General features: G+C 41.0%; 1 protein-coding gene across 2 annotated transcripts; it reads left to right on the forward strand.

The window, feature by feature from the left end:
- Positions 1 to 4,201: 4,201 nt before the first annotated feature.
- On the forward strand, positions 4,202 to 53,758 carry LOC103556518 (zinc finger protein 471). Of its 2 annotated transcripts, XM_070558603.1 has the most exons (8): positions 25,309 to 26,224; positions 26,728 to 26,819; positions 41,292 to 41,418; positions 41,592 to 41,687; positions 43,411 to 43,574; positions 44,218 to 44,329; positions 44,682 to 44,777; positions 49,245 to 53,758. In XM_070558603.1, exons 1-8 carry the CDS (start codon positions 25,324 to 25,326, stop codon positions 50,948 to 50,950), a joined length of 3,294 nt encoding a protein of 1,097 aa, XP_070414704.1. In that variant the 5' UTR covers positions 25,309 to 25,323; the 3' UTR covers positions 50,951 to 53,758. The 2 variants fall into 2 exon arrangements, with proteins under 2 accessions (XP_008526871.1, XP_070414704.1); XM_008528649.2 differs by lacking the exons at positions 25,309 to 26,224; positions 26,728 to 26,819; positions 41,292 to 41,418; ... (3 more) ...; positions 44,682 to 44,777; positions 49,245 to 53,758 and adding exons at positions 4,202 to 4,267; positions 6,076 to 6,166; positions 14,190 to 14,316; positions 15,800 to 15,895; positions 17,294 to 24,377.
- The last annotated feature ends 2,461 nt before the right edge of the window (positions 53,759 to 56,219 follow it).

Genomic DNA, 56,219 nt, shown 5'->3' on the forward strand with positions numbered 1-56,219 from the left:
ATGGGAATGAACACTGCATCTGACCGTTCGACATTTCCCCACCTAGTCTTGGAAAACAGAAGCCATGTAAATCTGCCCTTGAAGCAACATTAATTGGACGTGCTAAATGGGACCCAGTAAGATTGCCCAAGCCCACACAGTGTGGAATAGAAGTGGGAGTGCTGGTAGGGACAAATTCTCTGTGCCATAGCCCTACATGGAGAATAGACTGGGCTTATGGAAAAAGCCTGTGAGCGCCTCCCACCAACTACTCCTGGGACTTTGGACTAGAGAATTTCCACTTAAGAGACATTTACTACCTTGCTGTTGGACATTATTCACTGAAGCTACTCCAGTGACTGAAGGACATAAAGTGATCTTAAAATCTGAAATGGGTGATGTCAGAGAAACACTCTAATGGGGATGGCAATGCCTAGAAGAGTTCCATAATAAATGGAAATGGTTTATCCAGGATCACACTGCTAGGGATTGCAAGGAGGAGATATGAGCAAGGAGCCTCTTTTCCCCTAGAACTGATGTTGGAACTGCATGAGGAGCTGCCGGGTTCTAGTATCACTTGGACAGTGCCCTTTAAACAGCTCTTGACTGACCAACAAAGAGCTGCTTGGTTTGTGGATGGCAGTTCTGTGGTGGATGGACATCTTGTTTGGAAGGCCACGACTCTGATTGAAGAAGGTAAAAACACATCAGCTCAGCAGGCTGAATTGCATGCTGCTTTCCCAGCAGTGATGGAAGAATTGAACAATGGTAAAGCCACAGTGTTTGAGTTTTTTCTGATTCATGGGCATTGGCCAATGACCTGGGCATATGGCCAGGCAGAGGGCAGTGGAAACCCGACCTATTAAAGGAATGCCAATATGGCACAGCCCTGTGGGAATTTGAGGGTGCATTAAAGTAGGACATGTCCATGCTCATCCCCAGAACTCCCTTCCAGGTTCAGAAGGTGATTGCAATCAACAAGCAGATAGCCTCGTGTGCTTGCTTGAGGTGCCTGCCTGGGGCCATGACATGAGAAGACTGAATATAGACATAGTTCTGAGGTACAAAATGCCAGTAAGAATTGTTCTGTCTGGCAGCATACGAGACAGACACTGCAGACGGCTATGAGGCAGACTTCCTGGGGGGAAGGCCCCGAAGCCAGCCGGCAAGTTAGCCTGATGCCAGTAACCCTGGGGGGCTACAAATGGGTCCTGACAGGAGTGGACACTGACTCAGGACTGGCCTTTGCTTAGCCTGTGGTAGACACAGATGCTCAGCGTGCTATAAAAGAATTGGAACGGAAGGCATTGCACCAATTTAGATGGCTTACTGTCATTTCTTCAGATCAGGAAATATTCTTTACAGCCCATAATGTCCAACAAAGGGCAGAGAGATATCCTCCTCAGAGTTATAATTTGATAGAGAACTGGAACAGGCAATCAAAACATTGGTTGTCTAAAATGGGAGATAAAAGCATGAAGGGCTGCCTTACACACCTTCATGAGTGTGTGCTCACACTCACCATGAGCGGGGTTAAAGGAGAGACTCTGCTAGATAGATTCCTCTGTTTTTCTAGTAGACCTGGGGAAGTGCGGGCGGGGAAGGACACTGGGGCAACCGTGCAATTCTTGCCAAGGGAGGAGGATGCTGGTATAATGACACTTGTTTTTCTCTCTTCTCCACATCACCTCAACTTTTTTTTTCTTCTATCTGATGCAGGGGTCACAGGACCAGGGCTGCAACTACAAATATTGGAAACAGGAATGATTCCTAAGCAAGAAACCGTAATTGTTTCCAAACTTTATCTTATGCCTTATACTAAAGATTTTACACGTATTACATCCATAGATGTTATAAAATCTAAATACAATGTTAGTACTTTTGCTTAAAAGATGTGTATTTTAGGGGCTGGCCCTGTGGCCGAGTGGTTAAGTTCGCGCGCTCCGCTGCAGGCGGCCCAGTGTTTCGTTGGTTCGAATCCTGGGCGCGGACATGGCACTGCTCATCAAGCCACGCTGAGGCGGCGTCCCACATGCCACAACTAGAAGGACCCACAACGAAGAATATACAACTATGTACCGGGGAGCTTTGGGGAGAAAAAGGAAAAATAAAATCTTTAAAAAAAAAAAAAAAAGATGTGTATTTTAAAATAAGAGGAAATTGTAACCTTTACTTGCATATATACTATTTCAGGTCATCATTCTTTTCTGAAGATCTGTGTTTAATCTGATATTATTTTCCTTTGGCCTAAAGAACTTCCTTAGCATATTTTTGGGGGCAGATGTGTTCGAGTTGAATTATCTTGTCTTTTATTTGAAACTGTTTTTACTTCATTGGATATAAAATTCTGGTTTGATGGTTGGTTTTTCCTTTCTTTCAGCACTTAAAAGATGTTACTTCACTGTCACCTGGCCTCCATCATTTCTGATGAGGTCAACAGTAATTCATATGGTGCTCCTCCTGTAGCTAATGTGTTATTTTTCTCTGCTGTCAAAATTTCCTCTTTATCTTTGACTTCAGCACATTTGCTCATAATGTCCCTCAGTGTGGTTTTCATTGTTTTTATCCTGCTTGGATTCCACTGAATTTTTTGAATCTGCAATTTTATGCTTTCACCAAATTGAGAAAATGTTGGCCATTATTTCTTTATGTTTTTTTTTCCCCCTCTGGCCACACTCTGGTTCTTTCCACTAACTTTCTTTCATATCTTATGCAGAGTTTATATTTGTTATCTGTAGGAGAATTGGTCCAGATTGTCCCAGTGGAAGATGCCAGAGAGTCCGGAGGGTAGACCAAGATGTTGAGGTAGGAGAATGTAAATTTTCCCAGCCCAAATGCTTTCTGTAGTTCTCCAATAACAAACAGTATACAATCCTCTGTAGTTCATATATCCCCGGGAATCTGAGCATCTCTGACCTAGAAATGAATGACACTCACCAGGCATCCACACTGCAACGACGGGAGGGGAAGTTGGCTGACACGAAATACAGAAGCATGTTAAGAATTTGCTCAATATTCAGGATTTTGAACCCAACAATAGCAGTTTATTTAAATTACTTATGGCAACCAACAGTTTTGACATTGCAAGTCATTAAAAATTGGGCTGAAGAAGAATGCTTCATGATATGGAAAGATATTCACGATATATAATAGAGAAAAATGTTTAAAAAATCATGTACCATATAATCTCATTTTTCTAAATTATTTATTTAGGTATAGAAATCTCAACCTGGGTGTGAAAGAAAAATACGTATTAAAGTTCAAACAAAAATGTTAATAGTGTTGGCAGCAGTTTTGAGTTGTGGGATTATGGGTGATTTTCCTTCTCTCCTTTTTGACTCCTTTACTTTTCGACAATAAATATTCTAATTTTCTCTACTCTCTAATCCTCTTCCCGGCTTTATATTTCTCCATAGCCCTTTTCACCATCCGATATACTATTTATTTTACTCATTCGTTTGTGGTCTGTCTCCATCCACTTGAAAGTAAGATCTAAGAGGCGGGGAATTTTGTCTGGTTTTTCCTCTGCCGTATTCCCCTGAATAGGTTTTCCTTATTTGCTTCAACTTCGAATGCAGGTGCTAATTCTGCAGTTTTCTTAGTCCCCCATACCAGGGACCACTTCCACTCTGGTCAGCGGCAGACCGGGCTTCAATCCCAGCAGTCTGGTTCCAAAGACGTCGTCTTTCACCGTCTCTGAACACTAATAATAATAACATTCCCATTTTGCAGCTGAGAAATTGACTAATTTGCTGTAGTCGCAGCGGTGATTGAACACAGTCTGGGTTTCCAGTCGCTGTTCTTCCTGTGACAAAACTTAGCACGGAAAGAAAACCACACTCCACAGACAGGCTCAGAGGGCTGAGCGACACCGCGGTCACCAGGACACACACAGCGTCACAAAGCCGCGCACAGGAGCGCACCACGGGCTCGGCCGCTGCGAGCTCCTCGCTGGGACACTCCGGGTCCGGTAACTAGGGACGCTTCTGGTCTCCAGGCGAGGGGCGGGAGAGTGGGCCTACTACGCGCCTGCGCACACTCGCGCCCGGCCCCGCCACGCCCCTGAAGCCGTAGGCCACGCCCTTCGAGCATAATCACACGCGCTGGGTCGTACGCTGCGGCGCTAAGGTCCCTCCTCCCACTCTACAGGCTAAGGACACGCCCCCTCCGCGAAACCACACCCCATCCCCGCCCCTCGCGTCGGGCTCCTCCCCTTTACCCTGCACGCCTCTGGGAGATTCGGCGCTTGCGCACTCGGAGCCCGGAGTCGACTCCCGAAGGCCTTCGGGTGAGAGCGGCTGGCTTCCGGGCTGAGGCTGGTGGGTTGTCCTGGGTGGTGGGGAGTCGGAGCCCCAGGGCCCGGCGGGGCAGCCGGGGCGGACCGCTCTGACCCGGCCGAGGCGCCCCAGCCTGTGCGCCGCTGCGCCGTCGTCCCCGTGCCGACTACATGTCCCAGGGGCCCGCGGCGCGGCGCGTTTCCTTCGGTCCTCAGGGCGGGTGCGCCGAGGCCGCGGCTGGAACCAGGTTCGGGACTGTGGGGCGGCTCGAGCAGGGTGTGTGTGAGGCAAGGGCGTGTGCAAGATCAGTGAGAGACCGGGGTGTGTGTCTGTGTGAGACAGAGCCTGGTCTGTGAAAGTCCGGAGAGGGTGCGACCGGGGTATGTTGGTGTGAGTGTGAGAGGGAGGGAGACAGACCGGAGTGTGAGAGACCGAGTGTGAGAGAGATGAGCGTGCCTGTGTGTGAAAGGTCAACAAGTGTGAGATTCCGGGAGAGACTGAGTGGGAGAGAGCGTGGTGTGTGTGTGTAAGAGAGAGACCTGAGTGTGTTGGTGTGTGTGTGATTAGAGACCAGTGAGCCGGTGAGACTGGAGTATGTGTGTCCTGCACGTGAGGTGTATGTGCGTCCGAGTGTGAGACCAGGATGTTAGTGTATTTGTGTGTGAGAAACCCATCTGTCTCTGAGAGAGACCCCTGAGTGTGTGTGTGAGACCATCATGTTTATGTGTGGAGAGAGGAAAACTGGCAATGCATCTGTGTGAGACCCAAGTGGGTAGGAGAGAGACCATGTGAACCATGGATTGTCACCCTAAGGCTTGCAAATGTGGCCTCTGTGGTTGTGGCGTGTGTGCAGGTGAGAAGCAGTGAGACGTGGGTGTGTGTGAGCCAATAAGATGGGGGGGTGTGTGTGATGTTTGAGTATTGCCACAGGGGTTGGTACCCATGGCCCGTCTGAGACCATTGTGCATGTGACTGCATATAGTGTCCCTTCCTTTGGCTGCTTGTGACTGTATCCTCTGTGGGATCAGGGAGTGTGTGAGGATCTGGTGTCAGTGTTCGTGTGTCACCCTGTGTGCTTCTAACAGGCCCTGTGTGCCTGTGGTGTGTACGGGGCGACTATTGGGAAGATTGACAGCACTGGCTTCTTTATGTGTGTGGCTGTCTGGAATTGTGTGTTGCCGGGGGAAGGTTCCTGGAGTGGGATTCCCGCCCCCAGTCAGGGAGTTCCAGTAAGAAGCAAGAGGTTGGGGTACTCGAGCTCCTGATGGAGCAGGAGACACCCTCAGTTTTGAGTGACAGAAAGGAGGGGAAACCAGGGGGCTGAGGACAGAGGTGAGAGTCAAGATGGCAGAATTTGGTGCTAAAGGATCCACTCCCTGGCCTGTCGTGGTGTTTAGGAGTCAGATTTTCAAACTATAGACTGTGTCAAAGCATGAAGCAGACACACAGGAAGGGGAAAAATCCACCTTTACCTATAAAATAGAGGAAATAGTAACTATTTCATAGGATTATTTAAAAAATAAAGTGAAAGAATATAATCTGTGCAGAGTACCTAGCATGTCTCTAATTTTTGTTCTAATAAGACCAAAGAATGGGAAGTCAACTTTTAGAAAAAAGATTAAATTCAGGACTTTAAGCATAAGAGAAATAGGCATAAGTTATACCCCCTTAACTGTCATACGTTGCCGATAATCTCCCAGTTATGTGGGCAGTGGGACCAAAGAAAGCCGGGAGGGAGAACGGGAAGACAGGATTTTTAGGCTGGTGGTTCTGGAAGTTCAGAGAAGGCCTCATCTTTTGCTCTCCTTTCTCTCTCCAGCGTTGCCTTCCCGGGACACGCTGTTCTCCAAGACTGAAGCCAGGAAGAGAAGGCGGAGATGACTGTTGAGCTGGTGAAAGCCGTGCCTCAGGTTAGGTGTTATTTCTTTTCTCCTCCGTGAAGGGTGGTCTTACTGTTTAGGACTTAGTAATGCTTCTTTTCTTTTGAAAATTCCCTGATTAACAATCTTGTCCAAGGGCCTGGTTGTCCAAGGGCCTGGTTTCCCCTTCTCTCAGAAGACGCTGTCTTTAGCTCAGACTGCCTAATGGAGAGGTAAAACTGGGTGTGAGGAGACATAGAGCCCTCTCTTCTTCTCACCTCCTGTACGTTTTTAGTTCAATGTTGACATTTGTGAAAAGATCTGGTTTCTGTTATATGGAATCGAGGTATCTCAGTGTCAGCGAGTTGCGTTCCAAGTTAAATGTGCATCTGGTAGTCCTCTGCGGTTCAGAGAGAGCGTCAGGAATCATGCTCCCAGCAGAAGTTTGTCAAATCTCTAATTATATCCTTAGTTTCTTAAAAGTTGTTCTTTATTTTTTTATATATGACTTCCCAGCCTCATTTGTTCACCTAAAAAATCTTATCCTACTTGGCTTTTGAAAATTTAAAAACTTTAAGTGATAGATACAATTATATATACACATAGTACAAAGTTCAGAAGTCATGAAGCCTCCCTCTTGCTTCCCAGTTCCTCTGAGACAGTGACTATTCTCAGCTTCTTAGGTTTCATTCTAGGGCTAGTCTATGTATATATATATAGGTACTTTCCCCCTTGATAGTGTTTTTTGTGTCCTGTTCAAGAAATCTCTGTCTACTCTTAGGGCATGTAGATATTCTATTTTTTTTTTTTATAAAAGATTTGTTTTACGCTCACAGTTAAGTTTCTGACAAATTTAGACTTGATTTTTTTCATTTTTCTATGAGAGTAAGGTTCAAAATTACATGAAATTTTTATATTAAATGTTTAACCAATCATGATAAGGAAGGCAGGGGTTCATTTTTTTTCCAGTTGCCTGTCCATATGTCCCAATGGAATTTATTGTATAATTCATCTTTTTCTCACTGATATGGGGTGCCACCTATATCTTGTACTAAATTCCTGTATATACTTGTATTTCTGTTTTTAATCATAAAAATTTAAAATATATCATTTCCAAAAGGAACTCTGAATATAAGGGAGCCCTTAATTTTCTCAATGAGAAGTTTTTCCAGGTGGAAAACATACTTTCATTATCTAGATGAAAGTCAGTGTCCACTTATTAATATTTAATTAATTTAATTACACATTTTATATTGAAAATGATATTAAAATTAATTTTTTTGCTTGGGGAATATTGGCCCTGAGCTAACATCTGTGCCAATCTTCCTGTGTTTTATGTGGGATACTGCCACAGCATGGCTTGAGGAGTGGTGCTAGGTCTGCACCTGGGATCCAAACCTGCAAACCCTGGGTCACCAAAGCAGAGTGCACAATCTTAACCACTATGCCACCAGGCCAGCCCCTAAAGTTAATTTTAAAACTCTATACTTTTTTTTCCCCACTGTCAGAGTTCATTAAATATTCATAAAAATTTACATGGATTTTGAGCATCTCTGTCTTCCTCAGCATTAGAACTACTTTATGAATCATCTAACATATTTCCAGAATTACGGTTTCTCTGTATGAGGTTGTTTGACATTGTATCGAAAGTCACAAGCACCAGTTAGCATATCATTAGGATTTTGTTTTTTTTCTCTCATTTGTCCTATAGGAATAAGTGGGGGTCTCCACGTTGTTACCACTTAACTGACTTAGTTGTTCTGATATGTAACTTTGTACTCCTGAATAATATGTTTGGAACACTCTTCCTTGATATTTTAATTTTAGATGTTATCTGTGAACCTACTACTATGGTTGATAAATGTGTAGTTCATTAATTACCCTGACACCCCAAATACACATACACACACAGTTTTCTTTTTCGTCAGCCTTCAGACATTATTTTATTACTATTTCTGTTTTAAGTCAGTGTTCAGGGTAGCTTGGTGTCTTTCATCAATTTTGGAAATTTTTCGACCACTGTCTTTTCAAATATTACCTCTGATCTTTTCTCTCATTTCCTTCTAAAGTTATAATTAAATGAGTGCTAGGTCTTTTTCACTCTGTTTTATGTGTTCCTTGTGCTTTAATTCTCTTCAACTCTCTAATTGGCTGTTAAATCCATCATTGAATTCTAAACTTCCATTATTGCATTTTTAGTTCTAGAATGTCTACTTAATTGTTTTGTATCATTTTCCATTTTCTGCTTAAATTCACCATTTTTTCTTTTAATTCTTTAAAAATATTGGTCATGATTGTTTTAACGTAGTTGTCACGTAATTCCATTATCTGAATCTCCCGTGAGTTTCTATTTTCTGAGTTTTTTTCCTCTTGATTTTTGTCTTATCTGCTTCATATTTTGGGTTAGGTGCTGGACTTTATATATGAAAAATTTTAGGGATAACTTGAAATGTTGATGTCTTCCTCTTGATAGGACTTTTAAAAAATAAACTTTGTTTTTTATAACAGTTTTATATTTACAGAAAACTTGCAGAGCTAGTACAGAGCTCACCCATATACACCAACCCAGCTTCCCTTGTTACTAACATCTTGCATTAGTCTGGTGCATTCGTTACTATTGATGAACCGATATTGATACATTATTATTAACTAAATGCCTCGGTTTGTTCAGATTTCCTTAGTTTTTACTTACTGTCTTCTTTCTGTTTCAGGATCCTATCTAGGACACCACTTTACATTTAGTAGTTCTATCTCCTCAGGGTCCTCTTGGCTATGACAGTTTCTCTTAACTTTCCTTCTTTTTGATGAGTTTGTCAGTATTGAGGAGTACCCACAAATTTTGTAGAACCTCTCTCAAATCTGATGGCTTTTTTCATCATTAGATTGGAGTAATGTGTTTTTGGAGGGAAGATCACAGTGGTGAAGTTTCATTTTCGTCACATCCTATCAAGGGGACATACTGCCAGCATCACTTATTCCTGTGCCTTGATTAGTAGGTTGAGGCAGTGTTTGTCAGTTTTCTCCAGTGAAAGGTTACTCTGTTTTGCACCGTTCCATACTGCACTCTTTGGAAGGAAGTTACTATGTACGACCCACACCTAACAAGTGGAAAGTTAAGTTCTACCTCGAGTGCAGAGTATCTTAAGTAATTCATTTGGAATTCTTACGTGTGAGAGATTTGTCTGTTCTCCTTCATTTATTTATTCAGTCACTTATTTGTATCAGGATGGACTCACGCATGTTTATCTTATACTTTAGGTTATATTCCAGTACTACTTTATTTTATTGCTCTAATTGTTCCAACCTTGGTCATTGGGTGCTCTTCCAGCAGCTCCTGTGTCCCATTGTCATACCCCATCATTGTGGGATATTTTGTTTTTTGAGCGCTGACTTTCTGGTACTGCGTATCCAAGTGCATCCTGTGTATTTTCTGCCCAGGTGCTAGAATCAGCCATTTCTCCTAGGTGGAGAGGGTTTACTGTTGCTTCAGGCAGACAGCTATGCTAGGAACAAATCTTAATCTTAATCCAATCAGGAGCTGAAAAAATTAGAGGATGGGCATCAGTCTTTGTGCAGGCTAGGCTATTTCCCATTCACCATTAATCCTGGGGTGTAGTCCTTCCTTTGGGTTCCCAACCAAAAGGCTGGGATGTTTACCAGGACCTGTCTTTGGCAGACTTAAGTGATCTGTAAACACTCTAGATTAGCATCTATTGCTGTTGTTTCTCCTGATGTTTCATTCCTCAGAAGTCCTCAACTAGTCCACTGTGAGAGTTTCATAATCTACTTCTGCTTGTGAACACTGGGTATCTCCTAACATGGGAGACCTTGGAAATAATTCATGGCATAAAGTATGTTGGGGAAAATGTTTGCCTTGTATATGGGCACTTGTGGTATTTTTTAATGTGGAAGGGCTAATACCTAATACTCTCTCATTGCTCATCTTTTCCAGAATTCTCCAGACTGTTCTTATAAGTTTTTCCAGCACTTTTTAGAATCAGGCAGCTCTTAAAAACCTCTCTCATTATTTTAAACTGAGATGTATGTCTTCAGCAAATACGCTTTTGAGGGCCTTGTATGTGCCAGGTGTTCTTTTAGATTCTGAGGGTGCAGCAGAGAATAAAACAAAGGCCCTGCCCTTGTGGAGCCTACCTCCTAGAAGGGGAGAATAGACATAAAGAGACAAATTAGTATATGTCAAATAGTGAAAAGTGAAATGAAAAAAGATAAAAAAGAGTAAGTGGGAGAAGGAGTACTGGATAGGGAAGGTCTGGATTTCGCTGTTTCTAGATCGCCGTGCAAGGCCCCTTTGACATTTGAGCAGAGACATAAAGAAAATAAGATAGCAAGTACGTGGATGTCAGGAGAAGCTCGTTGCAGGCAGTGGGGACAAGATGTACAAGGGCCAGAGTCAGGAACATCTTTACTGTGTTCTGGAAGATCAAGAAGGGCAGAGCAAATGGGAGAGGAATAGTAGATGATGTCGGGGAAGTCCTGAGCGCCAGACCATCTGAGTCTAAAAGCCTTATAAGGACCTAGGCTTTTACTCTGAAGACTTAGGGGAATTTTAAGCAGAGGTGAGACATGAGGATTCCTCTGGCTGCTGTGTTGAAAGTAGACTGTAGGCGACCAAGGACAGAAGCAGGAGGGCTTGTTATAAAAATCCAGATAAGAGGTGACGTTGGCAAGGGCTGGGATGGAGAGTTTGTCACATTTGTAGATTAATTTAAGGAGACTGAAAAGCTTGAGTTTTCTTATCCTAGAATAAAAAATGAGTGTGTATTTACATTTATTCAAGCTTTTGTATTGCTCAGTAGTATGTGTTCCATCTGTTCAGGACTTGTTTAACTGCCTTTAAGAAAATCCAACAGTTCTTTTAGTGATAGATTTGGTACTTTTTCTGTTAAATATATCTGTGTGTTTTAAAGAGATACATTTGTGAATGGAATGTTTTCCCATTGTCATCTCTAGTTGCGCATTTCTAGAAAAGGGTAAAAATTTTGTTAAATATGTATCTTATATCCAGGTATATAAGCCTATTTTTATGGCTTTGTTTGCTTTATATTTTTATGTTTTTTTGTATGTGCAGATTGATGATATATCTTTTTTTTTTTTTTTTTTTTTTTAAAGATTTTATTTTTTCCTTTTTCTCCCCAAAGCCCCCCGGTACATAGTTGTGTATTCTTCGTTGTGGGTTCCTCTAGTTGTGGCATGTGGGACGCTGCCTCAGCGTGGTCTGACGAGCAGTGCCATGTCCGCGCCCAGGACTCGAACCGACGAAACACTGGGCCGCCTGCAGCGGAGCGCGCGAACTTAACCACTCGGCCACGGGGCCAGCCCCATTGATGATATATCTTTTATATATCTTTTATCACATTTGCTTTTAAAAATCATTACATTATATACTTTTTATATTGGATTTTTATTTACTTCATGTCAGAATGGATTTTTAAAATTTTTTTCACTTTTTTAATGGAAAATTTCTAACATATACAAAAAATAAAGGGACTAGTTTAGTGAAATTCCCTTGCCCACCTCTTCCCATATTCCATCACTCGGCTTTAATACCAACAATCAGAACAAACCTGGTGTATGTTTGTTCTCAATTCCACATATTTGCAGCATTAAATACATTTATCCGTGACAGAAATAATTATGTTAGCATCAGTCACTTTTGGGGTTCTCCCCAGGTAAATTTTGGGTTACTTTCTCAGCTGGTTGAGGTTGCATAGTGTGCCCAACATGGCAGATTCTAACATTCAGTGTCCACTTCAGCTCCCTTCCAGTGCACCATGGTACACCAGAAAGCTAAAAACTGCATTATCTAGACTCCTTTGCAGACGAGAGTTCTATATATGACTTATGTTACCCTTAGTAGAGGCTTCCAGTATGACTTGTGGAAACAGGAAGCAGAGGCTGTGTGCAAGGAAACAGGATTATATAGCCAGCATGTTGGTACAGGGGTTTGGTTCTTCTGAGGCAACTGTGGCTGAAGTTCTGCTGGTGGATCCTAGCATGTTAGATGCTCAGCTGTGAGTAATGCTGGAGAACAGAATTTTTGAAAAATAAATTTTTTTTTTTTTTGGGTGAGGAAGATTGGCCCAGAGATAACATCTGTTTGCCAATCTTCCTCTTTTTTTCCCCTCTCCAAAGTCCCAGTACCTAGTTGTCTATCCTAGTTGTAAGTCCTTTTAGTTCTTCGGTGCAGTGCTGCCACAGTATGGCTTGAAGTGGTGTGTAGGTCCATGCCCAGGATCTAAACCAGCAAACCCTCGGCCGCTGAAGTGGAGTGCACAAACTTAACCACTACACCACCAGTCTGGCCCTGTACCATCTTTGTATAATTGGGATTTTCTCCTGATTGTGTACCTCTTAGTTGTATAGCATCCAGATCTGGTTCCTTAGTCCTCCTGGAAATCCTAGAAGTTATTCAGTACCTTGCAATAAATGTTTTTGTTCTTAAATGAAAAAAAAAAGAATGACAAGCTCTTCAAATGCTGTAAATTAGGATGTACTTCATTGAATATAAGATTATCAGTAAAAAACAATCACGGGACATACGTTGTACGTGTATATAAAGATACCTGTATAGACATTGGGAAGAATGGTATACATACCAACTAATTAACCATGAGTATCAGGATCACAAGCAAATTTGTTTTTCTGTGGGAATAGCCAAAACACCTATTTACTTACCAGTGACCAAATTGTACCAAATATTGGAAAGAATGTGACCGCTTTTTGCTTGCATCGATAAATTCATCTCATTTAATTTTATAAAAATGTGAAATGATGGGTCTCAGCCAAAATGGTGGCCTCAACTAACTAGAAGGTGAAAACCAGAATTCAGGAAAACCAGTAGTTCTCAGTCAATCTTAAAAATCTTTTAATACCTTTTTGTGAAAAATATAGTAAACATTTTTCCAAAGGTGTGTACATCCTCTAATGTCCCATACATTGAATATTGTTGTATCATGCCTTTGTTCTAAACTTGTGTTGACTGTTTAAAAGTAAATTAAGATATTCTGTGCATTGTCTTTATTAGTTAATTACCAATGTCTTTGGTAACTTTGCAAATCAGGCACTGAGCATTAAGAAGATTATTTTCAATGGAAATAAACTTGAAGATGAAAAATGCTCATAATACTTTAAAAAAATCCTTACAACCTGCTGGTGATTGTAACTGGACTTAAATTGTTTCTCTTAGCACATTTAAATCTTTAGAAACTGAAAATTATAATTATTCAGTTTCTTTTTTTTTTTTAAGATTTTGTTTTTCCTTTTTCTCCCCAAAGCCCCCTGGTACATAGTTGCACACTTTTAGTTGGGGTTCCTTCTAGTTGTGGCATGTGGGATGCTGCCCCAGTGTGGCCTGATGAGCGGTGCCATGTCCGTGCCTGGGATCCGAACCAATGAAACCCTGGGCCGCTGAAACGGAGTGCACGGACCCAACCACTCGGCCACGGGGCCGGCCCCTCAGTTTCATTTTTATATATCTTAAGTATATATTAGTTTGTCGTACTCAAACTCAATTCACAGGTTGGATGTGTTGTAGTGCTGGGTGATTTCTCATATTGCTTCCCAGCTGCCTCTGGTATGGCATTGCATGCTAGTTCTTAATGGTATAGCATAAGAAAACTGCGTTTTAATTATATTCATAATTTTTATTGTGTAAGAAAAAAAAATCAGCCACATCAGTTCAGTGCCTCTTCCCCTCTGAAACACTAAGATCCCATAGAGTGCCATTTGTAACATATCAGTTTAGATACTCTTTTATGTTTTTGAAGGTTCAACCACAGGTGTACGTTCTTCCTTGAAGCCTCGGTTTACTGCCCTGTGGCCAACTGTCCATATTTCCCCATGCTGAGAAATGGATTAGCACCACTGTATGCAATGCAGTTTAACACTTCAATAAGTACTATTTGAGGCTGGAGGTTAATATTATAATGTGTTTAAGTTTTTTCTCCTCCAAGGGCTGTTTCTCACATAAAGTAGGGGCAACTTAACACTTCGGCTTGGAGTCATGTGTGGACATGAGCATTGGTTGATCAAGAATGTATTTGTGTTGTTCCAGGACTTGGTGACATTCAAGGATGTGGCAATAGACTTTTCCCAGGAGGAATGGGAATGGCTGACCCCTGCTCAGAGGAGTTTGTACAGGAGTATGATGTTAGAGAACTATCGGAGCCTGGTATCACTCGGTGAGGATATTTTCCCCTCTGCATAAATCAGAATCTACCCTGAGGGACTCTTTACATTTTTATTTATTATTAAAACTTTTTTTTTTATCATATGTAAGTTAGAATAGAATCGAGAAACAAAGAGGATATTCAGAAATTGATGGAAATTTCAGATTTAGAGTCAGTGAATTTGATGTGTATCGGATACTCCCTGGGTATGCCCTCAGGCAGTTGGGAACACAGGCCATGATGTGACTCTTACTGGTCTCCGGTCTCCTGTGCTGCTTTGTTCTCTCTGTCCTACAGTATCGTTATCACTGCTAGACGGTAACAAGGTTTACCAAGAATATAGCGGGATTACTATAAATTCAGAATATTGCTTTTAAAATCTGTATCTTTTTATTAACTTTCAATAAGTGAACCATTGAAACACAAACTCGGAAAATGGCTTCAGATATTGTTGGGGAAACTAACGTGGACCCTTCTCAGCCCTGGGCCCACCTCATTGCCTAGACTAGCTTTCTTTCCTCTAGAGGCCCCTGTTATCCTGCTTGTGGTTCAGTGAGCTCCTTGAAACTAAATTTATGACTTTCACCAAATTTGAGAAGTTTTTGGCCATTATTTCTTCAATTTTTTTTTTTTTTTTTGCTCACTCTCTTCTCCTTCTGGGACTTCATTTACAAAGGTGTTAGAACCTTTGATATTGTGCCCTATGTAAATGAGGATCTGTTTACTTTTGTAAGTCTTTTATCTCTGATTTTCAGATTGATTTCTCTCGATTTATCTTCAAGTTCACTGACTATTTCCTTGTCCTCTTCAATGTCTTGTTAAGCCCATCTAGTGAATTTTTAAATTTCACGTACTGTAGTTTTCAGCCCTAAACTTTCCACCTGATTCTTTTTTATAATTTCTGTTCTCTACTGAGAAATTACAACTATATTTTCCTTTACATTCTTGAGAATATATATAATAGCTATTTTAAATCCTGGTCTACTAATTCCAACATCTCTGTTATCTCACGTTGGATCTCCATCAGTTGTCTTTTCTTCTGAGTTGATTCACTTTTTCCTCTTTCTTCTTATGCATAGTAATTTTGGACTTTATCCTGGACACCGTAAAACACTGTAGAGACTCTGGATTCCATTCTATTTCTCTGAAGAGTATTGACTTTTTTTAAAGCAGGCACTTACCTCGACTCAAATTCCAAACCCTGTAACTAGGGGCCCTTTACAGTACGTCATTTGCTGCTGCCTGATGATCCTCTGAAAATGCTGGGCTGAATTTCTGCCCGTGGCCCCTTAGGGAACTGTTTAACCTTTATAGAGTTGACTCTTGGCATTCTCGCTAGACTATATCAGAAGCTTTCTGTAGTCTGTCCTTAAAATGTGCTGTACCCTTTTATCTAATCATTCCTATAACATTATTCCATCAGAATTAGGGAACTGGCTTATAGTTCTGAAATACCTAAAACACGACCATTTTTCATGTCTTTTTTCGTATGCAGGACTTTGCGTCTCTAAGCCATATGTGATCTCTTTATTGGAACAAGGGAAGGAGCCTTGGGAGATGAAGAATGAGATGACAAGAAGCCCATTCCCAGGTAAGTATGGGAGAGCCAATGGGGGAATCCTTTCTAGGTAATGGCTCAGCCATTTTCAAAGATGATCCCTCCTCACTTATGCTTCTTAGAAACTCTTCTCAAGGCTCCTAACCCTTGGAAGAAAGGTAAAACTTTACTACTTAGCATGGGATCCCCAAATATCTTCTCTTCTACTTGACTCTCTTCTCTCTAATAACTCGTTTCGCAAAAATCTGTATCTAGCTCCCTCCCATCCTCTCTTTCCTTTTGCCATACAGACTTGTATAAGCTTCTTTGTTTCTTAAATCTTTCTTAACTCCGAATTAGGTGTCACTTGCAAATCATAACACCCTGCTGCTTTAAATCTTTCTTTGCTTTCCTGTTATCAGTAGGAAAAACCCAAACCCTGCCAGCCTCTATGTGATCAATGCCTTCCTACTTCTCCAGCCTTATCCTCTATCACTTTTTAGCTTTTTCACTATTCGTTAGTCCAGAGTTTTCTAAACTATGCAAGGTACCCAAGTATGCTTCAGGTGCATTACAGGTATGCCAAGATAGGAGTCTGTCAGCCTTATGAGACCAAATGGGGCCAGTGTTTAAGGCACATTTGTTCTTTCTTCAAACCTTATATTCTAGTTCACAAGGCAGGAAAGGTGGTAAAATATGAATGTGGTAAGTAAGAATGTAAGTAAATAAGAATGTGATTAGTAATAGTGATACCAATGTACATATCATTAGAAAACAATATCTTCAAAAAGACACAAGGCAAAACCCCTCTGAGATGTGGCCTGAGTAGTAATACTTTTCCTAGGCTGGTGAAAGTAAGAAGATAAATGGAAAAATCCCTTAATATGCAGGCTAAAGTTCAGGAGTCTATGAAAAATGAAGAGTTCAATGTATTGCAACACATGGAGATGGTTCATAGGAACACTATTTTCTAATTATGAAAAGATAACTCTAGGATTTTACCTAGACCCCAAGGGAAGTCACAAAGTATAAGGTATTTATGACTGCTGGGGATCTGTAGAGATTTCTGAGCAGCAGTAGTTATTTGGTGATATTGGTATTTAAACAAAGTTAACCTAGCTGTATATGCAAGTCAACAGGAAGTGGGAGAGAATAGAGAATGGGAGTTTAATTTATAGTCTGCTGTTTTAATGCAGGCATAAAATATTATTACCATTGCAGACTACTTCTCCAGGACTTCATTATCCTGTGTTTAATTTTTTTAATCATCTTTTCCATGTCCCTCTATAAGCTCTCGTTCTCTGAAGTCTGCTTGAATATTTTTCAGTTGATATGCCTGTACGTAATAGATTTTGTGGGGTTCGTTATTTTTTAATCTTTTTTTCTACGTTAAGTGTTTCCTTTGTTATAGCCCATGATAAAGGAAGCATTTGCTTTTTTGATATCTTTTAGATTGGGAATCTATGTATGAGATGCAAGAATTATCTCTGAAGCAGTTCATGTGTGATGATGTGTTAATGAAGAGAATTACAAGCTATGGACTTAAGCGTTCCACTTTTGGGGAAAATTGGAAATGTGAAGATGTTTTTGAGAGGCAGCTGGTAAGTCAAGAGACATTTATCAGGCAAGAAACAATAACTCATAAAGAAACCCTTACTAAGGAAATAGACCATAAGTATAACAAATATGGGAAAATTGTCCATCTAGACAATGTAGAAGAGAATGTTTATAATCACAAGTCAGATAAAAAAATCTTTTCCAAAAATTCCATGATAGTGAAACCCAAGAAAGTCTATGCAGGAAAGAAACTTTTTAAATGTAATGAATGTGAGAAAACCTTCACCCAGAGCTCATCCCTTACTGTTCATCAGAGAATTCATACTGGAGAGAAACCATATGAATGTAAGGAATGTGGGAAAGCTTTCAGCCAGAGTCAACACCTGTCTCAACATCACAGAATACATACTGGAGAGAGACTCTTTGAATGTAAAGAATGTAGGAAAGCCTTCAGCCAAAATGTACACCTTATTCAACATCAAAGAATTCATACTGGAGAAAAACCGTATAAATGTAAGGAATGTAGAAAAGCCTTCAGCCAGCCTGCACACCTTGCTCAGCATCAGAGAATTCATACTGGAGAGAAGCCCTATGAATGTAAGGAATGTGGAAAAGCCTTCAGTGATGGCTCATCCTTTGCCCGACATCAGAGATGTCACACTGGCAAAAGACCCTATGAATGTATTGAATGTGGGAAAGCCTTCAGGCAGAACACATCCCTTATTCGTCACTGGAGATATTATCACACTGGGGAGAAACCTTTTGATTGTTTTGATTGTGGGAAAGCCTTCAGTGATCACATAGGCCTTATTCAGCATAGGAGAATTCATACTGGAGAGAAACCCTACAAATGTAATGTGTGTGGAAAAACTTTTAGCTATGGCTCATCCCTGACTGTCCATCAGAGAATTCACACAGGAGAGAAACCTTATGAATGTGATATCTGTGGGAAAGCTTTCAGCCATCATGCTTCACTCACTCAGCATCAAAGAGTGCATTCTGGAGAGAAGCCATATGAATGCAAGGAATGTGGGAAAGCCTTTAGGCAGAGTATACACCTTGCTAGTCATTTGAGAATTCATACTGGTGAAAAACCCTATGAATGTAAAGAATGTGGAAAGGCTTTTAGCATCAGTTCACAGCTGGCTACTCATCAGAGAATTCATACTGGAGAGAAACCTTATGAATGCAAGGAATGTGGTAAAGCTTTCAACCAGAGGGCACACCTTGTCCAACATCATAAAATTCATACTGGAGAGAAACCTTATGAGTGTAATGAATGTGGAAAAGCCTTCAGCCAGACTACTCGCCTTATTCAGCATCAGAGAGTTCATACTGGAGAGAAACCCTATAAATGTACTGAATGTGGAAAGGCTTTCAGTGATAGCTCATCCCGTGCTCAGCATCGGAGACTTCATACTGGCCAAAGGCCCTATGAATGTGTTGAATGTGAGAAGGCGTTCAGAACAAAATCATCCCTTGTTTGTCATCAAAGATGTCATACTGGGGAGAAACCTTATGAATGTAGTGCATGTGGTAAAGCCTTTAGCCATCGTCAATCCCTTACTGTTCATCAGAGAATTCATTCTGGAGAAAGACCATATGAATGTAAGGAATGTAGGAAAACCTTCAGCCAGGTTGGACACCTTAATCTACATCAAAGAATTCATACTGGAGAGAGATCTTATGAATGTAAGGAATGTAGAAAAGTTTTCAGACAAAGTGCACACCTCACTCACCATCAGAAAATTCATGCTACAGGGTCATCTCTGGGATCCAGCTCATCCTCACCCCTTATGTCACCAAGTCCTGTCCATCTTTCTGCTAAATATTTTTGGAATTCATCCACTTCTTTCAATTCTCATCGACCTAGTCCAAAACACAATCGTTTTACCTGGACTATTCCAGTTGTCTAAAAACTGGTTTCCATGCATCCTCCTTTGTCCCCTTCAAATTCATTCTTCACACTCCTGCCACAGTATTCTTTAAAAGATGTAAATGTAATTTATATATTCTTCTGTTAAAACCTTTGTTATGAAATTTTAACAACTTGATGCATATGAAGTCCTTTGCATGGTACCTGACTCAGACTAAGTGCTTGGTAAATGTTAGGTCAGCATTCTTCAGAGTCTGCTTAAAAATTATTTTTAAATAGTAAACTCTGGAAAGCAGTATATCAGTGCTAGGAGATCATAACAATTTGAAACTGAAACTATATCTTAAGGTGAATGATGATATGTTTAAAGCTTGATATCATAATCAAGTAATATAGTGGCTTTGTCATGACTCTAAGGCTGTGTTTCTTTGTTGGTGAGCAAATTCAGTGTGACTTGATACATAGAATATGTTTTAGGAAGTGTCTAGAGATCTGGATAAGACTAGAACAAAAGAATTAGAATTTGTTGGGAAGAATGTAAGATGATACATAGTCCAAAACGAAAAAATTACTAATATTTAAAACTGAAGGGGGGCCAGCCTGGTGATGTATTGGTTAAGTTCACATATTCTGCTTTGGCGGCCCAGGGTTTGCAGGTTCAGATTCCAGGTGCAGACCTACACACAGCTTGTCAGGCCATGCTGTGGCAGCATCCCACATACAAGGTAGAGGAAGATTGCCACAGATGTTAGCTCAGGGACAATCTTCCTCGAGCAAAAAGAGGAGGCTTAGTGGCAATATTAGCTCAGGGACAACCTTACACATGCACAGAAAACCAAATCGGAAGAAATAGAGAACTTGAATAGTCTAGCCCTATTTAAAGGCACCTGGGTTCATAGATTAATTCTTAACTTTCAAGGAACAACTAATTGAGCTGTTCCAGAGTATAGAAAAAATATTTAAAATATTCCACTTCTTTCATGAGGCTGACTCAACTCCGATATCAAACCCAGAAACAGATGAAATTATAGATGCATGTACTCATGCTTATATAGAGAAAGGAAATTATTAACCCCTATTGAAGGAGAACAGAGGTTCTGAATAAATGGAGATCCACACAAGTTTTTAGATGGAAGTTTCAGTATTGTAAAGATGTCTGTACATTCACTCAATTCCAGTCACAGTCCTTGTAGGATATCTTTACATTGACAGTTTTATTCTGAAAATCACATAGAATGATAAATAGGCATTACAAAGATTTTTTTTTTGTGCAAGAAGATTTGCTCTGAGCTAATGTTTGTTGCCAATCTTCTGCTTTTTTCTGCCCCAAAGCCCCAGTGTATGATTGTATATCCTACTTCTAAGTCCTTCTAGTTCCTTCTGGCAGCATGGCTACTGACAGATGAATGGTGTGGTTCTGCTACTGGGAACTGAACCTGGGCTGCCGAAGTGGTGAGGGTGCTGTACTTTAACCACTAGGCCATCAGAGCTGGCTCCACAAGGACATTTTTGAAGAAGATCATATACTTGTGAATTTAGTATATTGTAAAAGTGGTATTTTTGATGTATCAGTGGGAGGGATGGATTATGTAAGTGGTGTTTGATCTGTATTTCACCACTTACAGAAAAGTTCACTCAATATGGATTGAAGATGTAATACGAAACACAATATTAAGATTCTAGAGGAGAACGTAGACTACTTCTATCCCATTGGGTTCAGGAAGGCTTTGGTAAGCAGGACACAGAGCCCAGGAGCCATAAGGAGAAAGAGAGACAGGTAGGACCATACAAAAAATTTAAACCTTTTCTATGGTATCAAACCATGTGTGCAATATTAAAGGCATATGACAGGCTGAGAGATTTTTTAAAACATATATTAGGAAAGATATCGCCCTTATAAAAAATGCTGTTGAAAAGCAGCAAGGTCAAGATAAGATAGACAGTCTGGCAAAGCTTACCAACAAACAACTCTTAGATGAAGAAATTAAAACAATCAAATAAAATACAGGAGGTTTTAATCATGCTAATGATCAGATGTATGCAAATTTTAAAAGTCCTCACCACCAACACAAATCACAAATTTTGTGAGAATGTTGGCTAATATCAAGTACTGTTGCAGATGTAAGAAACCATATTTTTTTTTAAAAGATTTTATTTTTCCTTTTTCTCCCCAAAGCCCCTTGGTACATAGTTGTGTATTTTTAGTTATGGGTCCTTCTAGTTGTGGCATGTGGGACCCCACCTCAGCATGGCTTGATGAGCCGTGCCATGTCCGCGCTCAGGATCTGAACCGGCGAAACCCTGGGCCGCCGAAGTGGAGCGTGCGAACTTAACTACTTGGCCACGGGGCCGGCCCCATGTCAGCATTTTTAATGTAATTAATCTTTGCTGCAATTCTGTATCTAGGAATTTATCTTCTTGAAAAGGAAAAATGCAGAAATGTAGATGCATAAGCACATTTATTAGAAATATAAAATTGGAACAGCTTAAACATCCAGTAATAGTAAATCGATTACGTAAATTATGGAAGATCAGCTCAGTATATTATTATACAGTCCCTGAAAAGAATAAGATAGCTCTCTGTACTCGTAGAAAGATGTCTTGTAGTTTATTAATAGAAAATGTGATTTTCATCACCTTGTAATACAATCACATAGTTATAAATACATAAACTTTATAAAGTTAAAATTATGAAAATGTGTACATATTGGATGGTATTTGTTGTTTTTCCCTGCAATACAAATAGAAACCACACAGACACAAATGCACACAGACTTTTTCCCTGAGCTGCTCTGATGCCATTCCATAAGGTTTTGTTTGTGTCACCAGTTGTACACAGTTCACTTTACTCCACTCAGTAGAGGGACACAGGAGGGAGTTGCATATGAGTCATCTCTGGCCACCACTTAAAGGTGATGCATAAGTTCCTGCTGCTCTGCTTTCGAGAGCTGACGTGATTCATCTTCTTTCCAGGTTGTATCCCACCTCTATCTTGTTTTCATTTTAAAATTACATTAAGTTCTTTTCTAGTCAACCAAAGAAACCTAACTAATACAGAAATTGGTAGCATTGAGTTGGTTTCAGGCAAAAGGTCCTCAGAAAATGTGGATTATTATTAAAGTTTGGTTATTGGGTGAAATGCAGCAAAGGATTGTAAGGCCTCTAATCATATTTTGTGCCATGAGAGTAGCATGCATTTACAGTAACGGTAAAACAACTCATCTGTGGTCTCGATTGCCAATGCCTTGAGCAATTGAAAGAGGACGAGAAGTGCCAGTTCAAGAGGTGTGTGTGCTGCCTGTTCGTAATGGAATTGGACAATATAAAGCAAGAGAAAGAACAACTTAGATCTTAAGATTTTTGTTTCGAGGCATGTACTAGATCACAAGCCGTTTTGGTAACAGTTGAAAGACTCTTCCTCCTTATGGCTCTATGGCTCTGATTGCTAAATATCAAAGAATGAGCCTGTAGGTTGCTGAGCTACAGCGCCAGTTGGCTTAACAATTTTGGCAGGTTTCTTAAGTAAGATGTTTGACATTAATTAGGAATGGTCAGTATCCTGGTTTTTGGAATGAGGATTTGTGGGAGAATTTGGGGATTTTAAAACTCTAAGCCCCAAAGAAACCTTAAGAAACAATACCAATGAATTCTCCTTTGCCTGAGCTACCCATGGATGAAGGCAAACCAATTTGCCTTTTAGCCAAGCAATATTGTACCTCCGCTGATTTAAAAAAAGAAAGAAAGGGGCCAGCCTGGTGGCATACTGGTTAAGTTCACATACTCCCCTTCGGTGACCCAGGGTTCACAAGTTCAAATCCCAGGCGTGGGCCTACACACCACTCATCAGGTCATGCTTTGGCAGTGTCCCACATACAAAATAGAGGAAGACTGGCACAGATGTTAGCTCAGGGCCAATCTTCCTCACCAAAAAAAAAAAGATTCTAAAGTAGTCTAGAAGTTGATATAAAAAAAGAGATTAGGGAAGGGAAGAAAGACTCCTGTATTTATCAACATTTATATCAGAAGGTAGAAAATGGCTGCAGGAGTGGGTTTTAAAAGTGCTTGACCTCAGAAATTGGAACAAAATTTTGAACTGGGCTGAAATTATTTATAGGTGTACACATGAGTAATTACATATTCGTAGTGCTAATTTGTGTGGCTTATTGCTTTTCTTATAATTTTCTGGGTAGATGACTGCAAAGCTATTAAGTCCTGACTGATACTAAGTGACATTGAAAGCCCAGAAATGATCTTACCTGATACACAAGAAAGACGTGGAAAAAGTTTAGGATGCTGAATTCGCTTTCTCATGTCTGAGTTTCTCTTACCCTATCATTAGGCTCCCTGAGATGGGGCCAAAATGCCTTTCCTTGAACCTGGGGAAAGTATCACTGCCTTAGAAAGTGCTTTACTTGTCGTCAGGACGCTGCTCATACTGGAGAGAGGCCCTGCTTTTGGAAAAGGATTTCTGATCTCTAGCAAATGAGGGAGACCAGGGAAGCTGAGCCCCAGGCAGCAGCAACTCAGAAGAAGCCAAGTGGTCGATGCAGTGGTGTAGGTGGGTAGGCTCATGTGTGTGTGTAAGTGTGTTTATGTTTGTGTATAAATATCTACATGTATATGTAATATATGTATATATTATATATAATGTGTATCTGTACTATGCGTATATAATGTGCACGCATTGTATATATGTTTATATGTTATATATGTACATATATACATACATTATAACTGACAATTCAATAAGTTATATTAAAAACAAAGACAGTAGTTTGGAAACAGTGAGTTCTGAATATTTATTTCCTACATTTTACTAATGACTACATATCTGGATGGGAAACCTGCATAATGGTCCTTGAAATATTGAGTCTTCCAGTTTGTGAACACAGTATATTACTCTGTTTATTTAGATATTCTTCCGTTTCCATGATCAGTGTTTTAAAGTTTTCAGCATTTAGATCCTACACATATTTTGTTAGATTAATACCCAACTACTTCATTTCAGGGGGGAATATCATAACTGATATAATTCTTTGGAGTTTTCTGTGTAGATAATCATGTCATCCTTGAATAAAGACACTTTTATTTATTCCTTTGCAATCTGGATGTTTAGAAATGGTATTGTATTTTTAATTTTTGTTTCTAAGTGTTCATTCCCTGAGGCACTTGGTTTTTTTTTTTCCTAATCTTTTTTCCTCTATGCTTCAGATTGGATAATTTCTATTGATCTCTCTCCAGGTTTACTGAATCTTACTTCTTTCATTTCCATTCTGCTTTTAAGCCCAGTGAATTTTTTATTTCACATACTGTCTATTTCAGTTTGATGAAGTCAAATTTATTACTCTACTGCCCTTCAAGTAGGTTCATAAAAATTTAATCGAGGCAAGACTTCACCTCTTGGGCTAAGCCTTTTTCTTTTACATTTATGGTAAGTGATGACTATTCTTTATGATAAAAGACAAAGTTTATGCTATTGCTTTCCGTTCACAGAACTACTTATGGCAACCTTTTCTTTCTAGCCTGAAGCTGGAAAACCATAATTTTAACAAAAGCTGATTGAAAGTATTTGAGGTTTAGAATATTTTTATTCTAAATTTTTATTCAGGTAAAGAAGTTCCCCACCATTACTAGTTTACGAAATTTTTTTTTTTAAGTCAGAGACGTGTGTTGGATTTTATCAAATGCTTTTCCCTCATCTATAGAGATGATAGAGGATTTTTTTCACCTTTTATTTATGAATGGTGGTGAATTTCATCACAGATTCCCACCCTGGCATTCCTGTGATATAGCCTTGTAAATGAATAAAACATAGCTAACTCAGATAATGGTGAATGTTCTGGAGAGGATTTTAAAAGGTCACGAGGGTGGTATTTGTGACTGGGAGGCCGGGCAGCCCTCTAGGAGGAGATGGCAGGTGAATGACAAATAGGCGCCAGCCCGGACCCAGGGCCTGCAAGCACCAGGGGAGCGGCATTCGGAGGATGGCTGTGAGAGGTGGGGCCCGCGTACCCAGGGAGAAGCGGACCCATCTGGGCTCAAAGGTGTGATGCGAATCGGACACACGAAGGCCCGCTGCGCTCACAAGCCCCACCCCCATCAGAATCACACTCTGGAAACTGGCAAGGCCCAGAGCGTCCCCCCAACTCTGTCAGCGGTGACACCTCTGGGGACGCCCACCGCGACGACCGCGCTACCTGCCCCGCCCAGCCTCATCTCAATCATCCCCGAGGCCCCGCCCCTCGGCGTAAGCCCCGCCCCTGCAACCGAGCCTGCGCGCTCCAAGCCCGGCGCCGACTCCCAGAAGCCCTTGGGGGGCGGTTCTGTCTCTCGGGGCGTCCTGTACTTCCGGCCAGACCCGGGCCTGGTATCGACAACCACTGGGCAGCCGCGATCCAGAGGGGCAGGGAGCGACCGGCCCAGGGCTGAGCCAACGGACGCTGTGCAGGCTCGGGGCAGGTCCATCCACCTCGCTGCCTGCGCATCGCTCGGCGCCGCCGCGCCCCGGCCGGGACTACGTTTCCCAGAGGGCGTAGCGGCGGGCGGCCACGCCCACCTCCGGCGGCGGCCCCCTGCACAGTTCCTGCGGGCCTGGCGGGGTCGCGGGCTCGGCGGCCGGGGTCGGGCGCGGGGCGGGGCCGGGGCGGGGCCCGCTGGCTGCCAGGCGGGCCCGGGGCGGGCCGGGTGTGTCGACGCGGCCGCGGGGAGCGTGTGCGCGCGCGGCGGGGACATGCCGGGGGCGGCGGGCGCGGGCCGGAGGGCGCGGGCGCGCGAGCGGGGGTCCCCGCCGCGGCGAGGCGCCCCCCGCACAAAGCCCGGGGTGGGCCGAGACCGGAGCGCGGGGCCCCCGGCCGTCTTTGCCCGCCCCGCCCGGGGAAGGCCGTGCGCGAGGAATGGCCTCTCAACCAAGGGCCAGCGAGGAGCGGTGACCGCGGGGCCTGAGTTCAGAGGTGAGATGACAGGTGGCCGGCCGGGAGGACGGGAACGACTCCATCCCTCGGGGCGAGGGGAGGGTGAGGCCCTGGGGCAGGGGGCCTCTCTGGGCCCGGGTGCTAGTGCGTGTCTTCCTGTGGCTGCGAGGAGGGGCGGGGGCGTCAGAGGGTTGGAGTTAACCTGAGTCAGAGCATCAGGCAGCGGGCAGGGAGAGACCTTGACTTGCCCAGGGTCACCCTAATCTGGCACCTCCCCGTTTCGGTGCTCCCAGAAAGAAGCCACCACCCCCGCCCCGCCCCGCCCCGCGGCAGCCCTAGGAAGAGTAATGACAGTATCCCAGCTGCCCCTTCAAAATTCGTCCCATCCTGCTCGTGCCGAGCTTCTGATTCTCCACCTGTGGAAGCCCTTCCTGATTGATGGCTGAAGTTTAAGACTCAGCAGGAAGGCCCCCCTTACCAGGTTGGTGATTCCGGCGTGTGGTATAGATCTGGTCTCTAACCACTCCTTTCCCTTCCCCCAGCTCTGCCTGCCAGGGACACTGCTCTCCTCCAGGAGAGGAGGCACAAGCAGGAGGCAGCAGGGACAGGAATTGAGCTGAAAACCATGCCCCCGGTGAGTTGGCATTTCCTCTCTCCTCTCTGAAATGCAGTCTTGCTTTTCAGGACTTAGTAATGTTTATTTTCTTTTAAAAGTTTTCAGTTTAAGAGACCTGTCCTGGTTGCCGGTTCCCATTTCCTCCCATTCTGGTGAGTGATGGGCTGCGGGCATAGCCCAAGATCTCCCTTCCTGCTTCCTCGTCATCCCATTCAGTGTTCATTCTTCATTGACGTAGTGATTCAGCCCTTCCCTGGGCCACTTGTCTCAGAGGGACTCTGATGGATGGGGAAGGACTCCTTGGGGCAAACACGGCAGCTCCTTGTACGGTCCCTGGTTTGTTTGGGATCCGCTTTGTGCCAGCCTCTGGAGAAACAGATGGCTCAGCCCCAGTGCCTGCTCTCAAGTTGCTCACAGCCTGTTGGCAGAAAGTCGTGGAAGCAAACAAGGTTCTGGAGTGCAGGAGTGCTTGGAGCAAGTACCGTGAGAGGGCGCTAGAAGACCTCCTGGCTTCTGGCCGCCTGTGGGGGAGGGTAAGGAGTCTACCAGGAGGATGAGTTTGAGCCATGCTTTGAAGGGAGAGATGTTTGGCAGGCAGAAGAGGGAAGGGCAATGCTGGCGCAATGTGGAAGGGCTCAGTTGATTGTGTGGCTTCTTAGAATGCTGATAAACAGTTTTGTGTGTGTCTGTCAGCTGTGTCCCGTAAATGTATGAACCAGGTTCCACTCATCCCACCCAAACTGCTTTTAAGCAGGTCACCAGTGATTTCTGCATTACCAAATGCAGTGCTCAATTCTTAGGCTTTTCTTTGTCTCTCATTGGCATTTGAAAGAGCTCAGGGGTGGGCACACTTTTCTGTAAAGGGCTAGTAGTAGATCTTTTAGGTTCTGCAGGCCTTAAGGCTCTGCTGCAGCTACTCCACTCTGCAGCCTAGAGCTAAAGGAGTTGCAGACAATATGTAAATAAACGAGTGGGGTTGTGTTCCAATAAAACTTTATTTACAAAAACCAATGGCTGCCAACCCCTGAAATAGCTCATCCCTGTCCTCCAATGGGACCCTTTCTTCCTTTGACTTCTGGGTCACCACACTCATCTGGCTTTCCTTCCACCTTCCTGACCTCTCAGTTTTCCCTACTAGTTCCTCCTTATCTCCCTGGCCTACAGCTGTCGGCGTGCCTCAGGACTCTTCTTGGCCCCCTCTTGTCTGCACACCTTCCCCTGGGAAGGTCAGCCCATACCTCTCTGGGAAAACTAGCCACATGCTGGCCTCTCCCAAATTCACCTTTCCGGCCCCAGCCTCTCCTCTGAGCTCCAGGCCTGTGTATCCAACACGACTCCCTCTTGGATGTTGAATAGGTGACTAACACATCCAAACCCAAATTCCTGAGATTCACCCCAAAACTGGCCCCTCCCACAGTTGTCTCCATCTCAGATGAGGGCAGGTTCATGTTCTCAGTTCCTCAGGCTGGAAAGCTCGGTGTCATTCTTATCTCCTGAGTTTTCCTCACCTCCTGAATTTGGTCCATTTGCAAATCCTGTCAGCACTGTTTTCAAGTTGTCTCTAGAATCTGACTCTCATCACCATGCCCACTGCCCAGTCCTTGTTGTCTACTGTCGGCGCTGACTCTCCTTCTGTGACCACCTGCTACCTATGGTCCCCATGCTTGCTTCCCAACCAGCAGCCAGATGGGTCTCTCTTAGGTCTGTCCCTCTGCTCAGAACCCTCCTGGGGCTTCCCTGGATGAAGGCCAGACAGGGCCCCTTGTACCTCTGACACCCACCACCACACTCCCTCGTCACTCACTTTGCTATCTCAGAAGTTGCCTTCTCCTTGTCCCCATCACCCTGTCTGAAATTTCAAAGCCTCCCATTCAAATTCCTCACAGCCCTCTTCCCTGCTTTACTTTTTTAAACTCTTAGCATTTTTCAACGTCCTGCATATTTTACTTAAGTCGTCTGGTTTTCTCTTGTCTGATTCCCTTACTCCAAAGTACACTGGACACAGAGATTTTGGACAGTTTTGCTCCAGTGCCCAATACAGAAAATATTTGGTGGATGAATGTGAATATAGTTTAAAGTTCACTTGTAGCCAGTGTTTCACTATTTAATAGGGTATTATGATCACCATTTTTATACCTGAAGATGTGCTTTTTCCCTGATTATTTTCTATGGATATATTTCCAGAAGTTTTTCTTACCTTGTAGACTAAAGTTTACCAAACTTACATGAAATCAGAATACTTTTAAAATGTATATTTGGGTGGAATAGCAATAGGGCCTCAAAAGCTAGAATTCATGCTTTAAAAAAAAGTAAACATCACCAAAAAAAAATTACTACCAATTTTTCATTCCTGTGCTTTAAAAATTAACTGGGGGCCTGGCCCAGTGGCGCAGCGGTTAAGTTTGCACGTTCTGCTTCAGCGGCCCGGGGTTCACCAGTTCAGATCCTGAGTGTGGACTTATGCACCACTTGTCAAGCTATCCTGTGGTAGGCATCCCACATATAAAGTAGAGGAAGATGGGCACAGATGTTGGCTCAGGCCCAGTCTTCCTCAGCAAAAAAGAGGAGGATTGGTGGCAGATGTTAGCTCAGGGGTAATCTTCCTCAAAAAAAGAAAATTAACTGAATGAAAAAAACTTTTTAATGCATTTTTTCCTATAAAATACTTTTTTCCCCTTTTTTCCTGTAAAATATTAACACAAAGTATTTTTGTAAGGCTAGAGTTGCTTTTGTTTTAATGTCTCCATCTCATCTTCATTAAGAGTTAAAGCACCAAATCAGATTGCTGTATCAGGTGCAGATGCTGCCCCTGCGTGTTTTCTCTGAGGTGTGGTGTGATGTTGTGAAACCCGTCTGGAAATCTACACATTTACGTGATGGCAACAGGAGGAAGCCTAGGACCTGCATGTCTGAGGGCCTTTTATGTCCTAAAGCAGGTGAATCCAGACATCAGTTAGAGAACGTTTGTTTGATCTGGAAGCTGTGTTGTCTAGTGGATCTTGTTCCACTGTCAAGGTGAAGGGATATCACACATTATTGCTGTTGTCAGAGTGGAAGCTTTTGCTAGAGGCAGGGTAGTGTAATGGTCACAGGTGTGGACTGTGGAGCCAGATGGCGCGGGTTCAGACGTTAGCTCTGGCATTAATCGCAGGGTAACCTTAAGGCAACTTTAAATGACTAGGTTTTTTTCGTCTATAAAAATGAGCTTATAACAGTACCTGCCTTGTGTGGTTCTTGTAAGGATTAATTAAGCTAACACATGTAAAGTGCCTGGAACAGAGTAAGTGCCTGGCACGGAGTGAGAACTCAGTAAGTGTTAGCTGTCAGCATCCTCATGTCATTCTGATTGTTTTAGAAATTTACAGACAAGCCCCTTAGGTGACATACATTAACAGACAATATATAGTGTTCGACAGGAGTTGGCAGTCTGGCCCACAGGCCAAATCTGGCCCACCACCTGTTTTTGTGTAGCTCGCGTCCTACACATGGTTTTTACATTTTTCAGTGGTTGAAAAAAATCAAAAGAACAATATTTTATGATGTGAAAATTATATGAAATTCACATTTTGGTGTCCATAAATAAAGTTTCCTTGGAGCACAGCACACTCGAGTGTTTACATACTGTCTGTGGTGGCTTTCGTGCGACAGGGGCAGAGTTGAATAGTTGTGAAAGAGGCGATGGCCCACAAAGGCTAAAATACTTGAGTCCCTGCGCATTACAGAAAAACTTTCCTCATATGGAGGTTAAGCATTGAGTATGGAGCCAGACTGCCTGGTCCCACATCCTGGCTCTGCAGCTGACTGGTCTTGGGCACATTACAGCGCTCCATTTCCCCATCTGTAAAATGGGAATAGTCGTAGCACTGACTGTGAGGGGTGTTATGGGGATTAAAGGAACCTATATATGAGTATCTAGAATTGTGTCTGGAATATTATAAGTGCTATGAGCTATAATTGTTACTATTTACAGTAAAAGACATTTGCTAACTCTCTTAGTCCGTTTGGGCTGCTATTACAGGACGACACAGACTGGATGGCTTATAAACAACAGAAATTTATTTCTCACAGTTCTAGGGGCTAAAGTCCAAGATCATGGTGCCAAGCAGATGCCGTGTGGTGGCTGGTTCCTGGTTCCTAGCTCATAGCTGGCACTTTCTCACTGTGTCTTCACTTGGTGGAAGGGCTGAGGGAGCTCCCTAAGGTCGATTATAAGGGCACTAATCCCATTCCTGAGGGTCCACCCTCGTGACCTCAGCAGCTCCCAGAGGCCCCACCTCCAAACACCCTCTCACTGGGCATTAGGATTTCAACATGTGAATCTAGGGGCACACAAACATTCAGACCATAACACTCACTAAAGTCACTGATGCTGTGCCTAAAGGGCAGTCTCTATAAACTGAGAGAATGTCTTAGAAAAATACATACTGTTAATATTGGGTCCCTCTGGAGCATGGGATTAGAGAGGTAGAGAAGGGGACACTTTTTGTTTCGGTTTGTTTTTGGTGACAAAGGCCAGCCCTGAGCCAACATCTGTTGCCAATCCTCCTCTTTTTTCCTGAGAAAGAGTGGCCCTGAGCTAACATCTGTGCCAGTCTTCCTCCACTTTGCATATGGGACATTGCCACAGCATGGCCTGGTGAGTGGTATATAGGTCTGTGCCTGGGATCCAAACCTGTGAACCTTGAGTCATCAAAGTGGAGTGCATGTACTTAACCACTACGCCACCCAGCCAGCCCTGGGATATTTCTTTCTTTTCTTTCTTTCTTTCTTTTTTTTTTTTTTTTTGGTGAGGAAGATTGGCCCTGAGCTAACATCTATTGCCATATCTTCCCCTTTTTGCTTGAGGAAGATTGTTGCTGAGCTAACATCTGTGCCAGTCTTCCTCTATTTTGTATGTGGGATGCCACCACAGCGTGGTTTGACGAATGGTGTGTGTGTCCGCACCTGGGATCTGAACCTGTGAACCTCGAGTCACCAAAGGAGAGTGTGCAAACTTAACCACTGTGCCACCTGGCTGGCCCCTTTGGGACATGTCTTATTAAGAAAAAATCCCAAAAAACCCAATTGCCAAGTATAAGAAAATATTAGAACTTATGTTCTTCTCTTTAGGAGCCCCCAGATTCCGGTTTTCTTACCAATGACAAAGTTGTGACAGATGCTAGAAAAATGGATGTCATTTTCTCTTGTACCAACAGACCTATAAGTTATTGTAAAGATGCTGTAAAGATATTGTAAAGTTTTAAAAAAGATATTGTAATTTGTATACAATTTATATACTATATATAGTATATAATTTGTTTCATTTAGTAAAGAATATCTGAAAAATATTTGAAATATTTGAATATCTGAAAAAATTAAGTGCAAGATGTGCCAGGCAGGGCACATGCAGTTAGAGTTATAAGACTGGGATCAGTGGAAACCTGCCTTTTAGAATCGGCTTAGAAGGGAAGCACAGAAGGAGCGTGTGTCTTAACACCCACATCTTTGAACACAATTGAAAATCTTTGCACTGAAATGGTTTTTTTTGTTTTTAAACCACTTTATTGAGGTATGATTGATATGAAAAGAGCTGCACATTTTTAATGTGTACAATTGGATGCGTTTGGGGGTAAAGGGGTAAGCGAAACCGCCACCATTGAGCCCATAAACTTATCTATCACCTCCCAAAGTTTCCTCCTGCCCTCTTTATTATTATTATTACTTTTGGTAGTAAGAACACTTTACATAAGATCTACCCTCTTAGCTAATTTTCAGCATGCAATACATATTGTTAGCCACAAGCACCATGCTGTCCGGTAGATCTCTGGAACTTGTTCATCCTGCAGAACTGAGACTTGTCGCCTTTCACCATCGCCTCCCCATTCCCTCCTCCTCCCAGCCCTGGCCTCCACTTCTCTGCTCTCTGCTTCTCTGAGTTTGACGATTTTAGATTCCGCATATACGTGAATCACGCCGTATTTGTCTCTCTGTGTCTGGCTTATTTCACTGAGCATCTGCATTGAAAGGTTTGAATTTTAGTATACTTGAAGATTTCTACTGCTGAGTCTTTCACGATTTTCAAAATTGAAGGCATTTAACAAGCTGCTGGTGTAAAATGCAGGTCAGTAGCAGACCGACATGAACAACCCCAGGATCTAGAGCCGAGCCTTTCTGGCAAGATGGGCGCTCCTACCAGTTGTTCAGCTAGCAGATCAGTTCCTCTGCTTTCATGGGCAGGTGCTCCAACTTGCACAACTATTGTTGAGAGCTGACCGGCGTTCAGTGTAGACCAGCTCGCTCAGGTAGACCTATGAGTACCTCTTTTACCCAAGGCTCGCTAAGCAGTTCTTGGCTCTTTCCTGCAAGTATTACCAGGTGTTTTCCCTGGCCCAGGGCCTTTCAGTCTCCGGTTTAGCAGCTTTATGCCTCAGGAGTTTCCTGTCTTTATGCAAAGCAAGCTATCACTTACAAAACCCTTGTGACTTGTCTTTACACAATTCGGTTAAAAATGTCTTCAAACCTGGTGTGGGTTAGAGAACATGTGATGGTATATTACTCAACCGATGCCGAACCTCAAAGGGACTTTTGTTTCCGGGAGAATTATGTGACCCTTTAAACCAAAGGTTCAGCTGTGGGTCAGCGTCAGCACAGCTAACATTCATTGAGCACTTACGGGGCACCGCATGTGGTCTGAGTGCTGTGTGTATGCTGTCTCGTTTAATCCACATCACAGTCTATGAGGTTGGTTTGTTGATTTTTCCATTTTACAAATGGGACTCTGATGCACAGAGGGGTTGAGTAGCTAACTCAGGTTTCAGAGCTGGTGAGTACCCCAGTCTGGATTTAGCCTTTGGGGTAGTTGAACTTTTTTGCTTATTCGAGTACATACTTTGAAAATCCCAAGGCTGCTGGTATTTAAATCTACCTTCGGTTAGCCACAGATTCCTGGGGTCTGAGTTTGAATTCAATAAATGTTTAAAATACGTCCGAATGGGGGCCGGCCCCATGGCCTAGTGGTTAAAGTCCTGTGCACTCTGCTTCGGTGGCCAGGGTTCAGGGGTTTGGATCCCATCTGCAGACCTACACCACTTGTCAGCCATGCTGTGGTGGCAACCCACATCCAAAAAATGGAGGAAGATTGGCACAGATGTTAGCTCAGGGCTAATCTTCCTCAAGCAAAACAAGAGGAAGATTGGCAGTGGATGTTAGCTCACAGCAAATCTTCCTCAGCAAAAAAAAAAAAAAAAAACCTCCATTGGAAAGTATCAGAATTATACACTATCATAAAAATATGCCATATAAAAGTGCACCAGCAGTAGATGAGCAGCATGCCCACTATCGTACATGTGCTCATGACACCTCCTTGATTCTTCCCAGCTTTTCTGAGATGGCACCTTGATTCCCAAAGGCATTTTATTAACTAAAAGCTTTATAGTAGGGGCTGGCCCAGTGGCACAGTGGTTAAGTTAGCACATTCTGCTTCAGCAGCGCCTGGGGTTCACCGTTTCGAATCCCGGGTGTGGACATGGCATCACTTGTCAAGCCATGCTGTGGCAGGCATCCCACATATAAAGTAGAGGAAGATGGGCATGGATGTTAGCTCATGGCCAGTCTTCTTCAGCAAAAAGAGGATGATTGGCAGCAGATGTTAGCTCAGGGCTAATCTTCCTCAAAAAAAAAAAGCTTCATAGTATTTTTTGTTCTTATTATACACTTTATTTCAGAAAAACAGAATTTTTTTTTTTAAACACTCAACATCAATTGAGCACAAAGTCAGAAATCCTTAGAACCCGGTTTGGGGTTTAGTTGTGTTGTCTTTTGAGGTTCATCTCCAGCTTTATTCCTCCATTCTTCTTCTGGTCCAGGCCACTCAAGTGTCCTCATGGTGAAAAGTGCTCTGGTATTTGTTGTGCCTGGAACAATTTACCTCCGTTGTTTATTGTTTTGAATTGATGTCAGATATTTTTCTTGCATGTACCTCCTTTCACCTGCACAAAATTGCCAGTTCTCCCAGGGCAGGGGCTGTCTCCTTATTTTTCTCATTTCTCTGAAGTTTATGTATGACACAGTGAGGCCAGCTGTCCAATAATTAACTAGATTTCCAAATAATTAGATGTTATTCCCTACATGTGTAGTCTCTCACCCAAAATGGAAAGGTAATCCTTGGGCCCCTAATTGGTTTTTGAGGGCCGCCATAACACAACGCTGCAGACTGGGGGGCTTAAACAACAGACATTTATTTCTCATGGTTCTGGCGGCTGAAGTCCAAGAGCAAGAAGTGGGCAAGGGTGGTTCCTCCTGCAGCCTCTGCTGGGCTTGCAGACAGCCTTTGCTCGCCCTGTGCTCACATGGCCTTTCCATGGTGCTCACCCATTCTCTAGTGTTTCTTCCTCGTCTTATAAGGACACAAGTCAGATTGCATTCGGGCCCAACTATGACTTTATTGAACTTTTAACCATTTAACTCTTTTTTTTTATTGTCATAATAGTTTACAGAATTGTGAAATTTCAGTTGTACATTATTATTTGTCACCATGTAAGTGCTCCCCTTCACCCTTTGTCCCCACCCCCCTCCCCTTGGTAACCACTGGACTGTTTGCTTTGTTTGTGTGTTTGTTTATCTTCCACGTATGAGTGAAATCATGCAGTGTTTGTCTTTCTCTGTCTGACTTGTTTCACTTAACATAATACCCTCAAGGTCCATCCATGTTGTTGCAAATGGGACGATTTTGTCTTTTTTTATGGCTGAGTAGTATTCCATTGTATATATATGCCACATCTTCTTTATCCAATCATCAGTAAATGGGCACTTGGGTTGCTTCCACGTCTTGGCTGTTGTGAATAATGCTGCAATGAACATAGGGGTGCATACATCTCTTTGAATTGTTGATTTCAAGTTCTTTGGATAAATACCTAGTGGTGGGATAGCTGGGTCATATGGTATTTCTATTTTTTTTTTTTTTTGAGAAATCTCCATACTGCTTTCCATAGTGGCTGCACCAGTTTGCATTCCCACCAGCAGTGTATGAAGGTTCCCTTTTCTCCACAACCTCTCCAACATTTGTTATTTTTTGTCTGGGTGATTATAGCCATTCTAACGGGTGTAAGGTGGTATCTCGTAGTTTTAATTTGCATTTTCCTGATAATTAGTGATGCTGAACATATTTTCATGTGCCTTTTGGCCATCTGTATATCTTCCTTGAAGAAATGTCTGTTCATATCCTCTGCCCACTTTTTGATCGGGTTGTTTGTTTTTTGTTGTTCAGTTGTTTGAGTTCTTTCTATATAATGGAGATTAACCCCTTGTCAGATATATGACTTGCAAATATTTTCTCCCAGTTGATGGGTTGTCTTTTCGTTTTGTTTCCTGGTTTCCTTTACCTTGCAGAAGCTCTTCAGTCTGATGAAGTCCCACTTTGTTTATTTTTTCTTTTGTTTCTCTTGTCCAAGTAGACATGGTATTTGAAAAGATCCTTTTAAGTTTGATATCAAAGAGTGTACTGCCTATATTTTCTTCTAGAAGTTTTATAGTTTCAGGTCTTACCTTCAAGTCTTTGATCCATTTTGAGTTTATTTTTGTGTATGGCAAAAGACAATGGTCTACTTTCATTCTTTTGCTTCTGGCTGTCCAGTTTTCCCAAAACCATTTATTACAGAGACTTTCCTTTCTCCATTGTATATTCTTAGCACCTTTGTTGAAGATTAGCTGTCCGCAAATGTGTGATTTTATTTCTGGACTTGCAATTCTGATCCATTGATCTGTGTGTCTGTTTTTGTACCAGTACCATGCTGTTTTGATTACTATAGCTTTGTAGTGTATTTTGAATTTAGGGATTGTGATGCCTCCAGCAGTGTCTTTTTTTCGCAGGATTGCTTTAGCTATTTGGGGTCTTTTGTTGCCCCATATGAATTTCAGGATTCTTTGTTCTATTTCTGTGAAGAATGTCATTGGGATTCTGACTGGAATTGCATTGAATCTGTAGATTGCTTTTGGTAGTCTGGACATTTTAATTATGTTTATTCTTCTAATCTGTGTGCATGGAATATCTTTCCATTTCTTTATGTCATCATCAGTTTCTTTCAATAATGTCTTATAGTTTTCATTGTATAGGTCTTTCACCTCCTTGGTTAAATTTATTCCAAGATATTTTATTCTTTTTGTTGCGATTGTAAATGTGATTGTATTCTTGAGTTCTCTTTCCGTTACTTCATTATTAGAGTATAGAAATGCAACTTATTTTTGCAGGTTGATTTGTACCCTGCAACTTTGCTGTAGTTGTTGATTATTTCTAATAGTTTTCCGATGGATTATTTAGTGTTTTCTACATATAGAATCATGTCTTCTGAAAACAGTGAGAGTTTCACCTTCTTCATTACCTATTTGGATTTCTTTTATTCCTTTTTCTTTCCTAATTGCTCTGGCCAAAACCTCCAGTACTATGTTGCATAAGAGTGGTGAGAGTGGGCACCCGTGTCTTGCTCCTGTTCTCAGAGGGATGGCTTTCAGTTTTTCCCACTGAGTATGATGTTAGCTGTGGGTTTGTCATATATGGCCTTTATTATGTTGAGGTACTTTCCTTTTATATCCATTTTATTGAGAGTTTTAATCATAAGTGGATGTTGGATCTTGTCAAATGCTTTCTCTGCATCTATTGAGATGATCATGTGGTTTTTATTCCTCATTTTGTTAACGTGATCTATCACATTGATTGATTTGTGGATGTTGAACCATCCCTGTGTCCCTGGTATAAATCCCACTTGATCATGGTGTATGATCTTTTTAATGTACTACTGTATTTGATCTGCCAATATTTTGTTGAGGATTTGCATCCATGTTCATCAGTGATATTGGCGTGTAATTTTCCTTCTTTGTGTCGTCCTTGTCTGACTTTGATATCAGGGTGATGTTGGCATCATAGAATGAGTTAGGAAGTGTTCCATCTTCCTCGATTTTTTGGAATAGTTTGAGAAGGATAGGTAATAAATCCTCTTTGAATGTTTGGTAGAATTCTCCAGAGAAGCCATCTGGTCTTGGGCTTTTATGTTTTGGGAGGTTTTTGATTACTGTTTCAATCTCTTTACTTGTGATTGGTCTATTCAGATTCTCTATTTCTTCTTGATTCAGTTTTGGGAGGTTTTATGAGTCTAAGAATTTGTCCATTTCTTCTGGATTGTTCAATTTGTTGGCATGTAGTTTTTCATAGTATTCTCTTATAATCCTTTATATTTCTGTGGTATCCATTGTAGGTTCTCCTCTTTCATTTCTAATTTTATTTATTTGAGCCTTCTCTCTTTTTTTCTTAGTGAGTTTGGCTAAGGGTTTGTCAATTTTGTTTATCTTCTCAAAGAACCAGCTCTTTGTTTCATTGATCCTTTCTACTGTCTTTTTTCTTTTGATTTCATTTATTTTTGATGTAATTTTTATTATTTTCCTCCTTCTTCTGACTTTCAGCTTTGTTTTTCTTTTTCTAATTCTATTACATGTAGTTTGAGATTGTTTATTTGAGATTTCTCTTGTTTGTTAAGGTGGGCCTATGTTTCAATGAATTTCCCTCTTGGGACCGCTTTTGCTGCATCCCATATGAATTGGTATGGTGTGTTTTCATTTTCATTTGTCTCCAGATATTTTTTGATTTCTCCTTTAATTTCTTCAACGATCGATTGGTTGTTCAGTAGCACAATGTTTAGTCTCCACATCTTTGTCCCTTTCGCCACTTTTTTCTTGTAGTTGATTTCTAGTTTCATTGTAGTATGGTTGGAAAAGATGCTTGATATTACTTCAATCGAATTAAATTTATAGAGGCTTGCCTTGTTTCCCAGCATATGGTATATCCTTGAGAATGTTCCATGTGCACTTGAGAAGAATGTATTCTGCTGTTTTTGGATGGAGTGTTCTATATACATCTATTAAGTCCATCTGGTCTAGTTTTTCATTTAATTCTTCTATTTCCTTGTTGACTTTCTGTCTGGATGATCTATCCATTGATGTAAGTGGGGTGTTGAGGTCCCCTAGTATTATTGTGTTCTTATATCTCCTTTTAGGGTTGTTAATTGCTTTATTTACTTTGGTGCTCCTGTGTTGGGTGCATAAGTATTTATAAGTGTTATGCCTTCTTGGTGGCCTCTCCCTTTATCATTATATACTGCCCCTCTCTGTCTCTCTTTACCTGTTTTATCTTGAAGTCTACCTTGTCTAAGTATTACAACACCTGCTTTTTTTTTGTATGCCATTCACTTCGAGTATCATCTTCCATCCCTTCCCTCTGAACCTGTGTTCATTCTTGGAGCTGAGATTTGTTTCCTGGAGGCAGCATATTGTTGGATCTTGTTTTTTAATCCATCCTGCCACTCTGTCTTTTGATTGGAGAATTCAATCCATTTACATTTAGAGTGATTATTAATATATGAGGGCTTAATGCTCCCATTTTATCACTCATTTTCCGGTTCTTCTGCGTTTCCTTTGTTTCTCGTCCCATATATTTTGGACTACCAGTTCAGTTAGGTGGTTTTCTATGATGGTTTTCTTAGTTTTCTCCTTATTTATCATTTGTGTCTCTTTTCCAATTATTTGTTTAGTGGTTACCATGAGGTTTGTATAAAAAATCTCATAGATGAGGTAGTCCATTTTCTGATAGCCTTATTTCCTTAGACTAAGCTGATTCTATCCCTCTCCTCTACCCCTTCTCAGCTGTTATTGTCACATCTTATTCCATCTTGTGTTGTGAGTTTGTGGTTAAAATAACAAGATTATATTTATTTTTGATATTTTCCTTCCCTTTATCTTTAATGTTATAATTAAGTGTTTGCTAACCTGTTCTGATGGAGAGCTACAATTTTCTGATTTTGTCTACCTATTTATTTTCTTGCTCAGGGCTTTGTAACTCGTCCCCCTTTTTTTCCCAAGTATGAGGGCCTTCTTCAGGATTTCTTGTAAGGGGGGGGTCTTGTGGTGATGAACTCCCTTAGTTTTGGTTTATCTGGGAAAGTTTGTATTTCTCTATCATATCTGAAGGATATTTTTGCAGGATAGAGTGTTCTTGGTTGTAAGTTTTTGTCTTTCAGAATTTTGAATGTATCATTCCACTCTCTCCTAGCCTGTAAGATTTCTGCTGAGAAATCTGCTGAAAGCCTAATAGGAGTTCCTCTGAAAGTTATTTTCTTCTGCCTTGCTGCCCTCAATATTTTTTCTTTGTCATTGTCTTTTGCCAACTTCACTACTATGTACCTTGGAGAAGATCTTTTTAAATTGACATAGTTAGGTGATATGTTGGTTTCTTTCACTTGTATTTCCAGCTCCTTCCCCAGGTTTTGAAATTTCTCAGCTATTATTTCTTTGAACAAGCTTTCTGCTCCATTCTCCTTTTCTTCTCCCTCTGGAATACCTATAACCTTATGTTGCATCTCCTAATTGAGTCAGATATTTCTCAGAAAATTTATTCATTTCCTTTTACTCTTAGTTCTCTCTCCTCCTCCATCTGAAGCATTTCTATATTTCTGTCCTTATGATTGCTGATTCATTCCTCTATAATATCAGCTCTGTTACTCAGGGAATCCATATTTTTCTTAATCTCATCCATTGTGTTTTTCATCTCTGGTGTTTCTCATTCTTCTTTGTAGTTTCAATCTCTTTTTTGAAGAAGTTCCTGATTTGATTGAACTATCTGTATTTTCTTCTAACTTGTTGAGTTTTTTTATGGTAGCTATTTTGAATTCTCTGTCATTTAGATTATAGATTTCTGTGCCTTCAGGATTGATTTCTGGCTACTTGTCATTTTCCTTCTGATCTGGAGATTTAATATATTTTTTCATATTGCTTGATGGTGTATATTTGTGCCTTTGCATAGTGGTAATATGTGGTCATTATGTCCACCTGCTGCCACTGGATGGGAGTCAGGAGCTGTGCATTTTGAGCACCCTGCAATCTGCAGCTCAGCTCACAGCTGCTGCTTTTCTGGATCGGCTGAACTATGGCGCTGGGCAGGGGGAGGGGCTCTTTCTTTCACCTATGTGATCCTGGGGACTTCTCACTCTGTCCTCGCTGTCTGCTCTCTTGTGGTGCTAGCTTGCTGAAGACACCCCTGCAATAGCTAGTCACCTCTGTGTGGTGCTTTCCCTCATGCTGTGAGGGACCTTGGAGAGCGACATACCTCCTTCCACTTCCTCCAGGGGTTGCAGCACCTCCACCTTCAGACATATGGCTGTGTGGGTCTCTCAGATATCTTTTGTGTTGTGTGGATGTCCTCTGTTGGTTTATGAATGTCCTTTTCGTTGTATCTTAGAGGGGAGAGTTTAAGGGGAGAGCTCACTCTGCTGTGATATTGACATCACCCTTCCATTTAACTTTTACTTACCTCTTTTAATGCCCTGTCTCCAAACACAGTCACATTTTGAGGTACTGTGGGTTAGGACTTCAACCTTTGAATTTGAGGGCCACGATTCAGTCCATAACAACCCCCTAGTTGTGTTGGGGCATGAGCACTGGTTGAGTAAGAATGTGGTTTTGTCCTTTCAGAGCTTGGTGACGTTTGGGGATGTGGCCATAGACTTCTCCCAGGAGGAGTGGGAATGGCTGAACTCTGCTCAGAGGACTCTGTACAGGAATGTGATGTTGGAGAACTACAGGAACCTGGCATCGCTGGGTAAGGCTGTTTCCCACACCTCCTCCCACCTCTCCCCTGACTGCTGCCCTCACTCTGAAGTCTCTCATCCCTTATCACTATGTGCTGCACTGCCCCTCTCCCATCAAGCCAAGAAAGTGTCATCTCAAATCTGGACCCATAGCATGACCATGTTCTACTTCTTATGTTTTTAGGACTTTGCGGTTCTAAGCCTGATATGATCTCCTCACTGGAACAGAGGAGAGAGCCCTGGATCACAAAGAGAAAGTTGACAAGAGGCCGGTGCCCAGGTGAGTGTGGGAGACCTAGGTGGGTTGAAGCCACTCCCAGTCACAGTTCAGTGACCTCAGACCTGTAGGGTCATCAACAGACCCTTCCTAAGCCTCCAGGCTTGGAGGGAAAATTGAGGCCTCTTGAGCCTGGGCTCCCAAATTTTCATTCTCCCCTTGTCTCTTCTCTCCCCTCTCTCTAAACCTCTCTCTGGATCCCATTCTTCCCTAGCTCCTTCTCAGACCCTTTGTTGTTCAGACTTAGATCATCATCTCTGTTCTTTAAAAAATCTTTCACTGATTCTGGTGTAGTTTTTAGTATCTTATTTCTGTTTGACTAGATGGTTGTTTCATTTATGGGCTTCTTTTAACTGGTGTTTCCTGGGTGTCAGCTTTGAGTAAGGCCGTCAGGTGCTGGTTGATAAGATGAGTGTAAGCCATTAAAGAATTAACTTTATTTAATAATTAAATTAATTTAGTAATTAAGTTATCTCCTAGGGGAGCCAAGACGTATCTACATAACTTAAATGGATTAGAAACTGCTCTTCTACGTATGATCAGTATAAATAGGGACTTAAGAGGAAGAGGAAAAATCATTCCAAATTGCAAGCCAGGAAAACAAGAAACTAAAGTAGAACCTTTAGCAGAAACATCAGAATTAGAAGAAAGAGGTTGGTACGTTAGGAGATGAGTTTGGGTTGGGCTGTAATAGTTTGGGTTTCAGGGGGCCTTCCCGGTGTAGACAGGCAGTGTGCACTTGGGTGATTGGCTCTCAGAAGAAAAGAACAGTGATTCTGATTTGATGGAATGTTCTTACAGATATTGTGATGATATTTATACCACTTGGGAATACAGAGATTTCAACCACAGCATTATTTCTGGAACAACAAATTAATCAAGTAAGACAAGGAATCAGAACTACAGATTTCTTCTGGAGGTTATTATAATAGGAAATGGCAATAATTGCTAAGAATTGAGAATCCTATAAGACCTCTTTGTTCAAGTCATACATCCAAGGAAAAGTTTGTATTGACAGAACGGGACAGGTTGCTCACAGTTATAAATTACGGCAACTCACGTGGGTCATCATATGGCCCAGGAGAACTCAAATGGTGTTTTTGTGAAAGTTTTCCATTTAACATCATACTCAATCACATTCTCTGAACTAGTTTTATGAGACAGAAGTGGATTTTTCCTTCTGTCGATCCTTCATCTGTTGCTGAGACTCTTCTCAATTATGAAGACTTGCACTTTTAAGGCCAGGATCTGACCTTTTGTTAGTTAACACTAATGAAAAGCACAGGGCATTGTAAAAGAAAAAAAAAAGAGAGAGCTAGAGATAAAATGGAGAGTCAAAGCGAGTGTTCCTTAATAATGCTGAAATAAGGATTGTATGGCAATTCTCTTCTATGGCCTCCCCTCCCTCTTTGTATTAGCCACATCTTGTCTTAGATTTCAATTTTTATGAGCTCTCTTATCTCCTGCTCTTCAATTTCTTTTTCTAGTCTCCTGCTAAAAACATAATGTGCATGGCTTGCTCAACGTTTAGATAAGAAAGTTCATATTGTGTCCTTTAGGATTAAAGCTGCACAGATTTGGGAATGTAAGGTTGGTTGGTCATATAAAAAAATTTTCAAAACAATGTGCTTTTTTGAGGATTTTAATTCATCTCATTACATTTTTGAAGTTTTCTTCATACTAATACATAACAAAAGAGATATTTACTTTCTTAATATTCTTTTAGACTTGAAGGCTGTGCCAGAGACCAAGGAGTTACCTCCAAAGAAGGACTTCTGTGAAGAGAAGTTATCCAAGGCACTGCTGATGGAGAGACTCACGGACTGCAGTCTGCAGTGCTCCGTATTCGGGGAAAACTGGGATTATGGTGCTCTGTTTGAGAGGCAGCCGGTAAGTCAGGAGATAACCCTTAGTCAAAACACGATAGCCTTCATCAAGAAAGCCTTCTTGATAAGAAAGGAGACCATGACTGCAGTAAGTATGGGAGACGTTTCCATTTGGATACAGTGCTTCTCGTAGACAGAGTCTCCCCACAGAAGAAGGAGTATGCAGCCTTGATACACAGAGGAAAAGTGGGGAAAAATTCAGCTGTAATGAATCACAAATGTGTATATTTAAATCAGAAATGCCTGACCTGTAATGAAGGTGAGGACTTTGAGCAGGGTCTCAACCCTTCGTTTTCATCAGAGGTTTTGTATGAGAGAAAAACCTTGCCGATGATTAAATAATACGTATTGAATGTGGGAAGCCTTCAGTCAGCATTAGAAATTCATACTGTGTGTCAGTTCATGCTTCTCTGCAGAATTACACATTCTCCATGGCAGAAACAGTTTCTCCTCACTGTTTTTTTTTTTTTCCAAAACATGTCTGATATAATTAGGCCCAGTCACTATGTGACCTGGGTCACTCAAAGCCTAAGTGTCAATTCTTGGTACCAAGTGCCTCTTTCACAGCATGTGGATGCAGCCCACCCCAGAGCCACTGTGGGGTCATGAGCATGGTTTGATCAAAAAACATCTTTGTGCCGTTTCAGGGCTTGGTGCCCATCACCAGTGTGGCCGTAGACTTCTCCCAGCAGCTTGAGCCAGCTCAAAAGAGTTTCTGTAAGAACGTGATGTGGAAGAACCATGACCTGGGGCCAGTAGGTAAGGATGTCCCTCTCCCAGATCTGAATGTGTCTTCAGGATCCACCATTTTCATTCCTCGGTGTTGAAGTGTGTGTGAGTGTGTTGCGGGGGCTGGGGTGGAGGGGTGTCTTCTGAAGTGTTGAGCTGCATCTTTGCCTCCAGTTCCTAAGATAAGAATTTGACATTTGTGGAGGTGAAAGTTGGGATCTTCATTACGGTTGAAGCATTGTCTTTGATGTCTTTCAGATGCCCCTCACTTTTCTTTCTGCTGCTTCCTGTAATGACACTTTTCTCTCAAAGCCAAGGAACTGGATCTCAATTTGAGAATGCCAAGAGTATGACTGAACCCCTTGTCCTTTCACACATGCAGGATGTTGTGTTTCTAAGCCAGATTTGGTCTCTGTATTGGAGCGAGAGAAGGAGCCTTGGCTGGTGAAGAGAGAGCTGACAAGAGGCCTGTTCTCAGGTGAGCACCAGAGGCCTGGGGTGGAATTGCCCCCGCAGGTTAGAGCGTAGCTTTCACTGGAGAGGCCGCATGCTCGCTGCTGTTCAGTGGAAGACTTTACCAAGTCCTCCGAGTCTGGAGAGAAAATTGAGATCTGGGCTTTCACAATTATTCTCTTTCCTCCTCCTTTGCCGCCTTCCCTTGAATGGGAACTCCTTCCCTGTAGCTCCTCCTGTTCCTGGCCACTCACGTGTGAATCAGCCCCTTGGTTCCTTAGTGACCTTTTCCTGACCCCCATGTACTTTTGAGCTGTCTTCCAAAGGTTTACTCTTCCGTGATCAGATGGCCCCTTCCCTTCATTAAGTGTCCATTCCTGTAAGAACCATGGCTTGGAAGTTATTTGAGGGAGCCACTCTGCTTGGCATTGGCAGGCCGTTGGAGAAGGAGGGGATTTACACATACATTGCAAACCATCAATTAATTACTCTGATAAGAGGATAAGACACGTTCGTGGGTAACTCGCATGAAGTAGCGTTTGCAGATTTTCCAGTAGGGTGTTACATGCGCAAAGGAGAGGATTCCCACCAGCTTCCTTGTTCCAGTTGGACAGGGTGGGCAAAAGTCAAGTTGCAAGAAGACGTAATTGGAGGGTCTCTTCCTCTTTCCATACACAAGGGAAGGAAAAGAAATTTCTTTAGAAAATACTGGTTTGTGGAAAGTGTAATCCTATCACCTGTGTTGTCTGCAGCCGCAAAGGGCAAGGAATGACAGGTACCGCCAGGGCTACTTGGTTGTTGAAGCAATCAACGTTTATTGATAAAGGGAAACACAACAAGGAGCAGGGATAAAGGGGAACAGCAAATCGGTACTTACAACATCCACACCACAATCAGCCGGGGAAGTCCCAATAGTTTGTACAGCGGGTGGGAATGCCGATTGTCCGGGTCCGAGGCAAAGCGTCCTTTCCTCAGTGAGACTCCCAGTTGTTCTATGTCTGTAACTCCCTTTTATCCTAAGTTTTCTCTGGGCTCTGACTCAGGGTTTCAGACATTTGGATACTTTGAGTTCTTTCTTCTTGTTCCCACGGATGGGGTGCTTCTATCTTTTTTGTTCCCACGGATGGGATGTTTCTAAAGTCCAGTCAGGTGCCCATCAGGGTGCCCAGCCCAGACAAGGAACATGACACAGAACATATTCTTGTAATTTGTGCCTTAGAGTCAGGGCCAAACTGGCCACCTTTGACCCCGAGCCCAGACACATTCCTTCACGTAGGGCCCAGGCCCAGTGTTCTTGGAAGACGGGGAGGTCAATGAACTCTGTACAACCTGTCTGGAAAAAGAATAGAAAATCATGATCACATGTTACCAAGGCAATTCTAGATTCTTCAAGTGATAACAAACATATTTTTTCACAGAGTAGAAATTGCTGTGTGTCTTCAGTTGCAGTTTTTCACATGCTTTACATGTTGTATATGCCATTGCTCTATTAGATTATTTTACATTTCTTGATATTAGAAATATAGGGGCTGGCCCCGTGGCCGAGTGGTTAAGTTTGCACGCTCAGCTGCGGTGGCCCAGGGTTTCACTGTTTTGGATCCTGGGTGCGGCCATGGCACCACTCGTCAGGCCACGCTGAGGTGGTGTCCCACGTGCCACAGCTAGAAGGACCCACAACTAAAATATACAACTATGTACTGCGGGGATTTAGGGAGAAAAAGCAGAAAGAAAAAAGAAAAGATTGGCAACAGTTGTTAGCTCAGGTGCCAATCTTTAAAAAAAAAAGAAACATACTTATAATAGGTATCTTTATGTAAGTGAAAATGATACATTTTGGGGATTGCCATATCCCTGGATATGAACATCTGCTTGGCTTTGAAAGTTTTGTTTGCATTTAGTGACTCTAGCAATGACTGGCTGACCAGATGTCTGGGTTTAATTGCATCCTCATAGCACCAGGTATTTTTAATGAAAATGTGTTCATATTATTTGGTGAAAGATTATAGCCTGAAGTTATTTTTTTATTATGAAACAGGTTGAATACTTTCCCTAAATTTACTTATTCTCTTTATCCTTTTGTAAAATGTTCCTCATTTATACCCATTTCTCTGTTTGTATTATAAATGTTTTCTTAACATTCCCAGTGACTTTTTTATATAAAATATTAATTCTTTGATGTATTGTCTCAAACTCTTTTTCACATATGGTAATAAGAGTTTTTGTTTTAATTAGACCTTTTAAAATTGTGATATGTAAAATTTTTAAAATTTTCATATAGTCTAATAAATTATTTCTTTTATGATTTCTCCTTCTATTTGTGTCCTTAGAGACTTGATCTGTGTAGTTCTCCTTCATTATTTTAGTGGGTGTCTAGTATTACAATATATGGAAATACCATAGTTTACTTAACTAATTTACTATTGAGGACATTTGAACATTTAGGTCTTTTCAGTTATAATAAACAGGGTCTAGTTTGTATGTATCTTTTTGCATGACCAAATTATACATATTTTTAAAGTTTCATGGATATAGTGCTATAACAATTGGTGAATAATTTATGAGAATACCTGTTTCTAGACATCTTTACCAATAATGACTATTTTGTATTTCTTTTTTTATTTTTGCCAAGCTGTTGGGTGAAAATTGAGTTTTGTTTAATTTTTATTTCCCAGACTACTTGTGATATTGAGAATAAATGCATTTAAATCCATTTAGAGTTCATATTCTGATAATGGTGTGTTCGTACTCATCACCCACATTTCTACTGGGTCATATTGCCTTGCCTTTATATAGTATGAATATAAATCCTGTTTCATAAATGTGATAAATTTTTCCCCAGTTTCATGTGGCCTATAAGTTTGCATATGATGTTTCTGACTATACAGTAGTTTAAATAGGGTGGTATCTTCACTTATAGAAGCGTTTACTTTGTTGACCTTTTGTATCACTCGTAATTTTTTGTTAAAATTAATAGATGTGTGATTCCCATTTGTACCACGTAACAAATTTGTTGGGTCTTGTTTCTATTATGTATTTAATTCTTTCTTGCTGTCTTCCCATCCATGAACACAGGATGTCTTTCCATTTATTTAGGTCTTCTTAATTTCATTCAGCAATGTTCTGTAGTTTTCAGCATACAATCTTGCACCTCCTTGGGTAACTTTATTCCTAAACAATTTATTCATTTAGTGCTATTTTTCATGGAATTTTTTTCATAATTTCCTTTTCGGATTGTTCATTCCTGGTATATAGAAATACAACTGATTTTTGTGTGTTGATCTTGTATCCTGCAATTTTGATGAATTGATTTGTTAGCTCTAATAGTTTTCTTGTGGATTCTTTAGAGTTTTCTATGTATGGGATCATGTCATCTGCAAATATAGTTTCACATCTTCCTTTCTAATTCGGATGCCTTTTATTTCTATTTCTAATTGCTCTGACTAGAACTTCCAGTACATTGTTGAATAGAAATAGTGAAAGCAGGCTTCCTTGTCTTGTTACTGATTTAAGAAGGAAAGGTTTCAGTGTTCAGATGTCATAAAAAAAGACTATTTTCCCTTTTTTAAGATCATCTTTTTCCAAACGTTTGACTCTGCATCATCTCCCCAATACCAGTTTCATCTGTTTGCATTTATTGAGATATAGCTATACATGCACACGTTTTTGGTACATGCTAAGTAATTTAGCAAAGGAACTCAGGCATATTCACTCCTGCCTGTAAGCCTATAGTCTGAGATAAGACATATACTTGTTCAGTAGTGTATACGATATAATTAAATACGCTGTCAGCACTCACTATTTTTATAAAAACAGTCTCTTCAAAATGAGAAATTAAACCGCAAGGCCCTATCCATTAATAAATGGCCAAAGAAGTGAGGATTTTCTCAGGCTTGTGGAAGCAAGCAGGTAAACGTAAAAATGCTTTATGTGACTACTGAGCTTCAGCCATCAATTGGCAATGTGGGTTTTGTTGAAAGTAGTCAAATAAGATATGGTTAACAGAAACTCTATTTTCTGGTTGTAGGGGAATGACCGGACTTTCAGATAATCCTAATGAATGTTATAGAATACATTGTCTTTTTTGTGCTTTGGCATGCTTCCTGGAACAACTTCTGTGATGTGCTGACTGCTCTGGCATTGACGCAGCATAGAGAGTGAGAGATGGTAAAGGCAATGAATGTCATAGCCTATACTTTTAGATGGTGTGATTGCAGAACATTTTTCGAACTCTTTAGTCTTCTGATATGTAACTACGTTCACATATATTTTTTTTTTTCTACTCACCTCTCCTAGGTTCCTGTATAAATTCAGGCTGGGGTCTTCTTACATACATTATAGACTGCATGTTTACATGTTTAGAAGTACATAAGTTATGTGGTTTAATTCAACAATTAGTGAATTCATTAACAATTTTCCTTTTAGCAGATTCCTCTTTTTCTATCATGTAATAAGGGAAATGTTTGTTTCTTGTTATTTTCTTGATATCTTTCAGGTCAGCAATCTATACGGGAGATCCAGGAATTATTTCCAAAGCAGCATTCATTTTCTGAAGTGGAAACAGACAGAACTTTAAACACTAACCTGGAGTGTTCCACTTTCAGAGAAAATTGGGATTCTGGGGGTATGTTTGAAAGGAAGCTGGTAGCTCAGGAGGCACAATTCAAGGGAGAGACACTCACTCATAACAAAACCCTCTCTATGGAAAGAGAACGTACGTGTAACAAATCTGGAAGATGGTTCCATTTAGATGTTTCAGAAGAGAGAGGTCATAATCGTGATTCAGTTAAGAAAACTTTCCCCAAAAATTCAGTGGTAATAAAACATACAGGAATCTATGCAGGAAAGAAACTTTTTAAATGTAGTGAATGTAAGAAAACTTTTACCCAGAGCTCATCCCTTACTGTTCACCAGAGAATTCATACTGGAGAAAAACCCTATAAATGTAATGAATGTGGAAAGGCCTTCAGTGATGGTTCATCCTTTGCTCGACATCAGAGATGTCACACTGGCAAGAAGCCCTATGAATGTATTGAATGTGGAAAAGCTTTCATACAGAACACATCCCTTATTCGTCACTGGAGATATTATCACACTGGGGAGAAACCCTTTGATTGCATTGACTGTGGGAAAGCCTTCAGTGATCACATAGGACTTAATCAACATAGGAGAATTCATACTGGAGAGAAACCCTACAAATGTGACGTGTGTGACAAATCCTTTCGGTATGGCTCATCCCTTACTGTCCATCAAAGGATTCATACTGGAGAAAAACCATATGAATGTGATGTTTGTAGAAAAGCCTTCAGCCATCATGCATCACTCACTCAACATCAAAGAGTGCATTCTGGAGAAAAGCCTTTTAAATGTAAAGAATGTGGGAAAGCTTTTAGGCAGAATATACACCTCGCTAGTCATTTGAGGATTCATACCGGAGAGAAACCCTTTGAATGTGGGGAATGTGGTAAATCCTTCAGCATCAGTTCACAGCTGGCCACCCACCAGAGAATTCATACTGGAGAGAAGCCCTATGAATGTAAGGTTTGTAGTAAAGCATTCACCCAGAAAGCTCACCTTGCACAGCATCAGAAAACTCATACAGGAGAGAAACCATATGAGTGTAAGGAATGTGGTAAAGCCTTCAGCCAGACCACACATCTTATTCAACATCAGAGAGTTCATACTGGAGAGAAACCCTATAAATGTATTGAATGTGGGAAGGCCTTTGGTGACAACTCATCCTGCACTCAACATCAGAGGCTTCACACTGGCCAAAGACCTTATGAATGTATTGAATGTGGGAAGGCCTTCAAGACAAAGTCATCCCTTATTTGTCATCGCAGAAGTCACACTGGAGAGAAACCTTATGAATGTAGTGCATGTGGCAAAGCCTTTAGCCATCGTCAGTCTCTTAGTGTACATCAGAGAATTCATTCTGGAAAGAAACCATATGAATGCAAGGAATGTAGGAAAACCTTCATCCAAATTGGACACCTTAATCAACATAAAAGAGTCCATACTGGAGAGAGATCCTACAACTATAAGAAAAGCAGGAAAGTCTTCAGGCAGAGTACACACTTTGCTCATCAGAGAATTCATACTGGAGAGTCATCAACACGCACCCCTTTACCTTCCACATCAAATCCTGTGGATCTGTTTCCCAAATTTCTCTGGAATCCGTCCTCACTCCCATCACCATAGTCTCAAAACATCACTGTTTCAGTTAGACTATTCCAATATTTTAAAAACTTGTCTCTCTGCTCTTTTTGTTTCATGTTGGTTTTGTCCTTTACAAGTTTGTTGTTCACATTGCAGTCAGATTGATTTTTTTAAGTGTAAGTGTAATTCATTCACTCCTCATGTAAACATTTGTTGAGATCTTTTAAATTGGTTAATGCATAAGATGTTCTTAGCACAGTGCCTGATCCATACTAAGTGTTGAGTAATTTTATCTCTTTTAAAAATATTATTTGGAGACATTGAAGAGTTACTGTAGTTAGCTCTGAATAAAAATGATGCATAGAATGAGGCTAGGAGAAACCAGAATTTAGATCAGAAACAGGAGTTTCAAGGTAGTCAATGAGGCTTTGCCAATGTTGGTGTAAAACTTCATTCTGTAAGGTTGAGTTAGTATTGTGCCTTCCCATCTTAATCTGCAAAACTGTAAGGTGATGTGACCCTGTTGGTGAGAAAATTCAACTTTACTATACATCCGCCAGCAGTCTTAGCAAGTGTGTGGAGAGCATGGATGACTGGGCCACTTGGAACAAAAGAACTGGAACAATCAGAACAATGCAAGATTTACATGCATAAGTTAAAACTACTGATATGTTACTCAAGAACTAGAAAACTTAGCAAGATTTGACCTATTTAAAGTCACTTGGGCTTATGAATGAATTCTATTAAACTTTCAAGGAACGGTTAACCTTGAAGTAAACTGATCTAGAGTAGGTGTCAGCAAACTGTGACTCATGGCCAAAGTCTCACTGCCTGTTTTTGTGTGACCCATGATAAATTTTAAAAAAAAGTTTAATGGTTGAACAAGTGAAAATAGTATTTTATGACAACATAAAAATTATATGAAGTTTAAATTTCAGTGTCTCTAAAGTTTTATTGGCTCACAGCCACACTCATTAGTTTACATATTGCCTGTGGCTGCCTTCACCCTACAATGGCAAAGTTGAGTAGCTCTAACAGACAGTATGACCTGCAAAACCTCACAGAGTTACTCTCTATCCTTTTACAGAAAAAGTTTGCCAACCCCTGCTCTAGTGCAGAGAAGAATATGCAAAAGGTTTTAATTATGTCTATGAGGGTAATACAACTCTCACATCAAAAACAAGAAATACCATGAAACAATTTATGAATAGAGGTGAAAAATTATTAAACTGTATTGAACAATAGGAAAAATGTCAATAAAAGAAATATGGTATTTTTCTAGATGAAATAATACTATTAAAATGTTTGTAAATTGTCATTCACAACAGAGTCCCAGTAGGATATGTTTACTTTGACAGTTTTAGTTAAAATAACACGAGGAAGGATAATTTGGCAAGCATAGCAGGGAAATCTTTGAAGTAGATTTCTTCACATTTGAGATTTTGGCATATCATAAAACTGGTTTTTCATTATTGGGGAGATGATGTTTTGACAGTTGGTTATCCAATCTCCAAAAAAAAGTTAGAAGCACTCTTTCACCTTAGAGAGAAATATAACACAATTGTATTTGACATCTCTAATAAATAATGTGTTGGAGGCAAACATAGAGAAGAGGAAAGCTTCACTAAGTAGGACGTGGAGTTGTAGAAGACCTAAGGAGGAGAGTTAGCTGGGCTGTACAAGGATTTGAAACGTGGTCATGGTGAAAGGCGCCAAAAAGATGTAAAAGGCAATTGCCAGAAAATATGCACAACTTGTATGAAAGAATATATCATTTAGGAAGAGAGTGCCATTACACATACAAAGCAGTGGGAGGAAAACTGGTAGTGCTTACCAACAGGCATGTCACAGTTGAAGAACTCAAATGAATAAAGAAAATTTGTGAAGTTCTTACCCTCATTCATCAGAAAATTACAAATTAAAATTTCTTGGCTCTCAGATGGATTAAAATCTAAAACTTGGATAATATTCAACACTGTTGTCAGTGTTGGAAGATAGGTACTTGTTCATCAATAGTGTAAATTTGTCTCCTACTTTTTTGGATGGCAATATGGCATGACCCGTCAACGTCATAAATGTGTATTTCCTTTGAAACAGTAATTCTAGATCTAGGAATTTTATCCCATTGGAATAAATAGGTAGATGTAAATAATGTTTACTGCAGAATTGTTTTAATTATGACAAATAGGATTTCAGTGTCCTGCCAAGCAGATTGATTAAATTGTGATTCTTCAATACTGTATTGTCCAGCTAGTAGAAAAAGTTTAAGCTCTATGTATGCTTCTATGGAGAGTTGTCCGTGCACAATATATTAAATGAAATATGTGATTTGCAGAACCTTATGTATAAAATGATCTTGTAGTCTTAGAGTCAAAATTAATATTGAATATACATATATGTGTGCGTATATATATGTGTGTGTGTGTACATATATTTATATATATTCAGTATATATGTTGAAATCTGTTTTTGTCTTTAACACGCATATTTTCCCTAGCTCTTTGTTGACACTTTTTGTTTCTTTATTTTATATTGTTCAGGTGAACTGCCAGTTACACGTGCCTCCAATTAAGCCAGTCAGATTTTTCCTTCTTTGTACTTTGATTGGATACACAGGGACAGTAGCAGGGCCAATATTCAGTTTTATGTATGGCCATAAAGGATATTTTCTTTCAGTCAGTATGCATTTTGATTGGTTGGGGCCCGTACTGTACTAGCTGTTAAATATATGAAATGTCACTCCTGGACTGGAAGTCACTGGAATTCACTCATCCTTTTGGCAGCAACCTCAAGATTTCTGCATCTCTATACCTATCACTCTAGTCCATTAAAATGACTCCTGCTTTCTCACATCCTAGTTTTGTTCATTTCTTTAAATCTGTGAGGCACCTGGTATTCTTCGAATATTTAACTTCTCATCTTAAGTGAGAGTCGTCATCTTTCAACCAAAGAAAGCTAGCCCATATAGAAACTGATACTAGAGAATGATTATCAGGCTGTAGAGAAGCAGAGTATTAAAGATTGATTATTGAATTAGATCAAAAGACACAGAAACTTGTAACCCTGTTTTGCACCAGGAAAGGATATTCACGATACAGCGGGATCATAAGCTCACTGTGCCCAAGGGGCTGGACAGCTCTTGCCAAAAACTAAAGGTGATGAAGAAGGCTAGTTCCAAAAGTACATGTGATGCTTGTTTATAATGAAATCGGAAAAGTAAAAGGCCACTTGAAATTCTCACTTTAAGCAAGAAATTGAAATGAGGGCCCTGTTATGATTGTGTTAGGAATCATCTTACTGCTTCTAACCATGGGGCTGCAATTGCTGAAGGTCAGATGTAACAGTAGATCCAGTTAGTTGCTGAACTATGGTGCTTACTGAATTCCAAACCTTGCCACTTCTCTTAAATGAAATTTAAGCCTTGGGAAAGATTTGAATCCATGTTATTGGAATGGGGCTATCATAAAGGATTCAGGGGTCTTAGAAAACTTCAGCTCTCGCTCACATCTTAAGAAACCTAATTCTTGCCACACCTGCCTCGGGACAGAAAACTCTCAGCTGAGTCTGCTCGTCTACTTCCACCATCGTTGCTTGGTCGGTAATTGAAATCTGAATTTAATACGACCTGTAGCTTGAAATACAAAAGATAGGGAGGAGATTAAACTCACCCAGAAATATTTAATGTCCTTCACTAATTATAATATCAAAAATCTAGGGAACATTTTTGGAAATGTATTTTGAGGGTTAAGTTATTTTGCATAACATATAAGGACTTGAAAGGATTCAAGAGTTTGTAATGCTGGATTAGATCATTTATGTCCATGCTCCCCACCCATCTTTTGCAAAGTCCTCTGTCAGGACCCCGTAGCCTTTGTATGTTCTTTTGACATAAAAGAAGTGCCAGCATGTTAAATTTTTCCTTATGTCTCCTCTAAGTACTGAGACTTCTCATAAGGGTGATTGCACTTGGAGAAGGTATCTTATTTCTGTGGTGAACTATGGCATGTGTAGTAGCTGAATTACAGGGCATGAGTTAACCATGTGAGGAAAGTGAAATGGTCACAATAAGCCTCACACGCCAAGAAGGTTCTGATAGCTGATATTTCCACTGTATTTAATAATTGATAACCAGAATTGAAACTACACTAAGGTTTTTGTTTTAATTAAAAACACTCCATGGCATGGCATCCAAGTCCCATATTGACTTGAGCCAGTTGAAAAGGTACTGAGTACTCTTAAGTGATTGTTACTAAAATCACTATGAACATTTCCATTGGAATTCGTAAAAGACTTGCATTTATGTAGAGTAAGGGCTTTTGGGGAAATTCTCACCTAATGTAGCTTATAGCAGGTCCAGTGCCCACAAACCCATACTATGGTTATTTCCCCAGGTCCTGGGTATGTATGTGTTAATGATATCTGTGATATGACTACATGGCCACCAAAAGTTTGTGCTTCCTTTCCATTGTCTGGAATTGATTCTGGAATGTCACTGCCCAGGCACATCCTGCGTTACTCATCCACTATTGCTTCTAGTTGTGGCTATAAGATTAATTTTCTTTGATGTGGTTTGAATAGGAGTGATGCATGTCACTCAGGGCTTGATTATTAAGAAAAAGATGTCTAGCTGGAAGAAGACTCACAATATTTAGGATGCAATAAGAATTATTAGATATATGAATATTTATCTATGAAAAAAACAAGAAAACAAGCCACATTCAAGAGGAAAAAGCAACTGAGGCCAGTCCTAAGATAATTCAGATATTGCTGTTAGTAAACAAGAATGTTAAAGCAGATATTATAATTTTACTGAAGGATATATAAAAGAATGTGTGGGATTAATGAATGAGCAGATGGGAATTTTAGCAAATGAACACAATTTGGAAATGGGATTTCTAAAACTGAGAAATACAGTATTTGAAAGTAAAAGTGGATAGGTTTAACAGCAAATTGGAGGTGGCAGAAGAGTCAATTAAGTTGAATATAGATACATTAATCTGAAAGAGGACTGAAAGAAAATGGATAATGCTTCAGTGGCTTGTGTGATAATATCAAAAGATCTAACGTAATTGGAGTTACAAAAGGAGAGGAAAAGGGAAGGAATAGAAAACCTGTTTAAATAATGTCCAGAAATTTCCCAAATTTGGTGAAAGATACCTATTTCCACGTTCAAGAATGTCATAAAACCCCAAGCAGGATAAATACAAAGTAGACCACAGCTGGGGGCATCATTATGAATTTGCTGAAATGCAAAGATAAAAAGAAAACCATAGGGGTCAGCCAGGTGGTGCAGCGGTTAAGTGCGCACATT

The sequence above is a fragment of the Equus przewalskii genome, chromosome 9, assembly GCF_037783145.1.
Source record: "Equus przewalskii isolate Varuska chromosome 9, EquPr2, whole genome shotgun sequence".
Classification (NCBI taxonomy): Eukaryota; Metazoa; Chordata; class Mammalia; order Perissodactyla; family Equidae; genus Equus; species Equus przewalskii.

Excerpts from the sequence above, each read along its gene's own strand:
- LOC103556518 (XM_070558603.1), top strand. The coding sequence starts at position 25,324 with ATGCGAATCGGACACACGAAGGCCCGCTGCGCTCACAAGCCCCACCCC. Across the intron at positions 26,820-41,291 it reads AGCTGAAAACCATGCCCCCG|AGCTTGGTGACGTTTGGGGA; the intron begins GTGAGTTGGCAT and ends TTGTCCTTTCAG. Across the intron at positions 43,575-44,217 it reads CTCTGTTTGAGAGGCAGCCG|GGCTTGGTGCCCATCACCAG; the intron begins GTAAGTCAGGAG and ends GTGCCGTTTCAG.